Genomic DNA, 72,089 nt, shown 5'->3' with positions numbered 1-72,089 from the left:
GGTTTCCTTTGCCCTAGGAGATGTATCTATAAACATATTGCTATGAGATATATCTGAAATTTTACTGCCTATGGCTTCTTCTAAGATTTTTATGGTTTCACGACTTACATTTAAGTTACATTTAAGTCTTTTACCCATTTTGAATTTATTCTTGTGTATGATGTAAGTTGGTGGTCTAGTTTCTTTCTTTCTTTTTTTTTATTTTTTGCATGTATTTATCCAATTTTCCCAACACTATTTATTAAAGAGACTGTCTTAACTCCATTGTATGCTCTTGCCTCCTTTGTCAAATATTAATTGAGCATCATGGTTTGGGTCAATTTCTGGGGTCTCTGTTCTGTTCCATTGATCTATATGCCTGTTCTTGTGGAGAGCACTTTTAAAAGGTATCTTTACTTTTCAACAAAAAATAAGGTATGTTTTAAATATATTTTATCTTAATTTTTATTTATTTCTCTAAAGACAACCATTATTGTTAAATGAAAGTATTTAAGCATACATTTATTTTAAATAATTTGCATTTTAAAGTAACCTTCTATATTCTACATACTCAATAGTAAACAAGATTCCCCCAAGTATATATGTGGATACATGCTCTTTGGAGAAGTAAATGCATGTAAATTATGTAAATACATTGAAAGGAAATGGAAACAACAGCCACCAAAATGTGGACAAATTATTTTTTTCAGTGAAAAGAAAGTAATAAAAAAGGGAAAATAGAGTCAGACCATAATATTTCCTTCTCAAACCTATAAAGTGTTGGAATCTTACTAACACTGAATTTACATAATACTTTGTAAAAGTATTACAAATAATAGCTAGGTTTCTATTATTGTTTTGTTATTTAGAAGAATGTTGGTAATGCTGCTTTTTACTCAATGTTAAACCTAGAACATTGCTCAAATAAACACAGAAATTTTTGAAACTTCAAAATATTTTCTACTCTTCATGAAAACCCTACAAAACCAGCAATTCAAAGCACCATTGGCATATACCAGTGACTGGCTCATCTCTCTCTGCTGGTCATCTCCTGCCTACTCATCCACATCAGCTGAATTCTGCTGGGACTAGAAATGACAACTCAGTTCTGAAAGAATGTTCCTCTTGAAAAAAAATAACTGAAGAAATATTTTAAAACTGTGTTTAAATTTCATCATTAGAACTTATATGATTGTACTCACCAAGTCTGTCTTTGACCATAGACACACTTTCAGGTAATACTCTTAATTCAGAGAAACTCAGAAATTAAGAGGTCCCAAAAGAGCATAGCATGACTAGCTTGAAAGTTTCCTACCCCAGAGACTACTCTCTATAGTGAATATATGCCTCACACTGTCCCACGATCACTGGTCACAACAGAAAATGGATTGTTTTGCTGAAATATGACTTTGTTTCAGATTCTAGTAAGAATATGAACAATGCTTTATCCATGCGAAAAAATATGGTCAAATATGGTGTCTCTTGGGTAAGAAAATATAATTTATACTAAGTAAATTTCTTAATTTCTCCCTTAATTACCTTCCCCTGTCACATTGAAAACAACTTCACAATGTTTTAATTCCATATATCCATACATATTAATTGGGATAGAAGTTGTGCATACATTGCTTCATAGATACCAGAAATATCAAAGGTTTTTTTGTTTCTCTTAGCTACATCTTAGTACTTTTGGACTTCCATAAAGTCACATAGCGCCTTCAATGCCCTGGCTGAGGAAGTTTTCATGTTCTCACAGCACCACAATCATCAGGTTCCACAATTTTCATGGGTTAAGTAACTCTTCCAGGCACAGATATGTGCTATAATTAACAGAAATTTCCAACATGGGGAAAATTGGTTATTAATGATTTAGCTCAGAAAGAAGCCTAATAGAAACATGGAGGAAAATATCTCAAAAGCTCTAACAGTCAATAGTTACCTTAGAAGTGGAATGGATGCTCTTGGAACAGTAGGAGATATAGAATGATATCACAGAAGGAGAAGGACTAAAGTCAGAGAACATTGGGTGTGCATCCTTGTCATGCTGTCTCTTAGCCCTGAGACTTCTAACAGGTTGCCCTGAGGGTCAACCTCAGAATAGTAAGACATATTTCATGGGTTTATTGTGAAGATTAATTTAGACAAAGTAAGTGAAAGTTCCTAGCACATAGGATGCATTCAGAGAGAGACAGAGAAACACAGAGAGACAAAGAGACTTAGTCTTGACATGATCCTGAAATTAGCAGCTCCAAAAGGAAAAATGGAAATTTTTTCACATTTTTTGTTTTTTCTTTTTTTAAGTTTTGATTCTCTTTGGTGAGTTCTGCTTTTAAGTCTTTTGATTCTATACATACTCTTGGAAGCTGGAGATTTATCTCTCCCACCTAGAATATGCTTGAAAATTTATTATAAAAGTATTATTAGTATGGATATTAACATAATTATTTTAGCAGTAATATTTTACTTTAGTAACTCAACTAAAACAATATTAACATTTTTTAAAGCCAGTATTAGGTAAAAAAGAAGACATAGACTTTTACTTCTTTGGTATAACTTAGAGTCTTTTTCTTTTCTTTTTTTTTTTTTTTTTTTCATCTAAAGAGCACAGAAGTGATGAGTGTGCACTAAGAAAATATTTTATAAATTCTTGTTGGCCATATTAGAAAAAATTAAAAGCCTCTTATGCACTTTTTATTTTCATCCTTGATATCTGATAACTCTAAAGAATTTAAAAAAACAACATCAACAACAACTTCAATTATAGACAACAGTGAGGGTAAGCCCAGACTAAATTAGAGGAAATCCTGAAGCAATTGGTGCCAAGAGCAATAACAGAATTATTGTAGATACAGAGAATATATTTCATACAACTATTGGCTATTTATATTTCTTCTTATGTCAATGCTTTTTCATAGATCATTAATTCTTAAGGAGCATCTTATTTTTTTCTTGATTTATAGGAAATCATATTTCTTCTCAACAAACTAAACTCTTCTCTAAACTAACATTCTTTCCTAATTCTAATAGGTCCTCTGTTAACTGTGTTTGGCCATTTGCCTTTTATTGACATTGTTTTTCCAGCAGTACAATGAGGATGATTGTTATTGTGAGTGGTTAAAAATGTTTTGTATAGCTCTGAGTTATATAGAAAAAAAATTAAAACTATATAGCTGTTGCCAACTTTGATAGAAGGCTAGGAACACCAGTCATCAAGAACTTAGTAATGGCTGTTAGAGATAATTGATCTATTATGACAAAGACTGAGATCCAAAAATTTGTAAAAGAAGAAGGAATAGGAGGAGGTGAAAAGAGAAGAAAAACTGGGAGGAGAGAGAAAAAGTTTAAAAGAGAAATATACAGATCTATTTTACAGCATAATAGGATTGTTAGATTTTTTAAGTAATTTAAATAGCAAAAATAACTCCTTTAGAGACAAACTTAAATTCTAACTTGTGATAAGAACTCTAATTAATTTGTAATTTACTCTGCAAAGATTGGTTGGGAGAACATATATTTCAAAAATCATGATAAGGCATATGATACTGAATGAAAGTAGCTTCCTATGGACATGTTGGAAATGGAAGAATTTACCTAACTCTAAAATTGTAGCCAGAGCCTCAGAACCCAAGGACCCTCTCATGTGTAACACACACAAAAAAATCTTTCTCTCAAGTACAGTGACGCAGTCTCTCTCCCAGTGTTCACCACAGCTTTTGGATCATTTTAGACATTGCAGAGACTTCCAGAGTTTAGTTTCTCAGAAGCTATGTTGTTTCAAATAAAAAAAAACTTAACACCAGATTCTGTATTCTGTAGTCCTTGATAATGTCTAGCAAAATAAGCTTTCAAACATAATTTAGAGTTTGATATTCAAGACTCAACTTCAGGATTCAGCTGTGGTGGAGGTATACTTTAAGCGTTGAGTAATTTCTTGCAGGTTACAAAAGCTTTGAGTTTTATGAACAAAGAATATTTCTCCCAGTTGCTCATGATTTATCCTTTCTTTATACCTAGAATGAATGATTCTTTCACCTTCTCCTTGATTTATCTGCTCTTCTACTTAGTGAACTCTGTGAAAAAGTTTCATCTCTTTGGCAAGACTAGTATTAATATCTCTTTTTTAACTGATTGATTCATGTATTTAAACATTAATAAAAAATCATTAACCTTCAGTCATGTGCTAAATATTATTTCAATTTTTCAAATTTACATATAAAAACTATTTTTCTACCATATACCCACTACACAAAACACCATTTTTTAAAAAGTTATTTTATCTCAGGTCCACTGTATTGAATTGATTACAATCCTTTATTCAAAACATATTCTCACCATTTTTCCATGACCATTTTGTATTTGTCTATTTACTACAAAATTTATACCTATGAAAACATGACCTAATACAAGATCTAAACAACTGATAATAACATACAACTGCTATGTGTTCATCCTCATGCTGACCCTCAGCTTTCCTACAGTTGAGGCTTCTTACATTTTAGCATCTTCTCTTTTTGTACATAGTTTTATCATTTATACAGTTCCTGCAAAGTATACTGTTATTTTTCTATTGCTTTTTACCTTATTAAAATTATGCTGAATGGATCTGCTTTTTCCCCTTTATTATTATATCTTACTAAGATATAACTATATCAGTATATATAGTTGTATTTTATTTGTCACAATAATATTGCATTGTCCTGCCTATGGGTATTATTATAAATTTCTCCTCATATACATATGCAAGAGTTTATCTTGAGTATTTAAATGGAATTAAATGGCTAGGTCATAGAATGTGTGAATGTTGAAGTATACAAGATAAGGCCCAAAGTGATTATATCAGTATACCCTCCCTATTAATAATATATAAAAGATCCTCTTCTCCTGATACACATACTGTTTACTCAACAAAATTGAATTTCATGTCTTTTCTTCAGATGAATTTAAAACAAACTGGACTAAATGGAAGAAGTTAACCAGTCTGTGGTGTCAGAGTTTATTATTCTTGGACTATGTAATTCATGGGAGCTCCAGGCCTTCCTCCTAGTGATATTTTCTTCACTTTATTTGATCACCATTTTAGGCAACATCTTCATTGTGCTCCTAATTATCATTGACCGTCATCTCCACTCCCCCATGTACTTCCTGTTAGCCAATCTTTCATTCATTGATTTCTGCCTTTCCTCAGTCACCACCCCTAAAATGATCACAGACTTTCTCAAGGAAAACAAGACCATCTCCTTTGGAGGCTGCATGTGTCAGATTTTCTTTGGACATTTCTTTGGAGGGAGTGAGATGGTGCTGCTTGTGTCAATGGCCTACGACCGTTACGTGGCCATCTGTAAGCCACTTCATTACTCCAGCATCATGAACAGGCGCATGTGCATTCTGTTAGTGATGATGTCATGGATCGTTGGCTTTGTGCATTCAGTAAGCCAACTAGCTATGATTATAAAGCTCCCCTTCTGTGGACCCAGGGAATTGGATAGCTTTTTTTGTGATATTCCATTGGTAATAAAGCTAGCCTGCATGGATACCTATGTTCTAGAAATGTTGATAAATGCTGACAGTGGGGTACTGGCAACCATCTGCTTCATACAGTTGCTGATATCTTACTCTTATATTCTGTTTACTGTCTGCCTTCACTCTAAGGATGGAGCATCCAAGGCTCTCTCCACCTGTACTGCCCATATCACAGTGGTGGTGCTGTTCTTTGGGCCTTGCATCTTCATCTATCTGTGGCCACTCAGCATCACCTGGGTGGACAAGTTTCTTGCTGTATTTTATGCGGTCATTACACCTCTCCTAAATCCAGCTATTTACACTCTAAGAAACAAAGAAATTAAAAATGCCATTAAGAGATTACGATGTTAGCATGTGGATTTCTGCGATATTTTGGGGTCTTACATTATCAGAATGTCCACTGTAAGTTCCCTAAATTAGCCACTCTTGTCCTGTTATGTGGAACTGGGAACATTCCCCAATTCATACATGGAAATCAGATGTATCTCCAGATGTAAGCTGTACATCAATTCTCTTATAGTCCGCAATCATTTATTGATCATTAAATGCAAAATGATTTGGGAAATTTGGCCAGTATAACTATGATTTTGGTTGTGCCCAATTGAAGTTGATAACAATGTTAATGTTACTTATTACTGTTGGTGTTGCTACTTCAACACCCACCACATATCTTGAAATTCTTTATTATGCTAAGCATTTTCTTGAGCAAGGAATTTCACATAGATCTTCTCTAAATTTTTTTCAATATGTCAGTGCATTGAATATTGCTATCTTATTTTTTAATGGATAAATTTGTTTCTCAATTAGTTAACATTCTAACTACCTATCTATCTGAAAAGATGGTATAAAGGTAAATCATTATTCATTTTGCATCACACTTAGAAAAAAAATTGAATTATAACTATAATCTGGAGGGAATGCTGTTCCCTTAACTTCATGTTTTAGTAATTTGTGAAAAGTATGTAATTGTCTGCATAAGATATACATTAAATAGAATGATGGGTATACTAACAACCTATGAGTATTTTGCTAATTCTCTTTCTATTTATAAATGGATGAAAGGGTTTAATATCTATACCAATAAAATCAGGGAGGGAGAAAATGTTATAAAGTGAGAATAAACTATTTTTTTAAGTTATTGTAGTGTTCAGGTGGCCTGTAAGCAACTAGATTATGTGCAATATTCGTGAATTGTTCATTACTACATATAACAAAACTTAAGAATTCTTCCTACACCTTGCCTCCAAAAGATATACATGTTCACATCCCCTCATTTGAAATTCATGGAGCCAGATGTATTTCAAATTTCATATTGCTTTTTAGAGATATCATAGTCCTGCTAACTTAGAGTCTGAGGCATAGACCCTTAAAAAAACAATCACTATTTCTGCAGTATACACACACACACACACACACACACACACACACACACACACGATATCCCCCAAAATTTATACACACTTTAACAGCTAACAGCTCAATTTTGAGAAAAATAAATTATTTTAATAAATACTTCCTTTCTAATTATTCAATGTGTGTATACCTTTCTTGCAGACACCCTATATTTATCTGCTCTGATTTTTAAATTTTTCTAATTTCTGTACATCCGTTTAGATAATCCCTATTGACTTGTCTGAATCTATTGATCCTTTCTTCTGCTGTGTCCAATCTGTTTTTTAAGCTTACTTAAATTCATAATTTCATATGTTTCCTTTTCAGTTATAAAATATCACTCGGTCCTTTCTTAAAACCTCTCACACATTTTTTATGTTTCAGAAAAATATATAAATTTGATTATTCATATCCTGGGTTTGATTCAGAGGACAGTTGCACATTTCATAGTTTCCTCAAAAGTTTGAGTATATTAGCTCTAAGTTAATTCACTTGAATCCAGGAAGGCTGATGTCTGAAGTCATACTTTCAGCAGATTCTAAGTCTGTAATTTATGCTTTTTCATTAACTTCCCATGAACATTTTCTGGGACTTTAGTTGCCAAACAAGTTGTTTAAAAAACAGATGTTGTGATAATTGAATGTAACCCCATCATAAATTATCTATTCTAAATATTATAGAGTTGGTGCCTTTGGAAAAAAATAGCCCCAAATTTTATATAGTTATTTAAGCATTTGTATTTCTTGAAGTTGCTTGAAAATTTACAAAGTAATTTATGCTCATATGAGTTATTTAGGAGATCTTCCTCAAACTCAGGAGTTGACTAATTAGTCTCCTCATTGCCATCTTCATATCTTTATTCCTCAATGTGTAGATAATGGGATTCAGAATGGGTGTAATCAGAAAGTCCAAAATGGGAAGAAACTTATTCACTGCCACTGTGGGCAATGGCCATATGTAAACAAAGATGCATGGTCCAAAGAACAAAACCACCACAGTGAAGTGAGCTGAGAGAGTAGAAAGGGCCTTAGACAAACCACCTAAAGAGTGTTTCCATACAGTGACCAGGATGAAGATATAGGAGATAATCAACAAGAATAAGGTGGCCAAGGAAATAAACCCAGTGTTGGCAGTAACGATGGATTCCATTCTGTAGGTGTCTGTGCAAGCAAGTTTGATAAACCAAGGAAGGTCACAGTAAAAGCTATCTATCTCATTAGGACCACAAAAAGGCAAATGAACAACAAAAGCTATCTGGACCCCTGAGTGAATGAGGCCTATAACCCAAGCACCAGAAAGAATCAAAATGCACATTTGTGGGCTCATGACAGTCAGGTAATGGAGGGGCTTACATATGGCCACATATCTATCAAAGGCCATGGCAATGAGCAGCACCATCTCAGATCCCCCCAGGATGTGAAGGACAAACATCTGGATGACACATCCCTGGAAGGATATGGCTTTGTGCCCAGAGTACAAATCAGATATCATCTTAGGAACTGCTGAAGTTGAAAGACAGAAATCAATCACTGAGAGGTTGGCTAAAAGGAAGTACATGGGGGAATGTAAATGATAGTCAAAAGTCACTGTAAGCACAACAAGGAGGTTTCCTAGAATGATTGTTACATAAGACACTGTAGAGAAGGCCAGGAGGAAATGCTGCATTGGTCTATAGGTAGAAAGTCCCAGGAACACAAATTGAGACACTTCAGAATAATTTGCTTTATTCATTGACTTTGTGTTACCTGAAAAACAAAAACAAATAAAAATAATTATAAAAGAATGCACCAGAGATATTGAAAGAAGCAGTTGTTACTGGGTTTTAAACTCTGATATGAAAGAGAAATCTTCACTACCCATCACAAAAATCTTTTGAAAAGTCATACAATAGTTTATTAATTTAACATGTATTCACTGAGCAACTACCAGGAAGGCCTCCTAGGTACTTGCATTGTGCCACATTCTGGAATAAAATAAACACCCTATCTTTCTGTAGTTTGTAGTCTAGTTGTGAAGCTAGCCATTAAATAACTAATTGTATAACTAGATAATAATAATAACTTCAAGTAATGCAAATGCTTAAATAATTACATAAAATTTAGGTTTTTTCTAAAGGCACCACTTTATAATAATTAGAATAGATAATTTATTGTGAGGTTACATTCAATTACCACATTATCTCTTTTGTAATGTCTAGCAACTGAATTAAAATCTCAGAACTTATTTGGTACTAACTTAAAGGTAGTAACTTATTTGAAAAAAAAACAAACACATACACACACAAAGGGCTATGCAATCTATAAGAAGTTAAATAAGTGAAGAATGATAGGAAGAGTGATCTATCCAGGGGAAAGGCCATGGGAAATATTCTGAAACATAAAGAAACAGATCAATTTGGAATAAATAAAAGACCTGTAAGGGTCTGATCAAAGTAGAATCAAATAGGGTGTGTAAAGAATTTGGTCTATATCTTAGAAGTGATAGAAAGCAATTAAGGCAGAACAATGAAATAATCATATTAGAGCTTTAAAAAGTTTAGAGTAACTGTAAAATGAAGAATGTATTAGAGGGATCAGAGGAAAGGGTGAGAGACCAATTAGAAGACTGTCAAAGGATCACATTAAATCAGTACAGAAGGGATAAACTTGTCAATAAATGGTGTTGGCACAACTTGTCAAACTTGGAAAAAATAGGTTGAATTCCTTCCTTTACAATAGTAACTAAAGTAAATTTTAATGGATCCTACATAATAAAAGGCTAATATACAAATTGACCAAACAGTGGACCGACTGGTCGCTATGACATGCACTGACCACCAGGGGGCAGACACTCAATGCAGAAGCTGCCCCCTGGTGATCAGTGAGCTCCTAGGGGGAGCACTGCTCAGCCAGAGACCAGGCTCACGGTTGGTGAGCACAGTGCTAAGGATGTCAGTCAGACATCCCCCGAGGGTTCCCGGACCTCCAGAGGGCGCAGGCCAGGCTGAGGCCCCCCACCCCCCGCCCCTAAGTGCATGAATTTCGTGTCCCGGGCCTCTAGTATTTAAATAAAAATAAAAGAAATAGGAAATATGAACTTATTTTTAGATACTCCTTTGTATGAGAAGACTCTTTCTAAGCATATCCTAACATGTGCAAATCATGCATGAAAACACTGACATTTTCAGATTCAAAATTTAAATCTTCTATATAAATTTTTAAAAGAAAAAATTAAAGGTGGAAAAATAGTTGTTAAATATAATGATAAGCCAAATTTAAAATGAATAAACACAAAGACTTGGACCAAATAAGAAATCTAAATAGTCAACGTCTGAAGAACAGAGTCACTATTAAAGAAATGTAAATTAAAAAATATAGAATTACTATATTGAGTTAGAAGTTAATAATATGAGTGAGGCTGTGAGGAAAGAGACTCTCTCATAATATATGATTCAGAGTACACATATCATACAACTTCTCTAGAACACAATTTGAAAATATATATCAAATATTTAAAACTTCCCTTATGACTAAAGACTCCCATTAAATAAGTTTTTCTTAAGGTATACCAACAAATGAGCTAAAATATTTAGGTACTAGGGCAAATGTTATACAATCCTATCTAATAAAAGAGTAATATGCAGATTGACCATCACTCCAACACACAAGATGGCTGCCCCCATGTGGTCAAAGATTCTGCCCCTATGTGGACACAAGGTGGCCAGCACAAGATGTCCAGCAGGGGAGGGCAGTTAGGAGGGAGCAGGCCTGCAAGGGAGGGCAGTTGTGGGTAATCAAGCCTGCAGGGGAGGGCAGTTAGGGGTGACCAAGACGGCAGAGGAGGGAAGTTGGGGTGACCAGGACTGCAGGGAAGGGCAGTTGGGAGGGACCCAGGTCTGCAGGGGAGAGGAGTTGGGGGGGACGAGGCCTGCAGGGGAGGGCAGTTAGGGGCAAGCAGGCTCGCAGGGGAGCAGTTAGGCATCAATAAGGCTGGCAGAGGTGTGGTTAGGGGGTGATCAGGCTGGCAGGCAGAAGCGGTTAGGGGCAATCAGGAAGGCAGGCAGGCGAGCAGTTGGGAGCCAGCAGTCCTGGATTGTGAAAGGGATGTCCGACTGCCCGTTTAGGCCCAATCCCAGTGGACATCCCTCGAGGGGTCCCAGATTGGAGAGGTTGTTGGCTGGCCTGAGGGACACCCACACCCCTGTGCGCGAATTTCGTGCACTGGGCCTCTAGTTATTTATAAAAAGGAAAAATTTGAATATAACCTAAATTAAATTAATGAGGAACTGTTACAATAATACATTCAACTGGGAAATATATATAACCTTATAAGTAGAAATTCTTATGTATGATTGGTGAGAGTGAGAATTGGTAATGTTTATTAGAATTTAAAATGTTTAAATCTATGCAATAGCAAGCATAGAGGGGCTCCTAAAACTAAACAAAGGGTTAAATTCATTGAGGAAATATTATAAGCAAAAGGAAATTCCACATTTTAATTACACGGTGTTGATATGTATTTTCATATGTTCAGCATTCTATTATTCTATAACAATAGTAAATAGTTAAAAATAACCAAATTATAAATGAATATGGAATTTTAAATCAAATTATAATGCAGCTATATCATCAGCTATTATGTAGCTATTAAAAATAATAATAGTTCTACATAACAGAGACCTAACTGTAAAAAGTATTACTTTAGGATGATTCTATGCATATACTCATAAAAACATCTTAAAAGCCTAACTTTTGCCGGGCCGGTGTGGCTCAGTGGTTGAGTGCCAACCTATGAACCAGGAGGTCACAGTTAGATTCCCAGTCAGGGCATATGCCCAGGTTGCAGGCTCGATCCCCATAGCCGATCAATGATTCTTTCTCATCATTTTTGTTTCTATCTCTCTCTCCCTCTGCCTTCCTCTCTGAAATCAATTTTAAAAATTAAAATGCCCAACTTTTAAGAATTATTAACATAGCAAAATGTGATTGATTATACATGGTTTGAACTCCTTCCTAAAATCCTTATTTCTGCATTTTAGATGTCTTTTACAAATAATCAACACTTGTTAATAAAGATTATGGATCTTTTAAAATACAAATGTGAAAATTTGAAATGTTACAGCATGTTAAATGAAGGAAGGCAGCACAAATAGTAAAATGAAATGAAATTTTACTAGTAGATGATTAACTCTTCTCATCAAAAATCAAAACTATTAGTATAGCAGAGTTCTCAGTAAGAGGTCCCTCTTGAATTATAACCTCTATGTCTTTAACACCATCTTTTTCTAGAGGTGTGTGTGTGTGTGTGTGTGTGTGTGTGTGTGTGTGTGTGTGTGTGTGTAGAGATGAGGGGAAAAAGAGGAAAGGGGAGAGAAGTGACAATAAAAACAGGGGGGGAAAAATAAGCAATTCAGAGAGTAAAAGAAAAAGAAGGCAGTCTCTGTGAGAGTTGCAGTCCTACTTAAACTCCTTCAATGAGTTTACTCCTTCACAAAGTTTAGACACAAAATATCCTTCAATTTTCTTGAACTGCTTGGATAACCCTGTTTTTGTTAAATGTTTGCTTGCTTGCATGCTTGCAAACTGAACTGAATGCTTTTAGTTCTGCTGTTTCTCACCTCTAAATACAATTCATGCATCACTTCCTCAAGTACAGCTTCCTCTTTCTTCCAACTGCAATTTACTTTATTCCTTTATTTTCTCATGTTATGGTGTACAAGCATAATAGTTATGATGCTACTTTATAATTGATATTTGACCATCCTGTATGTCATTCCTAACATATCTTTGAGTTCTCTAAGGATAGACAGTATCTCATTAACAAATTCTGGCCCATAGTAAGTGTTTAATGAATATTTATGAGTACATGGGTAGATGAATAAATGATGGATAATCTGATGATAATAGTTTCTTGGTATGTAATACTTTATCATGTATTTTTTTATCCTGTCCATAGAATAACTAACTATATCATCAATAAAAAATTTGTTTTAGCCATTCTGACCAGTCTGAGCTGATATCCAATTGTGGTTTTAATTTGCATTTCTCTGATGATTAGTGATGTTAAGCATCTTTTCATATGACTTTTGGCCATCTGCATGTTCTCTTTGGAGAAGTGTCTATGCAGGTCCTTTGCCTATTTTTTAATTGGATCATTTATTTTCTTAGTGTTGAGTTGTATAAGTTCTTTTTTTTTCATTGTTGACACTATTACAGATGTCTCCCGCTATCCTCCCTTTGCTCACCTCCACCCAGCCCCTGCCTCCCCTTTCCCTGGATTCACTACACTGTTGTCTGTCTCCATTGACTATGCATATATATGTTCTTAGGCTAATCTCTTCAATTTATTTTATCAAGTCTTTTATAAATTTTGGAAATTAAACCTTTATTAGATGTATCATTGGTGAATGTGTCCTCCCATTCAGTGGGTTGTCTTTTCATTTTGTTGATGGTTTCCTTTGCTGTGCAAAAACTTTTTACTTTGATGCAATCTCATTTGTTTATTCTTTCCTTTGCAACATCATGGGTGGACCTGGATAGTATTGTGCTAAATGAAATAAGCCAGTCAGAGAAAGACAAATACCATATTTCACTTACACTGAGTGGCCAGATTATTATGCGTTCAGAGATCATAATAATCTGGCCACTCAGTGTATGTGTGTAATCTAATGAACAAAATAATGAATATTATAGGAAATAAAATAAAATAGGAACAGGCCCATAGATACAGAGAACAGATGCACAGCTGTCAAGGAGAGGGAGTTGGGGGACTGGGTGGAAAAGGTGAAGGGATTAAGCAAACACACATGCACACACACAGATAAAGGTATGGTGATTGCCAGAGGGAAAGGGAGGTGGGGGAGGTGAAAGAGGACAAAAGGGGGATAAATGGTAGTGAAAAGAGTCTTAACTTTGGGCGGTGAGTTCACAATGCAGTATGCAGATAATGTGTTGGAGTTGCACCCTTGAAACCTGTATAGTTTTATTGACAAGTTTCACCCCCAATAAATTCAATTAAAAATTTGTTTTAAGCATCTGGCAGTGTGAATTAATCCCTCACAACTTCCCTGTCACTTTATCCTAAGCCAATAGAGTTACTCCAACAAGTTTAAGAGAGGTTCAATTAATTAAAACAAATTGATAGAAGAGGCTTCATCTAGCGCCATTTTCCACAGAATAACATGCATAAGCAAGTTAGAAAAGATAGCCCTAACAAGTGTAGAGTCCTATTGGAACCCACGTACTAAGGAGGCTGGTGCCCTCGGGTTATTGTCTAAATTTATGTCATTGAGAGGATGGGATATACAGGAAGTGGGGCTGGTTCCTGACAATCTCTCCAGACACCCCACTGTCTAGGCAAGTTCTGCTTTATTGGCTAAATATATTTCTAAATATTTATGTCTTAATTATTTCTTAGGAAACACACTACATTATGTTTTAAATTCCTCCATAATTTTAATTCCTTTTGTCCATTCATCTCTGAAACCTATCAGTTCAGGGAACTTCCCAGACCTCACTACAACTCCTCACTGTAGCTCAGAGCTACTTTACTTGATTCTAATGAATCTTTCAATTTTCATTATATGAATCAGGAGATAGAAATGGCAATAGCAGCAGAAGCTCTTTGAATGTTGTTGGCAATGCACAAGCAATACCATGGTGATTTTCCTCAGTCACCATCAACATACTAAGTACTTTCCTTCATCTTTTAAACTATATTTGGAACTGTGGATTTATCTTCCATGTTCTTCTGTTAATAAATATAATTATCTCAGTGCATACTTCTCTTGTAAGTCATTTATACTGATGGTTATTTCTACATGTGAGAATTGTCTCTCTCCAATAAAAAAAAAGGCAGTCAAAAAGTAAATAGGAATGATCAATATTTTACAATATTCATTACTTCTTTTCTACTAATCTTAATCAGTTCAAAGTGATCAAATGTTTATACACAACCTTTTGTCTTTCATTCCTTAGATGAGCCTTCCCTTTGTTATTAGTCCTTTATCTTTTTAATACAGGTTAGAAATAATATGAAACAAAATATGATACTTTTCAACTTTGCACTCCCCCCAAATTTCTGAAATTAACTTTGGCATGCTTTTATTAATTGATATTTATGGCATCCAACCAAATAAAACAGTCTCCTGGAAAATTATTTTTAATGTCAGTTTACATATTTATTTTAAATTCCCTCTTCCAAATACTTTGAAGTATTGTCAAATATATTATTAGGGATTTTTATCTGATGACTTTATTTTAACATCACTAAACTCTATGACCTACCCAATAATACCCAAATATTTTTTCATGCTCTTGAAGCAATATTATAAGTATTAAATAAATGTTTATCAACATGTCTAATGTCTGTTCAATGGAAAAAAAATCAAAGTATGAAAATTCTATAGTAAATATGCATATTGAATTTAGGGTTTGGGCCAGAGGAACCAAAGTTTCTGTTCATTCCTCTCGTTAGTTCTATGAGAATAGGGGGGAATAAAGCACACTATTACGATGATCACAGTGTGATCTTGGCAGAGGAAGAAGAATCACAGAAAGCTGCTCTCATTTCTGTCTTCTCCACATTCCCCTACTGATTCTATTCTCACTGGTCCTGACTGTGTCCAACAAGATTCTGTGACCGGCCTTCTACAAACCAATCCCTCTGTGAAAGTATAGATACTTCTCTAATAATTTCGACTCCACTAATTTGTGAACTTCAAATTACTTTCTCTACACCTGAATGTCAAAACTTCTAAGGCACTGAAGTATGATTAACTCATCTAAAAAGTATATTTCTATCAAGAGAAATTCATGCCATAACACATTTAATTTCCATAGGAGTATTCACTAAACCTGAAATGATAGAATATTACCTCACTTCACTCCTTCCCTACTCCTATACTGCTCCTCAAAAAGCATGAGTGCCAGAATACCTGTACAGTCACACTTAGATTTTCCTATAGTTTCAAGAACAATATAATAGCAATTCTGGAGTAAAAAAAAAATTCAGTGTTCTATAAAATACACTTCAATAGATATAAACAACCAATAAAATTAACCCAAAAGTATGGAACATAGAAGGGGAAAAAACAGCTCTTGCTTTAACCAGTTTTCAAAAACCATCTAGGCATAGTCCAAAACAGTGCACCTAATAATCAGCTGTCCAAATCATTCTCATTCTTCCTGGAATATGCTATAATCAAGACACAAAAATCTTCCCATAAATCAGGACATAAACTGGACATATAGGACCACCCATGTAGCCTAAAACAAGTTTTGATTCTCTCCTGCTAAACGTTAGCACCTAGGAGGTATTCAATGTTTGTTGAATCGAAAAAGTGAGATAAAGTCCTTATAATTCTGGAATTTCAGCAGACTGCCAACTTTAGTTTATCTTATTCACTTACCTGACCACAAAAAGAAGAAGAAAGATATCAGAAAGCAATATATTTTGATATGCCTGTATGATTTTTTAAATCTTTCCATTTTGCTGCCCTGTGCTTACTTTGGGGACATAAATAGAGTAAGAGCTACTTCATTAACTCTCAATGATCACCTGATTCTTTGGTGACCTAACAGTTCTCAATCCATTCATCTTGGGAATTTAGCATTGGAATCTCCATGGCCTGAAGAAAGATGGAATATTAAAAGTTTGATACAGAACTAAATTAAAGGAAAACAAAATAATATTTGTGCAACCTAGCAGACCTGAGGAATCCTTTAAAGAAGAAACAATATTTCCTGGTATTAGAATGTCTATAAGTTACATTTAAAACTGATATCAGTGAACAGAGAATAGTTATTAACACATTGAATAAGTATAGTTTAAAATTCTATTGTGAAGCATATTCACAATGAAAAGGCTTAAGTGAGAAAGTTCACGCACATGAACAGGGGTTCACAGGTTTATGTAGTTATTAAATTTCATAATCAATATGACAACTATTTCATATCACATAATAAGGCAATGAGGCAAAAGAGCAGTCTTTTTAAATTAATAAGTTAAAAATGATAACTTACAGCTCAGCCTATGTGGTTCAGTGGTTGAGTGTCAACCTATGAACCAAGAGGTCATGGTTCAAATCCATGTCAGGGCACATGCCTGGGTTGCGGGCTCAATCCCCAATTGATCAATTATTCTCTGTCATCTTTAATGTTTCTATCTCTCCCTCTCTCTCTGAAATCAATAAAAACATATATATTTTTTTTTAAATTATAACCGCCCTAGCTGATTTGGCTAAATGGATAGAGCATTGGCCTACAGACTGAAGGGTCCCAGGTTCAATTCCAGTCAAGGGCACATGCCAGGGTTGCAGGCTAGATCCCCATTAGGGGGTGTGCAAGAGGCAGTCGATCAATGTTTCTCTCTCATCATTGATGTTTCTATCTCTCTCTCCCTCTCCCTTCCTCTCTGAATTCAATAAAAATATTTTTTTTAAATGATAACTTACGAAGGAACCAAGATGGCGGCAAAGTTAAACAACTAAACTGCCACCGCACACAACAATTTCAAAAATACAACTAAAAGATAAAGCGTCTACCACCCAGAACCACAGGAAAGCTGGCTGAATGGTAGATTTACAACTAAGAAGGAAAAAGAAAGAACAAACGCGGAAGGGCTGAGGTATGGAGGTGCGTGAATCAGGCTGGTGGCAGGCGACGGGACGCGCGGCTTTTTTTCCAACCCGAAGGGAGGTAAGCTCCCGATCACTCTGAAATCCAGTTTCTGGGGACGCGCGGGGGACCCAGACACCTACGGGGAGAAGCTGGACTCTCGGCCATCGTGTCGGAAAGTGAGAGTGACTTTATTGCAGAGGTGCGCCCAGCAATCAGTGTTTACTGCGCTGGAGCACGGGACGCAGGGACTTGGAAATGGGAAAGGCAGAAAAGGCAGACTAGCAGCCATTGCTGTTTGCCACGCCCTAGCCTAGTGACGCCCTGAGACCCAGCCCCGCCCTGAGACCCACCCCATACATTCTACAAACCCGCCCAGGCTCCAAACAGCAGCTTTTGCATATAAATGGCCTGCCCTGTGGCAGCTTAACCAAATAAACTGCAGCTCCAGTCAGACTGCTCCAAAACCACTCAAGCAAAGAGGAGAAAACTGCAGTTTTTGCTGTAACTCCTACTGAGTGGCCTCAGACAGTAGCTGACCTGCACCCCATTAGAGATCCAGAAATGAGGGCATCTAGTGGTCAGTGTGAGATGACAGCAGATTTCAACCACTCGCATAAGGGACACATTCAAGAGGCAGACTCAGTGAGCGCCAAAGCCCTACTGCAACAAGTCCCAGCCCATAAACGTGTCTCCAGCACAGCAATTCTTCCTTTATAGACATAGCGGGTCCTCACAGCCAATTGGCCTGGAGGTCAATTCCTCCCAGTGACACCAACAACAATCAAGACTTAACTACAACAAGGCTGTTCACACAGTCTAAAAAGGGGTGCACCAAGAGCGTCCACCTCAGGTAACTGGGAGGCTGACCTGTTGAACCAATAGGACACAATAGGACACAAAGCTACCCTACCAACTCAGGGAAGCAGCAAAAATGAAAATGAGGAGGCAAGGAAACAAATCCCAAACAAAAGAAATGGAGGAGAACAAACGACTGGACATAGAGTTCAAAACCATGGTTATAAGTTTTTTCAAGAATTTCATGGAAAAAGCTGATAAATTTAATGAGACCCTCAAGGATATAAAAAAGGTCCAACTAGAGATGAAGCCTACACTGACTGAAATAAAAAATATTATACAGAGACGCAGCAGCAGACTAGAGGAACGCAAGAATCAAGTCAAAGATTTGGAATACAAAGAGGCAAAAGACATGCCTCCAGAAAAGCAAGAAGAGAAGAGAATTCAGAAAGTAGAAGATAGTGTAAGAAGCCTCTGGGACAACTTCAAGCGTACCAGCATCCGAATTTTTGGGGTGCCAGAAGAAGAGAGAGAGCAAGACGCTGAAAACCTATTTGAAGAAATAATGACAGAAAACTTCCCCCACCTGGTAAAAGAAATAGACTTACAAGTCCAGGAAGCACACAGAACCCCAAACAAAAGGAATCCAAAGAGGACCACACCAAGACACATCATAATTAAAATGCCAAGAGCAAAAGACAAAGAGAGAATCTTACAAGCAGCAAGAGAAAAACAGTTAGTTACTTACAAGGGAACACCCATACGATTATCAGCTGATTTCTCAACAGAAACTATGCAGGCCAGACGGGAATGGCAAGAAATATTCAAAGTGATGAATAGCAAGAACCTACAACCAAGACTACTCTACCCAGCAAAGTTATCATTCAGAATTGAAAGGCAGATAAAGAGCTTCACAGATAAGAAAAAGCTAAAGGAATTCATCACCACCAAACCAGTATTACATGAAATGCTGAAAGGTATTATTTAAAAGGAGGAAAAAGAAGAAAAAAAGTAAAGATAAAAATTATGAACAACAAATACATACCTATCAACAAGTGAATCTAAAAGTCAAGTGAATTAAAAATCTGAAGAACAGAATAGACTGATGAACATAATAGAATCAGGGGCATAGAATGGGAGTGGATTGATAATTCTCAGGGGAAGGGGGTGTCTGTGTTTGGGGTATGGGAAGAGACTGGACAATATCATACACCTATGGATAAGGATAGCGATGGGGGGAGGTAAGGGCAGAGGGAAGGGTGGGAACTGGGAGGAGGGGAGATATGGGGGGGAAGGAGAAACAATTGTAATAATCTGAACAATAAAGGTTTATTTTAAAAAAATGATAACTTACAGCACATGATTTACTTAATATTGTTAATAGGACAGAGACTAGAACTCACATTACCCTAAGATCCTGCCCTAATCCCAGACATACTAAATGCCTGGAATGCTGCTCAAAAAAGAAATCTAAACAACCACTAAATTCAGACTCACACAACTTAATTATGGGCATTCAAATCTATAATAAGAATTCCTTTTAAACACATAGTTTCAACTGAAATAAATATGCAAATGTAAGTGTTGTTATTGAGGTTGCTATTAATCATTAGCTGTTTACTAAATGTTATACCAAGTTCTCCATGAAGACTTATCTGAGAAATGTTGTAAGTTAATTGTTTAAAAATTGCACAGGCCCAGAGTTAAGTGTCACTTTATTATTTTTATTTATTTTTATTGTTGCAAGTATTACAGATGTCTCTTTTTCTCCCTTATGGACTCCCATCCTCCCCGCTCATACTGCCTCCTCAGGCCTTCACCACACTATTTTCTATGTTCATGTGTTATGCATATAAGTTCTTTAGTTAATCTCTTCCTACTCACAGTTCCCTCTGAGATTCATCAGTCTTTGCATGCTTCTATGTACACTTACACACTGGAATACTATGCAGCTATGAAAAAGAAGGAACTATTACCCTTTGCGACAACATAGAGGGACCTGGAGATTATTATGCTAAGTGAAAGAAGCCAGTCAGAGAAAGACAAATATCACATGATCTCATTTATGTGTGGAATCTAATGAACAAAGTGTGACTTTTTAAATAATACTTATCCAAATCAAATGACCAAATAAGTAATTAATAATAGAAAACAGTCCCTCAAAAATTATGGAAATCTATATTAAAATGTAATTAATAAAATTGTGATGGATAAAGGAACAGAATGTACATATATCAGCTTTCAAGAAATTATTGTTTTGGTTGGGAAATGAGCTATCTGTCACTGGAAGAATTAAAACAAAAATGTGTAATCAATATGATAGAATTGCTATAGGATTAAATTAGATAATTTCTAGTCTTTTCATACAGAAGAGTTTATGAGTCTTTAATATAACTTCCCCCTTTGAAGTCTAATTTGTAATGCACGTTAAGTGGTAAAACCAGTAGTTGAAAAGTAAAATAGTTTACCCATTATCTATTACTGTTAGCTACAAAATACATTTTAACAATCACTGATTTAAATATTACTTTAATAAAATTATACACTTGAAATCTATATAATTTTATAACCAATGTTGAATTAAATGAATTGGCACAGTCTTATAATCCAACCACTTAATAAACAAAGGAGAAGTGAAAAACCTAGTCAATAAACCAATCATTTAATTTCTTAATATGCCTCTTCTCCCAGTTTGCTGTATGACCTCAGCTATCTTATGGATACAAAAAAGTCATTGATTTTTCAGTGCCCAGTATTTTTCTTATTGTAAAAATGTATGTTACAATTTACAAGCTCTTTACCTATCAGAAGTCTCTTTTAGTGTGTTTTGTTGTAATTACAATGTAATTCATTCCTTTTATAAGATCATTACATTCTTTATAAGTTTATAGTTCCTACATAGTTTCAAACTGGCTAATTCTGATTGTTGTTCAACCTTGAATGAGTCTATTATACCTGAGCCAGACAGTGATAGAAATACTGGGCAAGGAAGACCTGGAAAAGCAGGAAGGTAAGAAAATCATGAATGTGTAGCTGTATGGGTTTTCAAAAATTAAAATGGGCAACCAATACCCAAGAAAATAAACAGAACATTACTAGCTATCCAGAAATACTTTATTGCATTATAAAAGTTTTTATTGTTTTTCAAGTTTCAGAAAATTCATATACTTTCTCAAACTCTCCTATAAACCAGCATCCTTTCCCAGAACATATCTCTCATTGGTCTTTCACTTAATAGCTATAGGCTTAAGAAAGTCACTTACCCTCTTTTTGCCTATTTTCTTTACTGTAAATGGATCTAAGTGACATGATGATTATATGTTACTAGAGGCCCATTGCACGAAGAGATTAGTGCAATAGGCCTTCATTCCCTTGGCTTCCAGCACTGGTTTTCCTCCAGCACCCAGGACCCAGGCCTTTGCTCTGGCCAGAGTCTGCCTTCTTCATCTTTGCTGCAGACTCCAGAGTCTATAGTCTTGTCTTTGCTGCTACACTCCGCTCCTGTAGATCCTTTAACCCCCCGCCCTCCTTCTCATAGCAGGCATCCTACCCCGTCTGGCCACTCCGAGCCTGGAGCAGCTGGGCAGCCACCATCTTTGGCCTTCTAATTTGCATACTCACTCTGATTGGCTGTGGGCATAGTGGAGGTATGGTTAATTTACATGTTTGTCTATTATTAGGTAAGATGGTGCCTGAAAAGTGCACTGTAGCACCCAAACAAGTGAATAAGCATTGAATCTTTATGTTCTCAGACTGAGATGGTTATGAACTTGAGATTCAGAGCACAAAATTGCTAATAGGACAAATACATTTATTTAAATGTTTTCAAATCTAAAAATTAACAAGATAAGCAAAAGTTCTGGAAGGAGAAAATGAGATAATTAAAGATGGAGGAGACTAGCAGGGAAAGTAAGGGGCAAGAGAAAAGAAGAGAAATTATTTAATAATAGTCTTTCACATTTAATTCATTTAAAATTTAAACTGAAAACAAACAAAAAAAAGGAAGATAAAGAAAAAACTCTAATAAAAAAAAAAAAACACTCATCACTATTGATAGGAACAGCAATGGAAAGGTGCACTCACTATAAGAAGGATAGTTGTTACCTCCAAGAATAAGAGAGCTTGCAAGAGGACAGATGAAGGGGGCCTTTAATATTTGTTCCAAATACATATAATTAATTGTTTGAAATCTTATTAATTAGACTGTATTCATATGTTATTTTTAATAAAGCAGTGAATTTAAAAATATCTCATTCAGCAATGAGGACAGGAGACAAGCAAAGAGAGGATGCCAATAGAGGCTGTGTTAATTGGTATCCTACTACTGTGGACAGTTGGAGTGCCCTCTAAGAAAATGTATATAGTCTATGAATTATAGTTGTACCACTTGAGAGACAAGAAAGCCATATATTTTTGTATTGGTGTAGCTCTGGGGCATTAAGTTCATGCAAGTTTCAGGCTGCCGAACATAATGGGTTGAGCACTTTTGATATCCAAAGAAGTCCTCAGGTGAAAGTCTCTGGAGCTCAGTATTGTCAAGAGGTCAGTTCTTCCAAATTGAGCTATTGATTCAACTCAATCCCAAAAAGGTATTTTAAGGATGTTGACAAAATGTTTCTTGTGTTTATACTGAGAGGCAAAAGAATCAGAATAGCCAACACAATATTGAAGGAAAAGAGCAAAGTTGGAGGACTGGCTTCAAGACTGACTATAAAGCTATAATAATCAGGACAGTGTATTATTGGCAAAATATTAAAAATAGGCAAATAGATCAATGGAGCAGAACAGAGGGCCTAGAAAGAGGCCCCCATAAATATAGTCAACTGTTTTTACAAAGGAGTAAGGCAATACAATTGGAGCAAAAATAATCTCTTCAACAAATAGTATTGGAACAACTGGACATCCATATGCAAGTGAATCTAGATATAGATCTTAGATCCTTCATAAAAGTTAACTCAAAATGAATCATAGACCTAAATATAAAGTGAAAAACTGCAAAACTCCTAGAAGATAACATATGAAAAAACTTAGATGATCTTGGTATGGTGATGTCTTTTTAGATATAATAACAAAAATGTGATCTATGAAATAAATAATTGATAAGCTGGACTTTATTAAAATTAAAAATGTCTGCTCTTCAAAACAACATCAAGAGAATAAGAAGACAAGCCACAAACTAGGAGAAAATATTTGCAAAAGACCAATCAGAAAAAGGACTGTTATTCAAAATATACAAAGAAATCTTAAAACTCAACAATATGAAAATAAATAGTTGATTTTAAAAGGGCTGAACAGACAATAGTATGTTGGTTACCAGAGGGAAAAAGCCATGTGGTGATACTGAAGCCCTTGTTAATGCAATAAGGCAAGTCAAATAAGGGGGTCAAATATATGGTGATGGAAGAACATTTAACTTTGGGTGGTAGGCACACAATGCAATATACAGATGAGGTTTCATAGAATTGTACACTTGAAACCTATATAATTTTATTAACCAAAGTCAAACCAATACATATAACGAAGAAGAAAATAAGACCCAGATCCAGTTTAAATCTTAGATACAATCCTCACAAATAACTTTTGTGAATCCTTAAAATGCTACACCTTAAAACCACATCCTGAATCCTGGATCAGAGAGAAGATTTTAGCCTTGCCTCTTGTCTTCTTGCCAATTGATTCGTAAATAAAGCTCTTTTCTTTTCTCAAAGAAAAAAAAACACACCACAAAAACAAACAAACAAAACAAAGGCAAAAGACCTTAACAGACTTCTCACCATAAAATATGTACAGATAGAAAATAAGTATGTGAAAAGATGGTCCACATCATATGTGTGCCGGAGCCTGCCGGCACTGCAGTTGAACGGTACCTGAAGAGGGGGGTGAGGATTAAAGAACACAGACACAGTAGTTACCGGGAGGGCAGACAGTTCAAGACTGCCGCGCCGAGTTTATTTTCTCAGCCCTTTTTATAGGCAAAAACAGCTTGTGCAAGCATAAAGGTCATTGCCCGGGCAGGATGTTTTTTCCGCCTCAACAGGATCCTAAGTACACTTTAAACTTCTCTCCCCGCCAATCTCCCTATCCTTGTTCCTGTTATTGAGAACATATTGCAACTCTTGTTCCTGTTATTGGAAACATATTGCAACTCTTGTCCCTACCACAGTGCTACTTCCTCTTCAAGCCTACTTAGTATCAAACCTAAATATGTGAAGCAAAGGGCCCCAGCAAAGCGGGGAAAACAAGGTTACTGGATTGTTTACCTGATTGCCTCTCACGGTCTCCCACATTTCCCCCTTTCCTTTATAATAAAAGAACCGGGGTGGGCCTTAACTGGCTAGGGAAGTAGAGGTCTGATTCCTCCCGTGGCTCATCAGCCACTCCTCAGGCTCTTGGTATCTTTTGGGGAGGAGAGGCAGAGCCCTTTTTCTTACTATATCTACTTTAGATGATACCAACCTCTATGCAAATCAGACATACCTTCAGAGGAAGTCAGAGACGGCCAGCTACTATAAGGCCTTCCCTTGCAGATGCTTTGCTCTGCACCTAGCCAGTACCCAGTCTCGCCTTGCGGCGAGATGCAGCACTCTGACTACCTGTCTGCTTCCCATGGAGGCAATCAAGCTTAAAAATATGATTCTATACAACATGTAGAGGCCCTTGTGGGCCGGCCTTGAGCTTGACCTCGTGTAGGCCTGCTTGGAGAAGCGTCAAAGCGCTGATTCCTCTGCGCACCAGAAAAGGCAAAAAGCACGCTAGCCCTACCACCACGGCCCCTAGTAGGGCTACGGTAAGGGCCACATGTTGAAGGTCAGAGGTGGAGGGGACCATGCGCATAAGCTGATTTAAAAAGTCCTTGGCGGTTTCTGCCGCATCTACCTCAAGGGGGTCTGTACTTTGCAGACCTAGGATCTCCTCATGTAATTTCAGTAGGTCTATGGATTCGTTAGCATTGTGCCAGATTCCTGACAAATGAGCCTTTACCTTATTCCAGCCATGTACGGACTGGTTGTATGGCTGAGGCGTAACACATATCCATTGATAGTTAGCATGGCATTGTAATTTGTTCCTTACCTTTAACCCATCTATTTCTTCCCCTAGGTACATAACCATGTCATATAAAGCATTGAGCTTCTCCTCAATCTTTCTATCAATCGCCTCTTGTGTCCCTAAGGCTGTGCTAACATTTTTGGATAAATCATTGACAAAATGAGCTGTTTGTACCTCTTGGGTAAGGGCTGCAGCAGCAGCTGCAGCCGTGGCAATTAAGGTTATCAAGGCCGTGACACCAGCTATCAGCAACCCAATGAACCTCCGGGGTCTGCTGAGGGCCGAGGTCACCTCCCTCCACACCTGGAGGGAATGATCATTATACCAGGGCTCAGAGAGATTTACCGGGACCATTACAAAGGCAGGCTGGTGGAGAACAACCACCTGTTCTCCCCAAGGTACATTAGCAATACAATTGGTTAACAGACAACTTACACAAATAACATTAAAGGTCTGACCTTGATGGGAAATATTCACCTTCCCCACTAGCAAGGCATAAGGCTCTGGCACACAGGCAGTCACATTAATTGTCCAACTGCTTGCAGTCCAGTTCTTATTCTTATCACTAGACGGATAGGTCACCACGGCTGTGACCGTGTTCAGAGCAGCAGCCAATTTCCAGAGTAGTAGCTGGATTGGACCGCCAGCCACGCTCCAGAGTCCCTCATAGAGTCCTTGAGTCCAACTGGTCTTGTTGAAGACGGACCAGTTGATGATGGATGAGTTGGTGCCCTGGATCGGGAAGGCAACAGCTTGATTGGCGCAGCACCGCTCCCAAGGTACTGAATGCTCTCGTATATCGGATGGTTTCTCACATGGCAGGACGTCTCGGGGAAGAGAGGCATTCAGTCCGGTTCCCAGCCCCCCGAGGCTCATCACATTGATATTCCATCCAACGGTGGAGCTGTTGACATTAAAGGTAACCCCCTGGAGGGTAACACAGCCCGTTGCACTCACGTTCTTGGAAAAACAGATAGGAGTGCCTTCTCCTATAGCGGAAAAGTTGTATGGCACTGGGTTGTGCGCCTGGAGGTGACCATTCAAAGGCCTCCCAAGAAGCTTGGTATTGTTAACATAAACCGGGACATTGCGACCCTCCCGTTGGGTCCTGGTCCTCCCTCTCGGATGTCTGGACTGTTGCGTGGCGAACCAGCCTCTCTGGTAACCAGCGCGGCCCCTCGGCGTCCTGTGGGAAAACACAGACATGGCCTCGCCCCCAGATTAATACAGGATCGGGCCCATACCACTGTCCTATTAGGGGATCTTTCCAGCGCACCTGAGCATAAGTGCGGGAACTATTGGCTCCCCACAATCTCTGAGCAGCAGATTGTCCATGAGCATCAAAAGTTAAAAAATTAAGGATAAAGAGAGCATGATGTAAATAGTTATGTGCTGACCTAGGGTATAGCTCCCCCTCTTTTATTTTTTGCAATTGAGTTTTAAGAGTCCCATTGGCTCTCTCTACTATCCCCTTGAGGGTTATAGGGAATTCCTGTTTTTAGACTGATTCCTAGTTGACTGCAAAATACCTGGAAATTCTTACCAGTGTACCCTGGTCCATTGTCTGTTTTGATACATTTGGGCTGCCCCATGGTGGCAAAGCATTTTAAGCAATGGGCAATACAGTGCTTACTGGCTTCTCCAGTTTGGGCAGTTGCCATAATAAATCCAGAAAATGTATCTATAGTGACATGTACATATTTTAATTTCCCAAAAGGGGCAACATGAGTAACATCCATCTGCCATAGCTGATTGGGCATTAACCCTCTGGGGTTTACGCCATAGGAGGGTACAGTAGTGGTAGTGGGGCAAGTACCGCATTGTTTAACTATCTGCCGCGCTGCTTCTCTAGTGATTTTAAACTGTAAGCGCAGGCTGTTACTATTTTGATGATGAATGGCATGTGACTGTCGAGCTAATTGTTCTGGGGTAGGCTGTGTTTGGACTAGCATTGCCACTCGGGTGGCCATGTCAGCTAGGTCATTTCCTTTAGCAAGGGGACCAGGGAGGCCCGTGTGAGCTCGGAGGTGGCCAAAGTAGCAAGAAACTTGCCGTCTCCGTATCTGGCCCTGGATGCTTGCAAACAACTGCTGGACTACAAGGTTAGAGGTTTCTATGGTTGGTACAGTCTCTATCAATTCCAAAGCTTTTACAACATAATGACTATCAGAATACAGATTAAATGCTTGAGTAGGCAGCTGTTCCAGAACTACCAGAACGGCCTGTAACTCTACTACTTGAGCGGAGTTATGACCCGTCTGGAAAGAGGTTACCTTGCCTGATATGTTAGTGGCATAAAAAACAGTAACTGTTAGATTTCTCTTATTAGACCCTCACAAAGTACTTTGGCATAACTATTTACCCTCTGTTTAGGGAGGCAGAATGCAAATTATTTACTCTTCCTGGCTTACTGGCCTGTATTATTTGCTTTCTTTACAACATATCTCTTCTCCTTCTTACACCTACACAACCTTCTATTGAGACGCTTCTAAATTAGCCTTTAAACCTTCTTTCTATGTCCTTTAAAAATGCATAACCATGCCTCAGACCTTCTACTTAGTATTCCTTATTCTTTGAAACTTCAATCCTTTAATGAATCCTAAAAACTAAACAGCCAGAATTTCTTAGATTAATATTTATGACCATACTTTAAATGTACTTTTTCAAGAAAATATAACTAGACCTTCAGTGATAAAACCAAGAGTAGGTAAAAATATTTCCTTTTGAGAGACAGATTTTTTTTTTTTTTTTTTTTTTTTTACCGGGACTGCCTATCCTCATCCTCCTCAAGCCACTGTTTGGGCTCTTTCTCTTCTGCCTTCCCTATGGGGCCAAGGCCTCTCGCCAACCTATCCCCCTTATCTCCCTCTCCTAGAGACAATATAGACCAATCATCTCCCCAACTGCATCCTTCCTCCCACCCAGCCTTGTCTTCCCATGGCTCTGCAGCTTCCCCTAAATCCCACCCGGGCTCTGGCGGAGGGTAAGGCGGCGGAGGTAAGTCAGGTTGCTCCTTTCCCTCTTCTTTGAGGGTCGCCGTCTGACCCACTTCTCTCCATTTTTGTCCCTCATGCTTCTCTGCTAGACTGTCCCTCACCAGGCTCCATAAAGAGAAGGCATCTACCGGCGTTCGGCGGGGACCGTGAGCCTGGAAATGCCCTTGAATTCTCTTCCCTACCTGTTCCCAAGTTTCTAAACACACAGTTCCCTCTTCAGGAAACCATAGGCATACTTCCTTAATAAATATAATGAAGCGCTCTATTTTCTTTTGACTCGTATCTATACCCCGAGCCTTAAGCATTCCCTTAAGCATGTGCACATATAGTAGGCTACTGCTAGTCTGTCCCATTTTCACTAGCTTCTCCCGCCGTCTGCTCTGTCACCGCGTCCCACTACCTCTGCGAACGTTCTCTTACCTTATTACCGCGGTGCTCCTTCACCGAATCCCCTGTTTTCAGGTCCCTGTTCGGGCGCCACCTGCCGGAGCCTGCAGGCACTGCAGTTGAACGGTACCTGAAGAGGGGGGTGAGGATTAAAGAACACAGACACAGTAGTTACCGGGAGGGCAGACAGTTCAAGACTGCCGCGCCGAGTTTATTTTCTCAGCCCTTTTTATAGGCAAAAACAGCTTGTGCAAGCATAAAGGTCATTGCCCGGGCAGGATGTTTTTTCCGCCTCAACAGGATCCTAAGTACACTTTAAACTTCTCTCCCCGCCAATCTCCCTATCCTTGTTCCTGTTATTGAGAACATATTGCAACTCTTGTTCCTGTTATTGGAAACATATTGCAACTCTTGTCCCTACCACAGTGCTACTTCCTCTTCAAGCCTACTTAGTATCAAACCTAAATATGTGAAGCAAAGGGCCCCAGCAAAGCGGGGAAAACAAGGTTACTGGATTGTTTACCTGATTGCCTCTCACGGTCTCCCACATATGTGAGCAGGGAATTGCAAATTAAAACATTAATGAGATACTACTACACACCAATTAGAATGGCCAAACTCTGGAACACTGACAACACCAAATGCTGACAGGGATGTTGAGCAACAGGAACTTTCTTAAAATAATTCTTTATTGTTGAAAGTATTGAACATGTCCCCTTTTTTCCACCATTGACTCCCTCCAGCCCGCTCCCATCCCCTACCCCATACCTTCCCCACCCAATTGTCTGTGTCCATGAGTTAGATGTACAAGGTCTGTGGTTGATTACCTCCCACCCACCCACCCTCCCCCACCTTCCTTCTGAGATTCCATACTAGGTTCCATGCTTCCATGCCTCTGGATCCACTCCATTCATCAGTTTATATTGTTCATTGGATTCCATGAGATCATATGATATTTGCCTTTCTCTGACTGACTTATTTCACTTAGCATGATACTCTTCAGGTCCCTCCATACTCTCTCAGAGGGTAAGAAATCCTTCTTTTTATCCATTGCATAGTATTCCATGGCATAAATGTACCACAGTTTTTCTATTCACTCATCTACTGATGGGCACTGGGCTGTTTCCAGATATTAACTAATGTAAATTGTGCTGCTATGAACATAGGAGTACATACATTCTTTCTGATTGGTGTTTTGGGTTTCTTAGGATATATTCCTAGAAGTGGAATCAGTGGGTCAAATGGCAGTTCCATATTTAATTTTTTTAAGAAACTCCATACTCTTTTCCATTATGGCTGCACCAGTCTGCATTCCCACCAGCAGTGCACTAGGATTCCCTTTCTCCACATCCTTGCCAGCACTTGCCATTTGTTGATTTGTTGACAGTAGCCATTCTGATGGGTGTGAGGTGATACCTCAGTGTCATTTTAATTTGCATCTCTCTGATGATCAGTGACTTTGAGCATTTTTTCATATGTCTCTTGGCCATCTGTATGTCCATTTCAGAGAAGTGTCTATTTAGGTCTTTTGCCCATTTTTTAATTAGATTGTTTGTCTTCCTTTTGTTAAGTTGTATGAGTTTTTATATATTTTAGATATTAACCCTTTATCAGATGTATCATTGCCAAACATGTTCTCCCATACAGTAGGCTCCCTTTACACTTTGTTGATGGTTTCTCTTGCTGTGCAAAATCTTTTTATTTTGGTGTAATCCCATTTGTTTATTTTCTCCTTAGTTTCTTTTGCTCTAGGAGATATATCTGTAAATATATTACTATGATTCTGCTAAGATTTTGCTGCCTATGGTTTCTTCTAGAATTTTTATGGTTTCCTTATTTATATTTAAGTCTTTTACCCATTTTGAATTTTTTAAAATTTCTTTATTGATTATGGTATTACATATGTGTCATTATTCCCCATTACCCCCAAACCCCCCATACATGCCCTTACGCCCCTGTTGTCTGTGTCCATTGATTAGGCTTATATGCATGCATATAGGTCCTTTGGTTGATCTCCCCCTCTTACCCCCACCCTGTCCTACCTTCCCTGAGGTTTGACGTTCTGATCGATGTTTCTCTGTCTCTGGATCTGTTTTTGTTCATCAGTTTCTGTTGTTCATTATATTCCATAAATGAGTGAGATCATGTGATACTTATCTTTCTCTGTCTGGCTTATTTCACTTAGCATAATGCTCTCCAGCACCATCCATGTTGTTGCAAATGGTAAGAACTCCTTCCTTTTTACCTCAGCATAGTATTCCATTGTGTAGATGTACCACAGTTTTTTAATCCACTCATCTACTGATGGGCACTTAGGCCATTTCCAAATCTTAGCTATGGTGAATTGTGCTGCTATAAACATAGGGGTACATATATCCTTTCTGATTCGTGTTTCTAGTTTCTTGGGATATATTCCTAGAAGTGGGATCACTGGGTCAAATGGGAGGTCCATTTTTAGTTTTTTTGAGGAAACTCCATACTGTTCTCCACAGTGGCTGCACCAGTCTGCATTCCCACCAGCAGTGCATGAGGGTTCCTTTTTCTCTGCATCCTCGCCAGCACTTGTCATTTGTTGATTTGTTGATGATAGCCATTATGACAGGTGTGAGATGGTACTGAATTATTGTTTTGATTTGCATCTCTCGGATGATTAGTGACTTTGAGCATGTTTTCATATGTCTCTTGGCCATCCTTCTGTCTTCTTTCAAAAAGTATCTATTTAGGTCAGTTGCCCATTTTTTTTATTAGGTTGTTTAACTTCCTTTTATTAAGTTGTATGAGTTCTCTGTAAATGTTGGAGATTAAACACTTATCGTTGATATCATTGGCAAATATGTTCTCCCATATAGTGGGCTTTCTTGTTGTTTTGTTGATGGTTTCCTTTGCTGTGCAAAAAGCTTTTTATTTTGATGTAGTCCCATTTGTTTATTTTCTCTTTAGTTTCAATTGCCCTAGGAGCAGTATCAGTGACAAAATTGCTTCGGCATATGTCTGAGATTTCTCTGCCTGTGGAGTCCTCTAGTATTTCTATGGTTTCCCATCATAGGTTTAAGTCCTTGATCCATTTTGAGTTTATTTTTGTGTATGGTGTAAGTTGGTGGTCTGGTTTCATTTTTTTTTTTTTTTGCATGTATCTGTCCAATTTTCCCAACACCATTTATTGAAGAGACTGTCTTGACTCCATTGTGTGTTCATGCCTCCTTTGTCAAATATTAATTGAGCATAGTGGTTTGGGTCAATTTCTGGGTTCTCTATTCTATTCCATTGATCTATATGTCTGTTCTTGTGATAGTACCAGGCAGTTTTGAGAACAGTGGCTTTGTAATACAGCTTGATATCTGGTATTGAGATCCCACCTACTTTGTTCTTCTTTCTCAGGATTGCTGCAGCTATTCGGGGTCTTTTTTTATTCCAGATGAATTTTTGGAAAGTTCGTTCTAGATCTATGAAATATGCCGTTGGTATTTTAACGGGAAGTGCATTGAATTTATAGATTGCTTTGGGTAGTGTGGACATTTTGATGATGTTGATTCTACCAATCCATGAACATGGTATGTTCTTCCATCTGTTTATGTCTTCCTCTATCTCTTTTTTCAGTGTCCTGTAGTTTCCCTCTTTTACCTCTTTAGTTAAGTTTATTCTTATGTATCTTAATTTTTTCGGTGCGATGGTAAACGGGATTGCTTTTTTAGTCTCTCTTTCTTTAAGTTCATTATTGGTGTAAAGGAATGCCATAGATTTCTTGGTGTTAATTTTGTATCCTGCTACATTGCCGAATTCATTTATTAAGTCTAATAATTTTTTGATGGAGGCTTTAGGGTTTTCCATATACAGTATCATATCATCTGCAAATAAAGACAGTTTTACTTCTTCTTTTCCAATTTGGATGCCTTTTATTTCTTCTTCTCTGATCGCAATGGCTAGTACTTCCAATACTATGTTGAACAGGAGTGGTGAGAGTAGGCATCCCTGTCTTGTTCCTGTTCTTAGGGGAAATGGTTTTAATTTTTGCCCATTGAGTATGATGTTGGCTGTGGGTTTGTCATATATGGCTTTTATTATGTTGAGGTATGATCCTTCTATTCCCACTTTTCTGAGAGTTTTTATCATGAAAGGGTGTTGGATTTTGTCAAATGCTTTTTCTGCATCAATTGATATGACTATGTGATTTTTATCTCTCAATTTGTTTATGTGATGTATCACGTTTATTGATTTGCAAATATTGTACCAGCCTGAACAACAGGAACTTTCATATATTGCTGATGGAAATGTTAAATGGTACAGCCACTTTGAAAGACAGTTTGGCAATTTCATACAAAACTAATCATACTCTTACCATTCAATCCAGCAATCACTACCAGTAATGTGAAGGAATCAAAAATGTTTGTGGGACTATTCCCTTTGCATAAAGCTTCTTTCTTGTTCCTGAATAAAATATTGATACATATGGCTACTTTCTCCCATTCCACAAATCAGGGCACATGCAATAATTATGGATGACGTCTCTCTTTCACAGCTCAATAAGTCTACAATTGCTATAGTTGGCCCTAAATGGAATACATTTCCCATGCCCCCAGCACATGATTTGAGCCAATATGCAGGAGATATGCTTACATCTTCCTTCTTTCCTTACCTAATATCACCAACTATCTCTCCTGATATTTTTGTCTCATGGGAAAATTAATGTGACTCCTAGACCTGGTTCCCAAGAGAAATCAATAAGATGTTGGCTCTTAGGGATCTCAGAAGCATCAATGGGTCACTAACACCTACTGCTACTAATGAACTATATTCCCAGTGGGAAGAAACATATTTTTTTTTCTTGGAGGTGTTTACACTACAAAACACAAAATAAAATTTTATTTCATCTAAATGCTGATGCACATCATAGAACAGAACAGGTAGGTCAGAAAATTGCTCCTAAAGTTAAATGATACCAAAGCAATCTCTCTTCTATTTCCCCTCCATTTTCTGTCTTTCTTTTCCACGGTTCTACTTCCCTTCAGTTTCTAGTTGTTCCAAACCTTTGGGCACTATTCTTACTATTCTGATTACTAGATTTTATTATGCCTGAAGAAAGAGATGTTTCTAAAATGACTGAAATTTTTTTATGTCCCACTTTGGTGAGTTGGTATATCAAGGATCTGTATCTCACACCACTTTTTTCAACATCTTATATACTTTACATTTCCCACTGTGAGGACCAAGTATTTTTATGTCTTGCTATTTCATTCCCTCCCATACTCCTAACAGATTGTACCAGGGAAGTTAATTTCTGCCCTTACATTGGGAATGCTGGAGTCAGTCATTCCCTCTGCTTGTCACTTGGATAAAGCATTTGATAACATTAGCCAATGACTGGACCAGAAATTTAAAAGAGAATGACAAGAATGAATATGGCATAATGTAACTGCTGTCCATAAGTCTGAAAGTAGATTTCTAAAAATTAGTGAACATGCTACATCAGTGAACAAAACAATGGTAAAATGAGTTTGAACAGCTTTGCTTCTTTGTGTTTTTAATCTTGTGATGGTTATTGCTCTTGGCTATTGCTATTTAAAAAGGAATAAAATGACTACCAACAACTTTTAAATAAATAATATCTGTGATTATTACTACAAATAAGTAGAAAGGTTGAAGAAGGAGAAGGAATTTTCAGTCACTAAAGTAAGAAGATCTAAATTTTGTGTTTTCTGCATTACTTACTTGAAAAGAGTCAAGTAAAGCCAAAAATCTAGCAGGGATAGCAACTAGCTTTTAAGGAACACTTTCTCTGAAGAATTTCTGATTCTTTAAGGTTTTCTTAAAAAGCAAAAACACTAATTTTTTAACTGATATGAATTCACTCTTCCCTCGTGCTCTAAACATGAACTCATTATTTTAGAATTAACTAACTAAATGTTAGAACCAACTCTTTTTTTAAATTTCTTTATTGATTAAGTTATTACATATGTATCCTTATCCCTTCATTACTCCCCTATCCCTCCTACTCATCCAACTCTTGATAAGTTTTGAACAAAAGATGTGATTTTCTTTAAAGATGATAATCATCACAAGTGGTATGAAGAGTTATGAGTAAATTTGATTTCAGCTTTTCTTTGTAGACAGATTTCTTCAATCAGTCTTATCTATTTTAGCAAAATGTAATGGAAATTTAAGAAGTATAAAATTTGGTTGACAAGCTAAATGGGTAACATATTTTCCCATTATTTTCAGTGTATGACTTCCCTATTCCAAATAACTGGGGTGGATGCACCAGGATTCTATAAAATGCCATCCAGTTACCAATCATTTATATTTCTTAACTCAAAACTCACTCACATATATTCATGCTAAATAAGAAAACATGTATAGTGCTCATTTAAATTTGACTTAAAACACCCATAATTAGTATACCCATAATTATCATTCATTAACTGAGAAATGGAGGTTTAACCCTTTGCACTCGCTTGCTTTTTTCTTGATTCCTTTATTCTAATGCTAACCGTGTTGAGTCACACTCAACATCTGAGTGCAAAAGGTTAACCAGGGCTAGTGAAAGTATAAAACTATACACCATGACCAAGTGGGATTTATCCTGGGGATGCAAGGATGGCACAACATCCGCAAATCCATAAATTTGATACACCACATAAACAAACTGAGAGATAAAAACCATATAATCATATCTATTGATGCAAAAAAAGCATTTGACAAAATCCAACACCCTTTCTCGATAAAAACTCTCAGCAAGGTGGGAATAGAAGGATCATACCTCAACATAATAAAAGCCATATATGACAAACCCACAGTCAACATCATACTCAATGGGCAAAAACTAAAACCATTTCTCCTAAGAACAGGAACAAGACAGGGATGCCCACTCTCACCACTCCTCTTCAACATAGTACTGGAAGTACTAGCCATTGCAATCAGATAAGAAGAAGAAATAAAAGACATCCAAATTTGAAAAGAAGAAGTAAAACTGTCCTTATTCACAGATGACATGATATTGTACATAGAAAACCCCAAAGACTCCATAAAAAAACTACTAGACTTAATAAATGAATTTGGCAATGTAGCAGGATACAAAATAAACAACCAGAAGTCTATGGCTTTTCTATACACCAATAATGAACTCACAGAAAGAGAAATTAAAAAAGCAATCCCATTTACCATTGCAACAAAAAAAATTAAGATACCTAGGAATAAACTTAACCAAGGAGACAAAGGACCTGTACTCAGAAAATTTCAGGATGCTAAAAAAAGAGATAGAGGTAGACATAAACAAATGGAAGAATATACCATGTTCATGGATTGGTATATTCATGATGTAGAATCAACATCATTAAAATGCCCATACTACCCAAAGCAATCTATAAATTCAACGCAATCCCCATTAAAATACCAATGTCATACTTCAAAGACCTAGAACAAATTCTCCAAAAATTCATCTGGAATAAAAAAAGACCCCAAATAGTTGCAGCAATCTTGAGAAAGAAGATCAATGTTGGAGAAATCACAATACCAGATATCAAGCTATACTACAAAGCCACTGTTCTCAAAACTGCCTGGTACTGGAACAAGAACAGACATATAGACCAGTGGAACAGAACAGAGAACCCAGAGATTGATACAAGCCAGTACGCTCAATTAATATTTGACAAAGGAGGCAAGAGCATACAATGGAGACGAGACAATCTCTTCAATAAATGGAGTTGGGAAAACTGGACAGATACTTGCAAAAAAATGAAACTAGACCACCAACTTACACCATACACAAAACGAAACTCAAAATGGATAAAGGACTTAAACGTAAGATGGAAAACCATAAAAATCTTTGAAGAAGCCATAGGCAACAAAATAGCAGACATTTGTTGTAGCAATATCTTTACCAATACAGCTCCTAAGGCAATAGAAACTAAAGAGAAAATAAACAAGTGGGACTACATCAAAATAAAAAGCTTCTGCACAGCAAAAGAAACTATCAACAAAACAACAAGAAAGCACACACAATTTCAAAACTACAACTAAAATACAGAAGGGACATCATCCAGAACCACAGGAAAGCTGGCTGAGTGGAAATTCTACAAGTAGAAGGAAAGAGAAAAGCTCATGGAGAATCAGAGGAGCTGCAAAGGGCTGAGGTACGGAGACACACACGCAGAGAGGAAGGATGGCTGAGGGCCTGGCTGGCTTTCTCTGGCAGGAGGGAGAAGGAAACTCCCGACTGCACTGAACCTCAGTTCCAGGCGAAATCCTGTGGACCCAGGCTCATACGGGGGATTCTGGACTGTCAGGTAGAGAGAAAGGCACATGGAGACTCAGAGACTCAAGGGACCTGCAGCGGGCAGGGGTCTGGAGGCGCACACACACGTGCGAGTGTGCACAGAGAAGACGAACTGCTGAGGTTGCCGCTGGCTTTCCCTAGTAGGAGGGAGCCGGAAGCTCCCGACTGCAAAGAACCCCAGTTCTGACTGCACTGAACCTCAGTTCCCGGAAAACCCCTGGGGATCCACGATTTTATGGGGGAATCTGGACTGTTAGGCAGAAACTCAGGGGAGCCACGAAAGACAGAGGTCTGGAGGCGCACACAAGGGCAGGGCTGATGGGAAGCCAAGACTGTCTGCTCAACCCTGGGACTCCGCCCCATCCAAGATGAGCACAGAGGCTTTTGCAATTTTGCAAGTCTGGTCCCATAAGGCTGTCTCCAGAACAGAAGTTCTCCTGGTGTAGACACAGCTGATACTCACAGCCAATTGGCCTGGAGGTCAATTCCTCCCAGTGATACCAACAACAATCAAGACTTAACTACAACAAGGCTGTACACACAGTCCACAAAGGGGTGCACCAAGAGTGTCTACCTCAGATAACTGGGGAGGCTGACCAACTGGGCCCTATAGGACACCTAGCACACAAAGCTACCCTACCAACTCAGGGAAGCAGTGAAAATGCAGAGACAAAGAAACAGATCACAAACAAAAGAAAAGGAGGAAAACAAATGACTGGATATAGAATTCAAAACCTCAGTTATAAGGTTTTTCAAGAATTTCCTAGAAAAGGCAGATAAATTTAGTGAGACCCTCGAGGATATGAAAAAGGACCAACTAGAAATTAAACAGAGGAGCCAAGATGGCGGCGGAGTTGAACGGCTGATCTGCTGCCTCGCACGGCAGTTTCGGAAATACAACTAAAAGATGGACTGGTAAGCGCGGCGACTCCTGCTCGCATCTCCCCGGATCGGGCGGCTGCTCCTCTCAGCCAGGACCTCAGCCGGGGCCATGGGCTCGTCGGCTGCCGCAGCAGCGGCTACAGCGGCAGCCGCGGACTCAGTGCAGTGGCTCTCGGTAAAGGAAGAGACCATCTTTCCGCAGGACGGGCTCATCCGCGTCACCAACCTGGCCGAGCTGCCCAGTGAGATCCTCGGGGCCCCGGAGGCCGCTGACACCGACTTGGAGGATTTTTATGATTTCCCGTCTTACATTCAAGTCCGTTAGCCATTTTGAGAGAGGAGAACCAAGAAGGCAGCAAAGTTAAACAAATGAACTGCGCCGTGCACAGCAATTTCAAAAATACAACTGGAGGACAGAGCGTCTGCCACCCAGAACCACAGGAGAGCTGGCTGAGTGGTGGATTTACAACTAAGAGGGAAGAGGAAAGAGCAAACTCGGAGGGGCTGAGGTGCGGAGGCGCGTGGGTCGGGCTGGTGGTGGGGGAAGGGACACGCGGCTTTTTTTCCAACCCTACGGGAGATAAGCTCCCCATCACTCTGAGGTCCAGTTTCTGGTGATGCACGGGGGACCCAGATGCCTGCGGGGAGAGGCTGGACTCTCGGCCATCGTGTCGGAGAGTGGGAGTGACTTCCTTGCAGAGGTGCACCCAGCAATCAGTGTTTGCTGCGCTGGAACGCGGGACGAGGGGACTTGGAAACGCGGAAAGGCAGAAAAGGCAGAAAAAGCAGACTTGTAGCCATTGCGGTTTGCCACGCCCTGGCCTGGTGGCACCCTGAGACCCGCCCCGCCCTGGGGCCCATCCCGCACGTTCTGCAGGCCCGCCCGGGCTCCAAGCAGTGGCTTTTGCATGTGGGTGGCCTGCCCTGTGGCAGCTTGACCAGGTGGACTGGGGTTCCAGTCGGACTGCTCCAGGGCCCCTCAGGCAGGAGGAGGAATCTGCAGTTTTTGCTGTAACTCCTGCTGAGTGGCCTCAGTCAGTAGCTGACCTGCAACCCATTGGAGACCCAGAAACGAGGGCATCTAGTCGTCGGTGTGAGACGATACCAGATTTCAACCACTCGCATAAGGGATACATTCAAGAGGCAGACTCAGTGAACGCCAAAGCCTTGCTTCAACAAGTCCCAGCCCATAAACATGTCTCCTGCACAGTAACTCTTCCTTTATAGAGACAGTGGGTCCTCACAGCCAATTGGCCTGAAGGAAAATTCCTCCCAGTGACACCAACAACAATCAAGACTTAACTACACAAAGGAGGACCAAGATGGAGGCATAGGGCAGACGCCTGATTGTTGCCTACCACAACAATTTTGAAACTACAACGGGAAACTACAACGGGTCCGGGTGAGACCACGCCCTTGGGTCCAGGAGAGGCCACGCGCCCCTGGGTCCGGATGAGGCTGGGTCCTGGGCCTGGTGAGGCCGCGCGCCCCTGAGTCTGGGAGAGGCCACGCGCCCCTGGGTCCGGGTGAGGCCACGCGCCCCTGAGTCCGGGTGAAGCCGTGTAACCTGGGTCCGGCCAAGACCAAACCAGAGGAAGTCGGACCTCCGTTACCACCATTTGTCCACCATCCAGAGCTGAGGGGTCAGTGCTGACATGTACACATAAGGAACTGGTGGACATTGAAATTCGGTCCAAAAAGAAACTCACTACAGACTGATTCATTTGCCTGTCAGCATAATTATTATTGCTCGTCTCACATTCGGTTCTTATAAGTATATTTCTAGTGACACATGTTCTCGCTCATCTAGGGGAAATGATGAACAACATAGACTGATGAACAAGAACAGACCCAGAAACAAGGAGGCATCGATCGAACTATCGGGCCTCAGAGGGTGGGTGGGGGAAGGTAGGGGTAGGGGGGAGAGATCAACCAAAGGACTTGTGTGCATGCATACGAGCCTAACCAATGGTTAAGGACAACAGTGGGGTGGGGGCATCCGTGGGGAGGGCTGTGGGATGGGAATGGGGAGATGAGGACAAATATGTGACACCTTAATCAATAAAGAAATTTAAAAAAATAATAAATAAATAAAAAAGAAAAAAAGAAATTAAACATACACTGACTGAAATAAAAAATATTATACAGAGACCCAACAGCAGACTAGAGGAATGCAAGAATCAAGTCAAAGATTTGAAATACAAAGAAGCAAAAACACTCTACCAGAAAAGCAAAAAGAAAAAAGAATCCAAAAAGTTGAAGATAGTGTAAGAAGCCTCTGGGACAACCTCAAGCGTACGAACATCAGAATTATGGGGGTGCCAGAAGAAGAGAGAGAGCAAGATATTGAAAACCTATTTGAAGAAATAATTATTGAAAACTTCCCCCACCTGATGAAAGAAATAAACTTACAAGTCCAGGAAGTGCACAGAACCCCAAAAGAAAGGAATACAAAGAGGACCACACCAAGACACATCATAATTAAAATGCCAAGAGCAAAAGACAAAGAGAGAATCTCAAAGCAGCAAGAGAAAAGCAGTTAGTTACCTACAAGGGAACATCCATATGATTGTCAGCTGATTTCTCAACAGAAACTACACAAGCCAGATGGGAGTGGCAAGAAATATTCAAAGTGATGAATAGCAAGAACCTACAACCAAGATTACTCTACCCAGCAAAGTTATCATTCAGAATTGAAGGTCATATAAAGAGCTTCACAGATAAGAAAAATCTAAAGGAGTTCATCACCACCAAACAAGTATTATATGAAATGCTGAAAGGTATTCTTTAAGAAGAAGAAGAAGAAGAAGAAAGTAAAGATAAAAATTACTAACAACAAATACATATCTATCAACAAGTGAACCGAAAAATCAAGTGAATTAAAAATCTGAGGAACAGAATAAACTGGTGAATATAATAGAATCAGTGGCATAGAAAAGGAGTGGGCTGATAATTCTCAAGGGGAAAAGGGTATGGGGGGTGCAGGAAGAGACTGGACAAAAATCGTACACCTATGGATGAGGACAGTGGGGGGCAGGTAACAGTAGAGGGTGGGGTGGGAACCGGGTGGAGGGGAGCTATGGGGGAGGGAGGTGAAAGGAGAAAGAATTGTAGTAATCTGAACAATAAAGACATATTAAATTAACAAAAAAAGAAAGCCCGCTGCATAGGAGAACATATTTGCCAATGTTATTTCCGATAAAGGTTTAATCTCCAATATTTATAGGGAACTCATACAAAAGGAAGATAAACAATCCAATCAAAAATTGGGCAAAGGACCTAAATAGACACTTTTCGAAAGAGGACATTCAGAAAGCCAAGAGACATATGAAAACATGCTCAAAGTCACTAATCATCCAAGAGATGCAAATCAAAAAAACAATGAGGTGTCATCTCACACCTGTCAGAATGGCTATCATCAACAAATCAACAAATGACAAGTGTTGGGGAGGATGTGGAGAAAAAGGAACCCTTGTGCACTTCTGGTGGGAATGCAGACTGGTGCAGCCACTGTGGAAAACAGTATGGCATTTCCTCAAAAAATTAAAAATGGTACTTCCATTTGACCCAGTAATACCACTTCTAGGAATATATCCCAAGGAAACAGAAATACCAATCAGAAAGGATATATGCACCCCTATGTTCATAGCAGCACAATTTACAATAACTAAGATTTGGAAACAGCCTAAATGCCCATCAGCAGATGAGTGGATTAGAAAACTATGGTACATCTACACAATGGAATACTACACTGCTGTAAAAAAGAAGGAATTCTTACCATTTACAACAGCATGGATGGACCTGGAGAGCATTGTGCTAAGTGAAATAAGCTAGCAGTGAAAGAAAAATACCACATTATCTCACTCATTTATGGATACTAAAGAATATTACAAACTGTTGAACAAAAATAGACAGAAGCAGAGAAGCATCGAACAGACTGTCAAACTACAGCAGGAAGGTAGGGGAGAGTTAGGGGGGAAGAGAACAACCAAAGGACTTGTATGTATGCAGATAAGCACAACCAACAGACGTAAGACACTGGGGTCAGGGGGATAAGGGCAAGTGCTGGGGAGTAGGGGAGGCCCGGGGAGAGCTCAGTTGGGGAAAAGAAAAAGAGATATGTACTACTATTTGTAATACCTTAAACAATAAAATTTTTAAAAAGAAAGTATAAAACTAGTGCAAAAATTAATAACTTACCTCTATCACATCTATGCATGCTTCACTTCTTCCATGAATCTCACAGTATTATTCTTCTTCCTTTTCTTGCTTCTTTTTCTCATGTTGCATTTCTTTTTTTTTAATAATATTTATTACTAACTAGCTTTTCCTGGCCACTCGTTGCTGTGGCTCAGTCTGGTTAAATGGAAAAGAAAGAAAAGAGAAAGAGCACATTTCTAATATGTTTAATTTCACAATGCTTGTGGGTATACAATATTTTTTGTTGTTCCATTGTCTGTGCAGATATAGAGATTGTCTGGTTTGCTGACTCTAGAACAAGCAACATATAATTGTCCATGTGAGAAGCAATCCGTGTCTAGATCTAAACCGCACAATTCTAAAGATTGGCCCTGAGCTTTGTTGATGGTGATTGGAAATGCCAACCGAATTGGGAATTGCAATCTCTTAAATTGAAATGGCATATCCGTTGGAATCATAGGAATGCAAGGAATGAGGACATCTTCACCTTTGAAAGGTCCTGTCAAGATTGTTGCTTCTACGACGTTGCTCATTAATTATTTACTGCAAGCTGAGTGTCGTTGCAATGCTTTGGCTGGTTGATATTTCGCAACATGATAATTGGGACGCCAATTTTCAATTGCAGTACGTACGGTGGCATCCCTGTAAGATCCAGTGTATTAAAAAATTCTGTTGGATAATTAACCGCTTCATCTGCTTCCACAACAGTGTCGACAGATTTGTATGTGACTGCCTCGCTTTGAATGTTAGACTGAATAATATTGTTAAGTTCATAGACGTCTTTGTTCTTGGCCGCAACAATAGCTTGCTCACTCAGCCAATCGTGATTCTTATAATTGGTTTGAATATTGGGAAATACTTTTTCAACCAATTCTTCTTTTGACGTCACTAAATTGCAGAAGTTATGAGGCAATGAAATTCGTCCTGAGGTCAGATCAACTGGCACCTTTCCGTTCCCAGTTTCCAGCAATTAATGTGAGAATATCTCATCTGATCGATCGTTTTGCAGCTGGACATGCATATTTGTAGTTAATTTTAACGTCTTTACGTGTTGCCACAAAGTAGAGTATTTCAGGCAAGCATTTATTTTGTCTGCTGATGTCGATCGAGGAATTACAGGTAATGTTTGCCTGAAATCTCCTGCAAGCAATATTAATGCGTTCCCAAATGGTCTGATGTTTCCACACAAATCTTGCAATGATCGATCAAGAGCCTCGAGCTATTTTTTGTGTGCCATTGTGCATTCATCCCAAACAATGTTTGCATTTCTGCAATACTTTTGCCATGCCCGATGCTTTGGAAATGTTGCATGTGGGAGTTTCAATGAATTGCATGTTCAATGGCAATTTCAAAGCAGAATGAGTAGTTCTTCCACCTGGTAGCAATGTCACAGCTATTCCGGATGACGCAAGAGCTAAGGCTATGTCATTTTGGGATCGAATTACTGCCAGAATCAATCTAATTAGGAATGTTTTACCAGTTCCTCCTGGCGCATCTAAGAAGAAGATTTCTCCAACCCCGTTATTGACAGTGTGCATTCTTTGATCATAAATGCCTTTTTGCTCAAGTGTTAGTTTAGGAATATTTGATTGCACATACAACAAAAAAATCACCCGTGTTGTAATTTTGTTCACAACGCAATTCTACATCGAACAAAGCAGCAGCAGATCGATTCAGTGATGGCATTCCCAATTGATTGAGAACTTTGTTCACTATTTCTAAGCACAAATCTTCAATCATTATCAACATTGAAATGGAATCGTAAAATTGGAAATTTGGAAATCGTAAATGGATCGTAAATTGGAAACATTGAAATGGAATCCTAAAATATTTAGTATAGCATGTGTTGCTTTCACATCCAACAGATGGCGCTGTTTTTCAAAAAAGGCATATTTTTACCTGTCACAGGTATGACATCTATATAATAGTAGGTATAAGGTATATAAAAACGCACGTATTCGAATGCAAAGTTGTGTCAAATTTTCAAAGCAATCAGTGAAGAACTTTCGGAGATTTAAGATTTTGAACAAACAAACATTTACATTTTTATTTATATAGATGTATGGCCAACATAGAAATATACAAAATATAAACAGTCAAGCTTTCTAATATTATAATTAACTAATATGTCATTACTCAAATTGTTTATAATGATGTGTTGATGTATATACTTACATATCTTTGTAGCATCTATAATAATAAAAGCATAATATGCTAATTAGACTGGATGTCCTTCTGGATGAGGCTGGGGCTGCGAGGGAAGCTCAGGTCCCAGGTGCCAGAGGGAAGCTGGTGCCGGCAGCCAGGGGAAGGAAGGCCTAGTCTTGCACAAATTTCGTGCATTGGCCTCTAGTATTCATATAAAAACACATCACATAAGACATATTCTTTTTTTTTTATTGATTTTTTACAGAGAGGAAGGGAGAGGGATAGAAAGCTAGAAACATCAATGAGAGAGAAACATCGACCAGCTGCCTCCTGCACACCCCCTACTGGGGATGTGCCCGCAACCAAGGTACATGCCCTTGACCGGAATCGAACCTGGGACCTTTCAGTCCACAGGCCGACACTCTATCCACTGAGCCAAACCGGTCTTGGCAAGACATATTCTTTTGTAACCAACTATTGTAACTTAATAATTTAGTGGATATGTCAACAAATCTAAATTTGCATCATTTCTAACTGCCACATTCATTTTGGGATGAACTTTATCAATTTCCCCTTTCTGCATATCTTCTCATATTTTATTACCTTTTGTAAATGTACTTTAAATTTTTCACTTTAGATTAGATAATAAATGGACTTGAATATATTTTATAGATAGACATCTTCAACCTTTCTACTTATTTGTAGTAATAATCACAGATATTCTCTATTTAAAAGTTGTTGGTAGCAATTTTACTCCTTTTTAAATAGCAATTTAGCAGAACTAAGCTTCAAATATTTGAAGACGAGCTCTAATGACCTTTATCTTTTACTCTCAGAAGCCCTGTAGTTTTTACATGCTCTTAATATATCCTGATTAAATATTTTATTTCAGTGAAGATATCATTATTTCTTAATTTCACCTTTGAATTGCCAATTCTTAATCCTCGAACAGGGCTCAAAAGCATCAAATTGCTCTCAGTCCTAGGAAGGTACTAAAAAGTCTTTTTTTTTCTGATTCTTCTGATACTGTTTCTTTGGAATTTCACTTGATTTAAAATGATCTTAATTCTCCAGGGGACTGGTTGCAATCACAAGTATTGGAAACTTTCAGAAGAGTAAGCCTTTTCATGTTAATGCTACCTTCCCTCTTAAATTTAATATTCTTTCCACATTGGCTGATTATTATGCTATGTGTGATTAATGCCTGTTACTTCTCAGGTCTGAAATAAAAGAATAATCAGAGAATATGTTCACCTAGAGTATGTGTAGACAAATGTGACTAAGAGTTTGAACATTTAAAAGATGGCTGACTATTCATGACATGGAAGATTCTTTGTTAAATATATATGGACAAGACTGAAGACATCAGAATTATTGTACAATAAACCTCATAAGGAAGCACTCTCCTAAGAGAATGTTACTCTTTGCTCCTGATTCCTCCACCTTACCTGCCATATTCCCATAATTTTTCTTTCTCTCTTATCTATCTTAATTACATTTATTGGGGTGATATCCTAAAATATAAAGAGCCAGGGTCCGTAACAACAAAAACAACCAGATGGATGACCAAACAGCAGGCTAGGGAGCTGAGGGAGTGGGACAAACAGTCACCATGAGGGGACCCCCACCTGGATCGGGGGCATGGCCAGCCTTCAAATCACAGGCAGCCCTAGTCCAGGCCGGCCAGCACCCCAGAGGGGACCCCCGCCAGGATCGGGGGTGTGTGGCCGGCCTTCAAACCACTGGCAGCCCTAGTCAAGGCTGGCCTGTGCCCCAGAGGGGACCCCCACCACAATCGGGGCCGTGGCCAGCCTTCAAACCACTGACAGCCCCTAGCCCGAGGCAGCCTCCTAGCCGAGGATGTCCAAGTCTGTTCTGGACCTAGGGCCATGCTCTCCCCGCGAGCGACTCAGAAGCCACCAGTGTCTAACTGCCAGTCTCCAGGAGGTGGGAATGAGTCCACCATCCACCAAAAAGTAGGACCATCCAACTATTCACAGTCTAAGTGCAAGCACGGGTTCATGGCTGACAGGGTAGAGGCCAGAACAAAACAAAACAGCAGAAACACCCTGCTCACCTCAGCAGGTGCAGCTGCAGTCCACGCAGGCCTGAGCAGTGTAGAAAGCGCTACCTTCTCCGGGGTCCTGTCCTGGCACCACTGCCTTGCTCACCCTCAAGTCCCCATGAGTCCTCACAGCGAAGTGTGTAGGGCATCCTGCAGGAGTTGTGCCTTTCTGGGTGCTTTTGCCCAAAGACACCATTTGGGATGAATTCAGAGCCACATCTCACTTCCCATGAGACTAGAAGAACCATGTAAAAGGAATTCGACAAAAACTTTCCACATCTCTATTCTTTTGAATCCATAAAACGACCTTTAAAAAAGCATTCGGGCCACCTAAGAGAGAATGCACTTTCTGGCCAGAGCACGCAGGATTCTTTTGCACAACAGGTTAAATGAAGCAGGGAGCTGGCACAGTGGAAATGGCCCTGATGCCCTATGAGGAGACCGCGGGAATGGGGTTGCAGAAATTCCACAAGCCTCTTGCCACCTTCTTCTTTGCAAACCACACCATCCAGATCCGCCAGAACTGGAGGCAACTAGGAGTCACAGCCGTGGTTTGGGACATGGTAAGCAAATCCTAATGGCCTCTGAAAACATCTGTAATTGATTATAAGACTGGTCTTTATTTTAAAAGAAATAAAAGAACAGCTTCGTTGAGATATAGTTCATATACTATACATGTCACCTAAAGTGTACAATGAACTGGTTTTTTAAAGTAAATTCAAAGTGGTATAACCATCACCATGCTCAACTTTTAAATATTTTCACGACCCCATCGCCTCCAAAGAAAACTTCTACCCACTAGAATCACTTTCCTGATCATCTTCCCCAAAATAGAATACATTTTAAGGGTGGGTAAAGGAAAGTTGAGGGAAGTTAAAATAATGCACAAAGGATATTGTAAAATGACAAAGCCCAAAATGAAAATCATGTGTTTTCTTTTTAAAAAAATATTTTTTATTGATTTCAGAGAGAAAGGGAGAGGGAGAGGGAGATAGAAACATCAATGCTAAGAATCACTGATCAGCTGCCTCCCACAGGCCCCATACTGGGGATCGAGCCCACAACCCAGGCATGTGCCCCTGACCAGAATCAAACCTGGGACCCGTCAGTCCACAGTCCGATGCTCTCTCCATTAAGCCAAACTGGCCAAGGCCCTGTGTTTTCTTTAAGTTCTGCGTGGTTGTAATGGTCCCCAAATCTATACTAATAAAAGGGTAATATGCTAATTAGAGTGGACGTCTTCCAGACGTCCTTCCAGACAAAGCCGCAGCAGCTGCAGGGCTGAGGCTCAGGCAGCTGTGGGTGGCTGCAAAGGGCTGAGGCTCAGACCGGCAGTGACAGCAGCAACAGCGGATATTGGGGGCGATGCCTTCCCCTGATCTGCCAGGTCGCCTCCCGCAGAGGGAGGCTAGACTGGGGGCTGAGACAGAGGCAGTTAGGGGCAATCAGGCTGGCAGGGGGGCAAGTTAGGGTTGATCAGACTGGCAGAGGGACAAGGTAGGGGCAATCAGGCTGGTAGGGGAGCAAGGTAGGGGTGACCAGGCTGGCAGAGGAGCAAGGTAGGGGAGATCAGGCCTTTAGGGGGGCAAGGTAGGGTCAATCAGGCTGGCAGGGGAGCAAGGTAGGGGAGATCAGGCCTTTAGGGAGGCAAGCTAGAGGCAATCAGGCTGGCAGGGGAGCAAGGTGAGGGCGACCAGGCCAGCAGGGGAGCAAGGTAGGGGACATCAGGCCTTTAGGGGGGCAAGGTAGGGGCTATCAGGCTGGCAGGCAGAAGGATTAGGGGCAATCAGGCAGGCAGGCAGGTGAGCGGTTAGGAGCCAGTGGTCCTGGATTGTGAGAGGGATGTCCGACTGCTGGTTTAAACTGGCAGTCGGACATCCCCAAGGGGTCCCAGATTGGAGAGGGTGCAGGCCAGGCTGAGGAAACCCCCTTCTGTGCACGAATTTTGTGCACTGGGCCTCTAGTTGGTTAATAAAATTATATAGGTTTCAAGTATACAATTCTATGATACATCCTCTGTATATTGTATTGTGTTTAATTTCCAATGTCAAATCTCCTTCTGTCACCATATATTTGACCCCTCTTTACTCTTTACTACCCTCCAACCCATCTTTCCCTTTGGTAGCCACATACTGTTTTCTGCATCTATGAGTTTTTCTTTGTTCTTTTTTTGCTTTCAGTTTTATATCTCACATATGAATGAGATGATATGGTTCTTGACTTTTTCTGTCTGATTTATTTTGCTTAGCATGATGTTATCAAGATCCATCCATGTTGTCACAAATGGTAATATTTAATCTTTTCTTATGGCTGAGTAGTATTCGGTAAATATATACCACATCTTCTTTATCCAATCATCTATTGAGGGACACCAGTTGTATCTATATCTTGGTCATCATAAATAATGCTGCAGTGAACATTCTTGTAAATAAGGGTGCATATATCCTTTTGAATAAATGTGTTCAAAATTTTCAGGAGGATACCAAGAAGAGGAGTTGCTGGGTTATATGGTAACTCTATAACCCAGAATCATTGATCAGCTGCTTCCTTCATGTCCCATACCAGGGATCGAGCCCGCAACCTGTGCATTTTTTCCTGACCAGGAATCAAACGGTGATGCTCAACCACTGAGCCATGCAAGCCAAGCTATTCTTAATTTTTTGAGGAATCTCCATAATGTTTTCTATAGTGGCTGTAGTAGTTTATATTTCCATCAACACTGAATGAGAGTTCCTTTTTCTCCACAACCTTGCCTACACTTGTTACTACTTGTTATAATAGCCATTCTAACATGTGTGAAGTGATATCTGATTGTAGTTTTGATTTGCATTTCCCTAATAGTGATTTTAGCATCTTTTCATATATCTATTGGTAAATTATAGCCTAATTTCTGATTATCTCATTTCCCTATTTATTTACGTCCCTTTCACCTGTCCTCTCTGTATGTTTTCTAACTTCATATTTTGGCACTTGCAACATAGTTCCTACAAAATCACTGATGGGCAAACAATGTATCAATGTTTAGTACCTATATCTCTTAATTCTTCCTTATTTTCTATTGTCAGAATATTTCAGATTCCTCTCTACTGATTGAGTCAATGAATGGAGCAAATGACTGTGGTATCACAATTTGCATTGATTGTATTTTCAAATTCATGGGTGATGGATCTTTTTCTCTTTTTCTATCCAAAAAAAATAATAATAAAATAAAATACTGAGGAATAAATTTAACCAAGGATGTAAAAGATCTGTCCTCAGAAAAGTATAAAACACAGAAGAAATTGAAGAAGATACAAATAAGTAGAAGCATATACCATGTTGACAGGTAGAATTAACATCATTAAAATGTCCATACTACCCAAAGTAACTTATAGATTCAACACAATTCCTATCAAGATACCAATGGCATATTTCTCAGAACTAGAACAAATATTCCAAAAATGTATACAGAAGCAGAAAGACTCTGAATAGCCATAGCAATCTTGAGAAAGAAGAACAAACGAGGAGGAATCACAATATCTAATATCAAACTATATCACAAGGTTATAAAAGTCAACACAGCATGGTACTGGCAATAAAAAAAACAGACATATAAATGGAACACAATAGAGAGCCCAGAAATAAACCCATGCCTTTATAGTCAATTAATATTTGACAAAGGAAGCAAAAACATACAATGGGCTAAAGATAGCCTATTCAATAAATAGTGTTGGAAAAATTAGACAGATACATGCCAAAAAAATGAAACTAGACCACATTCTTACACCATACACAAGAATAATTCAAAATGTATTAAAGAGTTAAATGTTAGACTCCAAATCATCAAAGTTCTAGAAGAAAACATAGGCAATAAAATCTTGGGCATTTCTCATAGCAATATTTCTTCTGTTATGCCTCCTCAGGCAAGTGAAACAAAAGAAAAAAATAAACAAATAAAACTAATTCAAACTAAAAAGTTTTTGTACAGCAAAAGAAACCATGAAAAAATACATCCCACTGAATAGGATAATATATTTGCCAATACATTTGATAAGGGCTTAATATCCAAAATTTATAAGGAAGATATACAACTCAATAACAAAAACACACAAATAATCTGGTTAGGAAATGGCCAAAGGACCTGAATAGACACTTCTCCAAAGAGCACAGATGGCCTATAGACATATGAAATAATGCTCAATGTCACTATTCATCAGAGAAATGCAAATTATAACCACAATGAGATACCACCTCACACCTTTCAGAATGGCTAGCATCAATAAATAAACAAACACCAAGTGTTGGCAAGGATCTAGAGAAAAGGGGACCCTCGTGCACTGTTGGTGGGAATGCAGACTGGTGCAGCCACTGTGGAAAGAAGTATAGAATTACCTCAAAAAATTAAATATGGAACTGTTTTATGACCCAGCAATTACACTTCTGGGTATTTATCCAAAGAACCCTGAAACACTAATCAGAAAGAACATGTGCACACCAACGTTCATTGCAGTGTTATTTACAATTGGCAAGATTTGGAAGCAGTAGATGAGCGGATAAAGAAGCTGTGGTAAATTTACACAATAGAATACTATTCGGCCATAAAAAGCATGAAAATCTTACCTTTTGCAACAGCATGATGGACCTAAAGAGTATTGTTCTTAGTGAAATAAGCCAGTTGGAGAAAGACAAGTATTATATGATTTTACTTGTATGTGAAATTTAGTGAATGAAATAAGCTAAAAACAAAATAGAAACAGACTCATGGATACAGAGAACAGATTGAGAGCTGTCAGAGGAGAATATGAGCTGGATGCTTGGTGGAAAAGGTGAAGGAATTAAACAAAAATAAATAAATTCATAGACATAGACAGCAGTATGCTAATTTGGTAATTAGGGAAAGAGGGTAAGGAGAGCTAAAGAGGATAAAGTGTGATGGAAGGAGATTTGACATGGCCTGGAAAACACACAATACAATATAAAGATGATGTATTATAGAATTATATACCTGAAACCTATATATTTTTATTAACCAATGTCATCCAAATAAATTCAATAAAATAAAATAAATAAAATTTTTAAAATACATCATATGAATATTTTTTTATTCATGTCATGGGTAGAGTTGAAATGGTGCTGCTCTTAGCAATGGCATATGATGACCCTAATGAGCCTCAATATGTGTGTTTTCTTTCTAGTGGCTTCCTGGACAGTGGGGATAATTTGTTCTGCATCTCATGTTTCTTTTTGCCTTTTTGTTGCCATAATAAAGTAGATAACTTTACTGTGATTTTCCTCAAGTCATAAAACTTGCTGTGTAGACACTTAGAAGATAGATTTTTGTAATCCTTGCTAACAGTGGGTTTATATCCATGGCTACCTCTTCTCCTTAACTATATCCTTCATCTTTATTTTGTTCACTGTCTGGAAATGTTATCAAAAACATTTGTCCAAAGCATTCCGGGGACTTATCCAAAGCATTTCTCACATTGTCAGCTCACATCACTGTAATAATTTTATTTTTATGCAATGCATGTTTTTCTATGTGTAGCCTTTCCTTACAGCATCACTGGATAAGTGTTTATTATTGACTTTGCTATCATCCCTGTCTTGAATACTGCTATCTACACCAGTACATTAAGAAACAAAGACATGAGTGTGGCTGTGAGAAGATGAGGAAATTGGATTGTGGGTTCTAGTAGGATCTCATAATGAATGGAGCAGATCTAGATTACAGGATGCTTCAGGTTCACCAAGAACACTGAGTCACGTGACTGTCATTATTCCTATGGTAAGAAATACTATTTGAGAAGATAGTCCGACAAAGGTAGAAATTGTCAAATTAAAGATAACTTTATTTTGCCAACCTCAGAGAATAAGTTCACTTCATTTATTTCCATTTAAAAAAAAGATATGATAATAGAAAGCTAAGCTGATTTTTAGGCATAAGCTTAACATTTAAATGCCACTTTCTGGATGACATTTTCTGGTACTTGCTAATTTTAATTGCTCTTAATTATTAATAAATACCTCAAAAAGTTGATACATATATCTCATAGTAAGCTTATGAATTTAATAGATAAAATGTGAGTTTGGGTAAATCATTAATCATTAAAGTATATTTTTTAAATTTCTATTTTAATTTAATTTAACTTAGAATAAGAAGAAAATCAACCATGAATTACCTATGTTAATCCCTTAACTTAGACTTGACTTTATTTTGAGCTTTATCATTCTAGGATGCTGTTTTAGTTTTGTGTTTAGGTCTGAGTGATTGCAGGTAGAAAAGGAATTTCTTTAGTACCATCAATACTTTGGGTAAATACAGACCAGAGATTTGTACACTTTTCTCTGCCTTTCTGTTATTCTAAAAAGGAAGAACTTTCAATATTCAGTTATTTAGTATATTATCAAAAAGGGGGGGGGGGCATAGAAATGACAAGTGTGTCACAGGAGAATAATCACCCAGGAGGTGTGTTTAAAGGTCTGTTTTCCTTGAATATGGTTTCCTGGTCAATCAAAAGATTTTCCCCAAGTTTTATCCATCTGTGTTTGATGGTCTTGAATAAATATAAAGCCAACAGTGGTGAGGCATACTCAATTTACTTGAGAATTTCTACATTTGGAATAAAAACTTTATTGAAGTTGCACAAAACTTTTTCATGTATTTGTTTCTACTGCTCTGTAAGTAAAATCTGCTCAATTAAAAGTAATTAATGCCTGTGTTATTTCATCCTGTGCTTCTCCAAGAAATTTTCCAATAATATCTCTAGTTTTCCTAATGTAAATAAATCAATAATACTTTTTTTCTAATGCTTTGGTATTCACCTGGATAGGATTTTCTTCTTTACTTAATTATTGCTAACCATGCTCTCCATCAAATACTCTATTGGGCTTCTGCAACACCAAAGCCTCCTGATTTTCCTCCTGCTTTTGGGGGAATTCTTTCCCTCTGTCAGTTTCCTCCGTTTTCTTCATCCGCTCAACTACACTTAGTATTCTTCACAATTCCATCTGTGGCCTATTCTCACTTTATGTTCTGTCCCTAGGTGACATCCATTCCCATGGCTTTAGTTACTGTCTAAGAGCTAGGTGCTCTCAAAGTTAAAGTACTATTCCTTGAGTTCCTAATCCACAAATCTAACTGCCCATTTACATGGATCCCACTCAACAAGTCTAAAACTAAGCTAATCATCTCATCCTCAAACCTGATCTTTTTTTAGAGTCCTCAGTCACAATAAATGGCACCAATATTTATTTAGTTGCTCTGGAAGTAATAATGTAGTCCTTCCCCCTTAATTCCCAATATCCAATCAATCAGTAAGTCCTATTAATTTCACATTCTAAACACCTCTTAAATATGTCCCCTTATTTTCATCTACAATAGCATCATTATTTTCTAAGGCTTCACATGTCACTTATCAAATATTAAGTCATTTATGCAGTCTTCCAACTTCAAATCTTGTTTGTCTTAATTCTCATTATCTACATTTTAGTAATAGATATTTAAAAATATAACCCTAAGTGTGTGATTAATTTACTTAAACCCTTCACATACTTGCCACTATCCTTAAATTAAAATACTAACTCCTTTTCAAGGTTTATCATGCCATCCAAGAGGTGGCTCCCATCCCCCTCTCCAAACTCAGAGAATATGCTCTCTCCTTGCCATTCCAGAGCCAATTTTGTTTTCTTTTACCTGAAAAATTCATACTCTCTCATCTCTGAGTCTTCGCACTGGCTAATCATTCTGCCTAAAACGTTGGTTCTGCATGCTTCATCTATTCTCCAAATCTGTTTCAGTATCATTTTACCAGGAAAGACTTCCCAGAATCCAGGTCCAGGAGAGTTCCTTTCATTGTATATTATTACAGCACTCCCTCTGATCACTTTGTAACATTAATCACAGCCATAATTTCTTACTCAGTGTATCTCCCACATTACGTTCTAAGTTCTATGTGAGGAGGGGTGTGTCCCTCATGTTTATGTCTATAACATCAATAACAGTATAGAAAATGTTCAATAAATATTTATCTCTCTCTCTCTCTCTCTCTCTCTCTCTCTATATATATATATATATATATATATATATATATATATATATATATATATATAAAAGCCAAGGGACTGGAACACCAGAACGACCGAAATGACTGAAATGACCAGAACAACCGGTCACTATGACGTGCACTACGGCTGGCCAACCAGCCCAATAGTGGGGGGAGGGGAAAGGAGGGAGGCTCCTCCCCCTTATCAGCCCCCCCAACCCCAATCAGGTGCTGGGGCCTGCTGGCCAACCTCCCACAGTCCCTCCCCTCCCCCCCACCAGCCTTGCCCAATCGGCTCCCAACAGGGTAGGCCATCCAGACCCCACCCATGCATGAATTCCTGCACTGGGCCTTCTAGTCATTAAATAAATGAATAAACTCAACAAAGAGTAAAAACATTAGCAACAGGCATAATTTATTGAATAGTATCTGAGCATTCTCCTTATATTCAATCAAAGGTCATATCATTAAAGGACTCCCTTCCCTTTTTTTTTTCTTCTTTTCTCTTCTCAATTAATTTTCTCTGCCTGCATCTCCTTAATTCTCTGCAATAAAATCTACTGATGAGTTACTTTTGAAGGCTTAGGGTCGTTCGAATCTTGAGCCAATCTCAGTTGAGGCAGCCTGTAAATCTCTGGTCTCAGCCTTTTCTGATATTCCTAGGTCTCCTGAACTCTAAATTACAACTACTGCTCCTCTGTTGGCCCAGGAGTCTTCTCCACTGCTGAGAAAACCCATGATCCATGCCCCAGGAGATCGCCCTGAAATCACAGCATGTTCTGTGCCTGGTTTGCCAACTCCCTAGGATTTTATTTCTGCCTAGATTCTCCCTCATTCATCTTAATAAGCTGTTCTGCCTGGAACTCCAGTATCCCACAAAGGCATATCAGGACAGCAGTACACTGGTGTGGTAGAATAATTTATGAGGATCTGTACTGTTCACTGTGTTGCAGAGGAGCCCTCTGGGAGTGCAACAAGAAAAAATTCCCAATAATCTCAGAGAATTTATACTTCTAAGCAACTAAATTGTTTTACCTTGTCATATGTACAATATGTTTCATGTAACTTACCATGCATCCCATTTGTTTTTTAAACATTTTTGTTCACATTGTCTCCAGTTTTTATGCTTGCTTATAAATTTTTGAAGTATCACTATTTTTAAAAAATTAATTTGCTATCAAACATTATTCTACTGCTATTCTAGAGAAGATAATTTTCCCTTGTTTCTGAACAAGATAATGAAATACAGTTTTAAACAAATAGAACTCTAAATAAAGTAGAGCCTTGAAAGTCTGAGGCCTCCATGATAACCTGAAGACCACATTCTTTGTATCTACACATCAAAGATAAAGCCAGGTTTCTCCAGAGAGATCCATTAGGCTTGCCTCAGTAACTTGTCATGGGCTTTTAAATGATTATCTCCCTTTCAGATAAACATGCTCTTGTTACAGGTAATTAAAAATAACTCCCTACACTTTTCATTTTATATTTGTATCCATTTCCCAATGGTCTCTTAAGAAATTGATCCAATAAAGTACAAATGTTTCTTGTATCCGGCAATTCAGGAAAAATGAAGGGCAAATACATTCAAGACCTTCACCCCCGACAGTCGAAAGTTTGGAAGCACAAGTAGATGTTCACAGGTAATCGTTTGCTATAATTGATAATAGGAAAATGATTAGTTTGTTCTCCTGTTATAATTTATGAGAATTATCTTAACATATAAGGGTGTTTAGATTTATTTTTTCAATTTTCATTCATGTACTATGAGTGAAGGTATATCAGGATATATTTTCTTTCACACCCTTATCTCAGTCATTCCAAGAAATTCATACCCCAATACTACCCACCCTAAAAAGAGATTATTTTATACTAATCAACATATTACCTCAAATCTTTCCCTCTCCCCCTCTGTTTCATCAGCAGGCAATTATTTTTTCTCATTGTTATCAATTTCATTTTACCTTTTAAGTCTCTATATAAATTCAACCTTCACATTTCAGGTAGTAATAAACAATACTCAAGTGGCTTTCTTATTTTTTTCTAAACTTATGCTTTTCTGACGTACCTTTTAACTGCAAAAGTAAATCTGTTAAGCAGGAAATTGTATTTCTTCTCAATATAGTCAATCTTTTTTAAATTAAATTTATTAAGCTGAAATTGGTTGATGAAATTATATAGGTTTTAAGTGTACAATTCTATGATACATCATCTGTATATTGCATTGTGTGCCCACCACCCAAACTCAAACGTTCTTCCATCACCATATATTTGACCCCTTTACCCTTTATCATCCCTCACCCCTTCCTCTCATAACTATCATACTGTTGCCTGTGTCTATTATTTCTATTTTACTTTAGAATACTAGTTATTAATTTCTCCACCTTTCTCTTTTAGGATTGTTTTCTAGAATGGAGATATGAAAGTTGAGTATAAAACTATTGGCTTTACAACCATCTGAAAATTCACTGAATCAATAAGAGAGAAATTTAAGTAATAGATAAATACGGGAAATAAGTACTAAATAACAATAGGGAAGCCTACGCACTCATGGCTAAACAATTCATTTAAACTTTTGGCATTCAATTTTCTCATCCATAAACCATATGTGTGGAGGGCACCAAGCAATTCTTTCAATATTTTTCTCTTGGGGAAATCAATGTGATTCAAAGATTTAGTCCCCAAGAGAAACTAATAATGGGCTTGCTTGTCTCTATGGCAGCAGTGGGTCACTCTCCTTTCCACTAATTAGCTTTTTTTCTTTATAAAGAATCTCATATAGAGCTTTGTCTTGGGTGGGAAGATATTAGTTACAGAAATAAAGACTAAGCTCTCTGAATTTCTCTTCTAAAAATGTACATCTTATGACTGAACAGGCAGGTAGGAAAGATGCTTTTAAATTACAAAACTGCCTCTGTCATGTTTTCTTCTCTCTCTCCATCCCCCTCAACTCCCCTTTAATGTCTGCTCTTCTATAAAATATGTGTCAGAAATTTTCTCCTTTTTGAAATGTGTTTTCCTTTTATTCTATGCCATCCCTCCTCTTCCAAAAATTCAATTATTGAATCGCATTGTCTTGTAAAATTAATTCTGCACACACAGACATTTTTGATATTTTCCAATTATCTCCTTAATGTAAATATTTTCAAGATTCATGGTTCTGATGTTTGTGCTCTCCAACTAATTTTAAACTTTATTTTTCATTGGGTAAAACAGCCATTCCAACCCTATCTGAGGGCCAAATTCTGTTTTAAATCAGAGGGGGAAAGATCTCAATCCTTGACCTCCAGGATTTCGATGTGGTTCTCTCTCCTTCAGTATTACTATCCTCCACATTTGAAGGCTCCAGCCGATGCCCAAAAATATTCTGGCCCCAAGCCAGAGTATGGTACAGAGGAGCTGGTGACTATAAGTTCTAAAATGGAACTGTTCAGGGTTGGCCAGGTAGTTGTAAAAATAGGTAAGGGAACAAGGAAAAGCAATATTTAATGAAAAAGAAATGGTGTTTTATCAATAGAAGACCAATTTTATTTTAAATGAAATAGGAAATAATTCTAACTTTTGAGGAAGACCATTGGACTGGAAGTTAGGCTGACTTTCAGTTCTGGCTCTGTGAACATATTGTTATAAACACATGACTAGCCATTTAACCTCACTGGGTTCTCTATCTGTAGAACGAAGTAACTTTGAGTTCACCTCCAAGTTCTTTCCCACTTCTATGCAAACCTGTAATTTTGATCATCTTTTTTTTTAAAATACTTATCTACATTTTCTGTTTAAAGATGTGTCTTCCCAGGCCCTGAATGACTACAAATTTTATATCTCCAACAGGAGAGATGGCAAGCTCTATCAGGAACTAGCTTCTGAAGTACTCTTGAGAGCCTCACAAAGTCACCAGTGTTTCCCAAGAAGGCAGAGAAACCCAGCTCTCTCAGGTCATCAGAATTTCTTCAATAATTATACATATTAATTCCAGATGTTTATAACAGAAAGAGTGGGTGGGACTTTCTTCACTTATCTAAGTACTCATATATATGCATATAACTGGGTTATTACCAGGAAGTACAAGCTTATAGAGAAAATATTATTAAATTCAAATTATCTATATATTTGTGAGGGCTACTATTTTGTTTCTTATAAAGATGATTTTATATCTATTTCTAGAAAATTCATTCAACAAATATTTCTATGTCTTAGACACTGATTAAGGTTATATACTGTTGGACAAAGCATAAAAGGTCTCTAAATCATAAACTTTAATGTAGGTAAAATACTGTCTGGAGGCTAACGGGATGTTTTTAATCAATTACTTCCTAATATTTTAGAGGTGACTCATCTATCAGTTAGGTGAACCATATGTTCATCTACCCAATTTCATGATGAGAGTCCTGAGCTTAGTTGAATAGGATAAAACAATTGATCTTAAGCAGTCAACATGATTCTTTTTATTTTTCAACATGATTCTTCATCTTCAACTTTATTTTTCAGAAGACACTGAATTGTATGGTGAGCTTAGGAAGTCACCAAACATCTCCTGCTTTGCCGTGAAATCTTTACTAGAATTCATTCCCAATGGCCAACCCTGACCAAAGTGAAGCAAGGGAATGCTTTGTCAGTTACCTGGATGGAATGCCCCAAGAAATTTCAACTTCATGATAGTTTTATACAAAGTCCAAGTTTAATCAGGACCCTTTACTTATTACTTAGCTATATCCCCCCCTTAGTAATCTCATCTATGAATCAATTTTTGGCAGTTTATGAAAATGGCTAATTGGATGAGAAAGGTGTGAGGCTTTATTTCCTCAGTTGGTATGTCTTTTAACAACTAGTCAATCTTGTTTTCAAACATCCTTACTAAACCATTCCTTCAACTCTGTACTCTTGGATAGTTTTATAAAAACAAACTAATATAAATATATGTGAACTGACATATATTTCAATATCTAAAATTATATTTTTAATATTTTTTAATTTTTCAATTAGAGTTGATGTACAGTATAGTTTCAGGTGCACAACCCAATGATTAGACATTTATATAACTTACAAAATGATAGTCCTGATAGATCTAGTACCATCTGACACCATACACAATTATTATAATCCTAGAGGCCCAGCACACGAAATCATGCGCAGGTAAGATCCCTAGGCCTAGCCTATGATCAGGGCCATCTTTCGCCCACTCGTCAATCCCCAGTACCACCCCGCTGCCACCCACCCAGTTCCCCATAGTTCCCCGTTCACCATGCTGTGATCAGAGCCTGCGGGCCAAGGGGAGGGACCATGAGGTGGTCAATGCACCTTAAGCGACTGGTCAAGCAGTCATTCTGGTCATTATGTCGTTATGGTTGATAGGCTTTCATTATATAGGATTACTAGAGGAGTGGGCCTAAGCAGCAGTCAGATATCCTTATCGCTGTGCTGCCGAGGAGGCAGGCGGGAGAGACCATGGGCCTGGCTTGTGGTTGAGCAGAGCTCCCAGTGGGAACGCACAGAGAACCAGGGGAAGCTTCTGTGTTGAGCGTCTGCCCCCTGGTGGTCAGTGCACATTATAGTGACTGGTTGTTCCTGGTTGTTCCCCCTTTTGGATCAATTTGAATATAACCCTTCTATTATATAGGATGCTGTACTTTTCATCCCCATGACTATTCTGTACCTGCTAATTTGTACTTAATACCTTCACCTTTTTCACCCATCTCCCCAACCCTCCTCCCATCTTGCAACCATCAAAATGTTCTCCGTATCTATAAGACTGTTTCTGTTTCACTTATTCCTATTTATTTTGTTTTTTTAGATTCCACATATAAGTGAAATCATATGGCATTTGTCTTTCTCTGATTTGTTTCACTCAGCACAATCCATGTCATTGCAGCTGGCAAGATTTCATTCTTTTTTTTTTTTTTTTGGCTGTCATATTTCATTCTATATATAAGTACCACTTCTTTATTTTTTCATCTATTGATGGACATCTATGTTGCTTCCACATCTAGGCTATTGTAAACAATGCTGTAATGAAGATTTATCTTTTAAATTTATAGGTTTCAATTTAGTGTTTGAGTTTCTTCCAATAAATACTCAGAAATGGAGTTGCTGGGTTCTTCTTTGCCTCTTGTTATAGCCTTTATTTTAAAGTCTTTCTGGTGTAAGTATTGCTACCCCAGTTTTTCTGTTTCCATTTTTATAAAATATCTTTATCTATCCATTTACTTTTAATTAGGGTGTCTCTTTTAATCTGAAATTAGATTTTTTTATTTTTTAATATATTTTTATTGATTTCTAAGAGGAAAGGAGAGGGAGAGAGAGCTAGAAACTTCAGTGATGACAGAGAATCATTGATTAGTTGCCTTCTGCACGTCCCTTACTGGGGATCGAGCCTGCAACCCGGCATGTGCCCTTAACCGGAATCAAACTTGGGACCCTTCAGTCCAAAGCCCAATGTTTTATCCATTGAGCCAAATCAGCTAGGGCAGTAGATTTTTTTAAGCTCTAAAATGTCAAATTCAACTACCATTATTTAAAAATTTGGATGATGCAATTGGTTTACTTTCACTGTACTTAATATTATAAAGAAAAAAATATAATGCTATTTATTATAAACTTTTATTAACACTTATTTTAATAACTCTATTACTTCCATCATGTACATATGTTATAATAGCTTTAAGCCAAATGTTTGGCATTTAAATTGTTCAAAGTTTTATCACTGTAAAGTATGATAAAAATTTTTGTGCCAAAAACTCTTTTCTGTGCAAATAGAATTTCATATGAGGTATTATTGAACCAAATGGTATGGATTCAAGATTCTTGATACATGACTTCAAATTTTTTTTAATGTTTGAATCATTCTATACTACCTCTAGCAATGTATAATGGTAACTATTTCACTAAGATATTGACAGTTTTGATAATAATAATTGTAAAACTATTTTTTAATTTAATAAGAAAATAAAAGGAAGAAATCAGTATATATACACATACATACATACATGAATAGTTTACATTTCTGAATTCCCTCTTATCATGTGTCATTCACCTATTAGATTTTATTGAGTGGTTTGAACTCTTTATTATGTTATAAAAATATTAACCTTTAGTCTCTATACAGCATTTTACATTCAAGTATGATTTATGTGTTGCTTTGGGGTAGATTGTGTTTTGGTGTTTGATTTTTGTTTTTTGGGGGGAGGGCAGGTGAATTTTTTTCTTTTTTTTAATTAATCTTTACTGTTATATTACAGATGTGCCCTTCTATTTCCCCATTGACCTCTGCCCCACCCCCCAGGCCTTCACCACCCTATAGTCTGTGTCCATAGGTTATGCATATATGCATAAATATTCTTTGGTTAATCTCTCCCCACCACCCCACCACCCCTGCCTTCCCTCTGGAGGTAGTTTGTTTTAAGTTTATATGAGAAACAGCCTTCCTGGATGTTTTAACTGTAGTTACACATTTTTACACTCAGTTCTAATTGTAATTTTATTTTATTATTCTTGGTATATTTTAAAAGGTTGTCTTTTTTTAAAGCATATTTATATGCTCATTTACACTCTCCCAATTTTCTGGGATTTGATATTTATTTTGTTTTTAGTATTTATTATTTACATTCACCTGAATTCGGAGTTTATTTTTTGCATTCTTTTCCAACTTTTTTAAATGCCTGATTAGTTCATGTATTTAAATAAATTAGAATATTTAAAGCAATAGATTGCCTCTGAATGCAGCTTTGATCATACGACATTAATTTTTTATACCTGGGTTCCATTATTTTGTAAATAGTTTACAATCAATTAAACAAAGTATTTGTTACTAACTAAATTTCTTTTCCTTTTTTGCCTTTTTTAAAACTCTTTCTTAATTAAATTTGTAGGGTAGGAATTGGTTAAAAATTATATAGGTTTTAGGTGTACAATTGTATAATCTACAATACATCACCAGTATATTATATTGTGTGTTTCTCTCCCCCTTCCCCTAAGTCATCTCCTTCCATCGCCATTTATTCTACCTTTATCCTTTTCTTCCTCCCGCTACTCAACTTTTCCTCTGGTAATCACCATACTGTTGTGTGTGTCTATAAGTGTTTGTGGGTTTTTTTGGTTAATCCCTTTATCTTTTCACCCAGCCTCTAACCCCCATCCCCTCGACAACTGTCAGTCTGTTCTCTGCTTCTCTAAGTCTGTTTCTATTTTGTTCGTTAGCTTATTTTGTTGATTAGATTCCACATACAAGTGAAATCCTATGGTACTGGTCTTTCTCTGACAGCTATTTCACTAAGCATAGAACTCTCCAGGTCCATCCATGCTGTTCCAAAAGGTAAGATTTCTTTTTTCTTTTTTTTTTAATATCCTAGTAGTATTCCCTTGTGTAAATATACCACAGCTTTTTGTTGTTGTTGCTGTTGTTGGCACTCATAGATGTCCCCAATTCTCCCCTCCATTGCCCACCTCCAACCAGTTGTCACCCCGTGACCTTCACCACACTGTAGTCTGTGTTAATGGGCCAGACATATATGTTCTTTGATTAATCTCTTCACCTTCTTTCATGAGTCCCCACCACCACCTTCCCCTCTGCCATCTGTCTGTCTATTGCATGTATCTATGCCTCTGGTTCTATTTTGCTCATCAGTTTATTTTGTTTATTAGATTCCACATATAAGTATTTGTCTTTCTCTGACTGGCTTATTTCACTTAACATAACAATCTCTGGGTTCATCAATGCTGTCACAAAAGGTAAGAGTTCCTTCATTTTTACAGCCGCTATTCAGTTGTGTAAATGTACCACAGCCTTTTTATCCACTCATCTACTAATGGGCAATTGGGCTGTTTCCAGTTCTTGGCTATTGTAAATAATGCTGCTATGAACATAGGTGTGTATATATTCTTTCTGATTAGTGTTTCAGGATTTTTAAGATATATTCTCAGAAGTGGGATTGCTGGGTCAAATGGCAGTTCCAGTTTTAATTTTTAGAGGAAACTTCATACTGTTTCCACAGTGGCTGTACCAATCTGCACTCGCACCAACAGTACCCAAGGGTTCTCTTTTTCCACATCCTTGCCAACACTTGTTTGTTGGTTTATTGATGATAGCCATTCTGACAGGTGTGAGGTAATAGCTCATTGTGGTTTTAATTTGCATTTATCTGATGAATAGTGATGTTGAGCATCTTTTTATATGTCTATAAGTCATCTGTATATCCTCTTTGAAGAAGTAGCTATTCAGGTCTTTTGTCCAATTCTTAATTGGATTGTATGTCTGTTTGGTGTTTTTATAATTTCTTTATAAATTTTGATTATTAACCCCTTATCAAATGTATCACTAGCAAATATGTTCTCCCATTCAATGGGTTGTCTTTTTGTTTTGTTCAATGGTTTCCTTTGCTCTGAAAAACCTTTTTAGTTTGATGTAGTCACATTTGTTTATTTTTGTTGTTATTGATTTATTTGCTTGAGGAGATATATCAGAAAAAAATATTACTACAAGGAATGTCACAGATTTTACTGCCTATGTTTTCTTCCAAGATTTTTATGGTATAGAGTCTTACATTTAAGTCTTCAATCCATTTTGAGTTTATTCTTGTGTATGGTGTAAAAAGGTAGTCTAGTTTCTTTTTTTTTTTCTTCACATATCTGTCCTATTTTCCTGTCATTTATTTTTTACCCCATTGTATGTTCTTGGCTCCTTTGTCAAGTACTAATTGACCATAAAGGTGTGGGTTTATTTCTGGGCTCTCTTTTTTATTCCAATGATCTAAATGTCTGTTTTTATGCCAGTACCATGCTGTTTTGATTATGATGGCCTGAAGTTATAGTTTGATATCAGGTAGTGTGATACCTCCAACTTTGTTCTTCTTTCTCAAGATTGCTGTGGCTATTCTGGTTCTTTTATGGTTCCATAAAAAATTTTAAAATATTTGTTCTAGTTCTGTGAAAAACACCATAGGTGTCTTGATAGGAATTTCATTTAATCCATAGATTGCTTTGATTAGTATGGACATTTTAATGATGTTAATTCTTCCTATCCATGAACATGGTATATACTTCCACTTATTTGTATCTTCTTCAATTTCTTTCTTCGTGTCTTATAATTTTTCGAGTATAGGTGCTTTACCTTCTTGGTTAAATTTACTCCTAGGTATGTTATTATTTTGGATGTAATTTTAAATGAGATTGTTTTCTTAGTTTTCCCTTCTGATAGTTCAGTATTGGTGTATAAAATGCAACTGATTTCTGGGTATTTATTTTGTATCAAGCTACTTTACTAAATTCATTTATCAGTTCCAGTAGTTTTTTTGGTGGGGCTAGTGAATCTCTTTTGAGTAGGGGGGCACCAATCAGATTCACAGAGAAAGTGGAGGAAATGGCCCCTGACTTAAAGCCACACAACTCAGTCACTGACCCCCCTTAGTCTGACCAGACCTCAACATCTTAACCCAGGCAGCTGACTCCTCAGCAGGGCACAAGTTCCATTGGTTGGGTGACTGGGACTCCAGAGGATGGGCTATTACATTCCCCCAGGCTGATGCCATATGGAAGGGAGTGCTCCACCTAAGAAAGATGGAGTCTACAGTATAAGACAGGGACTTGGCACAGAGCCTTTCCCCAGAACCACAAACCAAGTCTCCTCTCACACAACTCTAGTCCACTCACCCTCTCTCCCCCAGAGCCCAGGGGTGAATGAACAAGATTTTATGAGCTGCTCCTTTAAGAGAGTGCCTGTGTCTCTAGATAACTCTCATCTCTCCCTGGAAGACAGAATCCCCACTGATTTTCACAGTCAGGTATATGGGCACCCCTTTCAGGCTCTGGTGCTCTGGGCTGAGACCCATACATGTCAGGAGGAACCTTTGCAGCTGAGATATTTCTCCAGAATCTCAGTGGCTGCCCGTGGGAGCTGTGGGAGCATGGCTAGCCATTTTCATGTCTCTGCCCTTCCTACCAATCTTGATGTGGCTTCTTCTATAAATCCTTGGTTATAAAACTTCTCTTTAGCTAGTATTTAGCTGGTTATTCAGGTTGATTGCTCTACATTTATAATTCCAGTTTAGTCCTGGTTGGAGGTGAGTGTAACATCTACCTACTCCACTGCCATCTTGGATCCCCTTACTAATCGTTTTAAATTATCCACATTTAACAATATTTTTTCAGTACCTACAAGTTGATTCCTTTTTCCTTTTCTTTCAGGTCACTTCAGATGTTTCCCTTCTTTCTGATTCAATGGACCAAGTAAATGGCTCTGTGGTAAAAGAATTTGTATTATTGGGACTTGCACAATCTTTGGGAATGCAGTCTTTTCTTTTTCTTTTCTTTGCTTTATTCTATGTGGGAATTATCCTGGGAAATCTCTTCATTGTGTTCACAGTGATTTTTGATTCTCACTTACACTCCCCCATGTATATTCTGCTAGCTAACCTATCACTCATTGACCTGGGCCTTTCATCTACCACAGTTCCTAGGATGATATCTGATCTTTTCAGTGATTGCAAAATCATTTCCTTCCACAGTTGCATGGCACAAATGTTCTTTATTCATGTCATGGGAGGAGTGGAGATGGTGCTGCTCATATCTATGGCATATGACAGGTACACTGCAATCTGCAAACCTCTCCACTATCTAACTATTATGAGTCCCCAAATGTGTATACTTTTAATAGTGGCTGCTTGGACCATTGGAATGATTCATGCAGTGTTTCAGTTTGTTTTTGTCATAAATTTACCTTTCTGTGGCCCTAATAATGTGGGGAGCTTTTATTGTGATTTTCCTAGGGTAATTAAACTTGCATGCATGGACACTTACAGACTAGAATTTGTGGTCATTGCCAACAGTGGCTTCATATCTATGGGAACCTTCTTTTTCTTAATTATATCATACATCTTTATTCTAGTCACTGTCAGAAAACATTCTTCAAAGGATTTGTCTAAAGCATTCTTCACTTTGTCAGCTCACATCACTGTAGTGGTTTTGTTTTTCATTCCATGCATGTTTCTCTATGTGTGGCCTTTCCCAACCAAGTCATTGGATACATTTTTTTCCATTGTGGATTTTGTTGTCACCCCTGTCTTAAATCCTGCCATCTATACTTTAAGGAACAGAGATATGCAAGTGGCAATGAGAAGGCTGAGTGGACAAGTTATAAGTTCTAGGTAGATGATGTGACAGTTCATTGATGAGAGTACAAGATGAATATCATGGACCAAAAGGACCCTCATGATTACCATAAACACTATGGAATGTGTACAATTTCATCACTGCCTTTGAAAAACTGAGAATTCTATCAAAAAAAGAAGTATTAAATCAAAGAATTTCATTCTTAGATAGAGATGCAATATTTTTTAGTTATAAAAAATAGTGTTATGGCCTGTCCAATGTGGCTCAGAGGCTGAGCAATGGCCTATGAACCGGAAGGTTCAATTTCTGGTCAGAGCATATGCCTGTGAAGGGCATGCAGGAGGTAACCAATCAATGATTCTCATCATGGATGTTTCTTCTCTCTCTCTCTCTCTCTCTCTCTCTCTCTCTCTCTCTCTCTCTCTCTCTCTCCTTCTTCCTTCCTCTCTGAAATCAATAAAAATATATTTTAAAAAATAGTGTTATGCCGGAAACCGAACATTGACACTTTGAACTTAAATATGAAAAGGGAATCGGAATGCTTTGGTCAACCTTAATCGCTCTGAATGGTCAGAGCTAGTCACTCATTGTTTAGTTGAGACATTGGTAGTTAAAGAATCTCTCACCTGTTAATCATATGTAAATTTTTGCTGATTGTCTTTTGTTGTAATTTCCTGCCTAAAGAATGTGGATGTATTTCAGAACCCCAATAAAAGGGATGGCAAGGCCGGAGCTGTAGCAGTCCTCCCCCTAGAGGTGGACTCCCGCCTGGCCCCCATTTTCCCAAATTGATTCTTTTCTAGCTTCTCTTCATTTTGATTGCGGCCTTCTCCAGAAACCGGACCTGAACGGGATCTCTGAAACACGCGGGACGTGACAAGGGATTCCCACAGTGTTATGTATTTCAATCTAACCTACAAAACTAAATTGTAGTTACCATCAATGACTACATTCAATTTTCAATGTGTGTATAAATATATACATGTACATACGTATGATTTCCCTTTTTCACTATGTTCATAGTGATTAAAAGTATCACTGGAAATCAGTTAATATTTCTTAAAGAAATTATGTGAATCCAATGGATAAAATATGAGTTTATATAAACTAGCAGACATTAAAGTTGTGAACGAAAGGAGCCACATGCTAACCTGACAAGCTCAGGGGAGGTCTGTGTGGCAGTCTTGCAAACTCAGAGACCTAAAATAACCACAAAGGATGGTTTGAAAATTAAATATTTAACTACAAATAGGTTATAGTGGGTAGTCATGTCCTAGTCCGATATCTTCCCTGACAAAGATCAACTTAGATCTTTCCTGAGCCCATTTGCCTTTTTGCCTCTAAGATAACATATCTGTGAGATGTCTGGGTAACTTGTAACTTCCTTCTTTTGCTGGAGCCCCTGGGGCACAACCAAATGTGGTGGGCGCCAGGATAGATACTTCAAATTCCTTCATTATCATGTTAATTGTTCCTGTACCCACCTAAGTATGTGTCCATCATTTTGCTTTTTATCCAATCCCAGGGGTTTCCCACCGGTTGACTTTATCCCACCTCCTTAATCCATCACCAATGAGTTTCATGTAGCCGACCTATGTCCCTCCTTTGATGGCAATGTATAAATACAGATGTAACCCACCATTTCTTCGGAGCATTATCTCAATTCATTGAGGTTCTGCTTCCCGGCATATGTCGACATTTTGGCTCAAATAAACTCACTAAAATTCTTTACAGGTTTCAATGGTTTTTTTCGTTAACAAAGTCAAGGTAGAAATAATTCTCATCCTAATTGTACTTTAAGTTAGATAAATAGGAAGGAAAAAGTATGTTATAACTCTTAAGAATTTTTTTCTGTCTTTGATTGTCAATGTGTTTTGGACAATGTGATTTTACAAATAGACTCTATACTTTGCATTATGCAAAATTTGCCTGTGTTCCATTTTTCCCAACAGCAAATTACCTTTGCAGTCCTCCTTATAGCGTCTCCTGGTTCATTCTTTCAAGTATCTGCAATTCTAAACATATTTGAAGGAACTTATTATCCAGAGGAAGGTACCCCACTGAGATCTCAGCTTATTTACTAGTAATGTGCCTGTTCTTAAGCTAGGTGCTTAGGACAAAGAAGGCGACTCACATTTTTCAGGTAAAACTTGGAAAGTCTAGTGCTCAATGAGCACAATTGAGAGATCGCTTGGATGTATTTCTATGACTGGTTAAAGGAACATTAATTGTGACAATTTGGTTCAGTTTTAACTTGTGCATGGTAATTAAAGATGTCCAATAAAATGATTGATGATACAAACTGAGTCTTTATTATTGATCAAGGTATTTCTCCTATATTTTCTCCAAAATTGATCATCAATATAGCTTATAGGTGATAAACTATCCCCTCTTTATAACATCTAAAGCATTATTATTCTTTGTCTTGTTAAGCCATCTATATGTTAATTTTATGTTTATCTTAGTTAATTGATTTACTATGGTTCTTTAAAAAATTCACCTTTAGACTCAGTGAAGCAGCAAAAATATCTAAATGAACCAAGAAATTGTGACAATAGCCCTTAACTCAAGATTATTTTGAGAATCCTCTTTTTAAATTATAAGAATTAGTCTCAGTACTCAAATTTCAGGCTAGCTATTTCCAGATCTCTTCACTTACCTTTGGTGACTTTTATAAATCACCAAATGACAAGATGATAAGAAATGACACCTAATTGGGACATTTCTTTCACATAAAGATGAAAATCATACTCAAGAGTTGTGGGAATTTTTTTTGGAGAGCTTTTTATACAGTGAACTCATTTTTAAAATAGGCCCAGAGATTTTGAATGGCATATTTAAGTTTACACAGTGAATTTGAAGAAGAGTAAAAGGTGCTTAAGGCAAAAATATAGCAGTCTAATGGTTTTTTTTAACCTATTCAGTCACTCTGTGTCTTTTTTAACATTTGAAATTCCTTCATATTTGCTTCATGTTATTAAAATGAAAAATTTTCATTGTTATAGATAAAGTAAATTTCAATTTAGTGACATACCCTTAGGACAAAGAAGGCGACTCACATTTTTCAGGTAAAACTTGGAAAGTCTAGTGCTCAATGAGCACAGTTGAGAGATCACTTGGATGTATTTCTATGACTGGTTAAAGGAACATTAATTGTGACAATTTGGTTCAGTTTTTTGTACTGCCTCACTCCTTTCTCATACATCAGATCTCAGCCCTGGTCAGAAGCATCCTCTATCTGGAATCCAATCCATTTTTATGGTTACAAACACACACACAGCACACAATTATTTCCAAGAATGATACATAGCATTGCTTTAACAAACTTGCATTTTGATTGTGGATGTTAGTTTTACATTTATATAAATATGATCACTATGGACATGTTGTGTTGCATTCAGAATATGTATTAACAACTAGCCCTATATAATCATTAAGATAATTTTCCTATTACCTCATATATATATGCTACTATATTATACTTAACATTATATTTAATTATATTTGATTCAGATCTTAGTCCTTATTTTTTCTATCTTTATTCTTGCAATAAACATTCCAGTGCACCAGTGCTAGAGATTGTGCATGTGTGTGCATTTTTTAGTATATATTCTTTTTGTTGAATCATTTTCTATTTCAATAAATATTAACATTTGTTCTTCAAATGTTTTACTATTTTCTACTCCCACCCAAAATTCTAAACATTATTACATACAGACTATTAAATATATTTTAATTTACCATATTTCCTTTAATTTTGCATATAGTTTTTTGTTGTGGTTTTTTTATTATAAAATTTATTAGGGCGACAGTGTTTTTTTTTATTGGATAAATTTAATTCTTTAATATTGGGTAGGTGAGGACTAATTATTGCCATTTTAGTCAATGTTTTCTGACTGGTATATGGTTTTGTTCCACTTCTTCCTCTTTTGCTGTCTTCCTTTGCGACTTGATGATTTTTTCTCGTGTTTTGCTTCAGTTTCTTTCCCTTCATCTTTTGTATATCTATTAAACAATATATTCCTTCTTCCCAAGTGCACATAGAACATTTACAGAATTTTATCATTCATTGATTCTCAAAGAAAACATCAGTGTCACAAAGTAGAAATATTATAAAAAGTATTTTCTGATAAGAGTATAATAAAACTATAAGTTGAAAATAAATTTGACAAACAAAGGACCCATAAATCTTGAAATTTAGAGGCCTGATTTCAATACTAGGATTAAAGTGAATATACAGAAAAATACATATAAATTTCCTAAGTAGTGATAACAGAGCAGTGCATATCAAGATATCTGATACAGTTAAAGTAGTAATAAGAGCCCTAGCCGGTTTGGCTCAATGGATAAAGCATCAGTCTGTGGACTGAAAGGTTCCAGGTTCAATTCCCGCCAAGGGCACCTGTCTGGGTTGGGGGCTTGATCCCCAGTAGGGGGCATGCAAGAGGCAGCCAATCAATGATTCTCTCTCATCATTGATGTTTCTAACCCTCTCTCCCTCTCCCTTCCTCTCTAAAAAAATCAATAAAATATATTTTTTTTAAAAAGTAGTAATAAGAGGAAAACCTGTAGCCTTAAACACATTTATTAATTTAAAAAGAAAGAATTAAAGAAATGAGTTAAATTGTCTCAAAATTTTAAAAGGAAACAAAGAAGTAAATAAAAAGAAACTACGAGGAAAAAAACAAGATAGAAGTAGACATTAATAAAAAAAAGAAAAAGTACATCAATACCAAAAGTTTTATTTGGTTTAAATCTACAAAATGGGCAATTATAGTTTCATCAAGGTTAAGAAAAAGATAAAAAACAAAAACAAACACTCTATAATAATAAAAGCATAGAGAAACCAAGATGGCAGCATAGGTAAACACCTGTACTGCTGGCTCGCACAACAACTTCAAAACTACAACTAAAAGAAAAATGGACATCATCAAGAACCACAGGAAGGCTGGCTCAGTGGAAATTCTACAACTAGAAGGCAAGAGAAAAGCACACTGAGACTCAGAAGAGCTGTGGAAGTAAAGGCAGAGGTACGGAGGAGTGCGCGCAAGGAGAGGGCTGGCAACTGAGTAAGCGGCTGGCTTTGTCAAGTGGGCGGGAGACAAAAGCTCCCAACTGCTCTGAACTCCAGTTCCGGGCAAGACTCTGGGGACCCAGACTCATACGGGGAGAAACTGGACTGTCTGGCAGTGGGCGGAACTCAAGGGCAGCTTTCTCTCAGAGGTGCTTGCAGCAATTACCACGGGACACTGAGACCCAGGCCTCTTAGGGCAGGGCTGATGGGAAGCCATTGCTGTTTGTTCCGCCCTGAGACTCTGCCACACCCCAGCTGTGCACAGAGGCTTTGACATAAGAATGGCCTGGTCCTTTGAAAACTAAACTTACCTAACAAACTGCAGCTGAGTCAGTGACACCCAGAACATCCAAAAGAAGGCCCAAGACCCTGTAGCAGCTTGCATTGCTTCACAGCTGGGCCTCGTCTGGGCACCTCCAAACCCCAAACAAAGAAGAGGAATCTGCAGATCTCTCCATAGCTCCTGCTAGGTGGCCTCAGCCAGAGGCTAAATTAGCACCTCCTAGGAGATCCAAGAGCCAGTGTATTCAGTGGTCAGAGTAGGACCATCCAGATTACAACTCCTCACATCCATAAGGGACACACTCAGGGGGCAGACTCAGTGAGCACCAAAT

The 72,089-nt window shown here is 37.9% G+C and overlaps 3 protein-coding genes and 1 pseudogene across 3 annotated transcripts; 3 read left to right on the top strand and 1 right to left on the bottom strand.

The window, feature by feature from the left end:
* The first annotated feature begins 4,938 nt into the window (after nucleotides 1-4,938).
* On the top strand, nucleotides 4,939-5,850 carry LOC103287263 (olfactory receptor 4K1-like). Its single transcript, XM_008142941.3, has one exon. It carries the CDS (start codon nucleotides 4,939-4,941, stop codon nucleotides 5,848-5,850), a length of 912 nt encoding a protein of 303 aa, XP_008141163.2.
* Nucleotides 5,851-7,683: 1,833 nt separating this feature from the next.
* On the bottom strand, nucleotides 7,684-8,625 carry LOC103287264 (olfactory receptor 4F15-like). Its single transcript, XM_008142942.2, has one exon. The coding sequence runs from the start codon at nucleotides 8,620-8,622 to the stop codon at nucleotides 7,684-7,686; it is 939 nt and encodes a 312-aa protein (XP_008141164.2). The 5' UTR covers nucleotides 8,623-8,625.
* Nucleotides 8,626-37,974: 29,349 nt separating this feature from the next.
* Nucleotides 37,975-51,930, top strand: LOC114231985 (olfactory receptor 4F6-like; annotated as a pseudogene).
* Nucleotides 51,931-65,501: 13,571 nt separating this feature from the next.
* Nucleotides 65,502-66,440, top strand: LOC103287483 (olfactory receptor 4F6-like). The gene has a single exon (XM_008143198.2). It carries the CDS (start codon nucleotides 65,511-65,513, stop codon nucleotides 66,438-66,440), a length of 930 nt encoding a protein of 309 aa, XP_008141420.2. The 5' UTR covers nucleotides 65,502-65,510.
* The last annotated feature ends 5,649 nt before the right edge of the window (nucleotides 66,441-72,089 follow it).

The sequence above is a fragment of the Eptesicus fuscus genome, chromosome 5 (genome assembly GCF_027574615.1).
Source record: "Eptesicus fuscus isolate TK198812 chromosome 5, DD_ASM_mEF_20220401, whole genome shotgun sequence".
Lineage (NCBI taxonomy): Eukaryota > Metazoa > Chordata > Mammalia > Chiroptera > Vespertilionidae > Eptesicus > Eptesicus fuscus.
Note: the sequence above shows the minus strand (reverse complement) of the source record. Positions and strands in the feature narration are given on the sequence as shown.

Excerpts from the sequence above, each read along its gene's own strand:
- LOC103287263 (XM_008142941.3), top strand. The coding sequence starts at position 4,939 with ATGGAAGAAGTTAACCAGTCTGTGGTGTCAGAGTTTATTATTCTTGGA.
- LOC103287264 (XM_008142942.2), bottom strand. The coding sequence starts at position 8,622 with ATGAATAAAGCAAATTATTCTGAAGTGTCTCAATTTGTGTTCCTGGGA.
- LOC103287483 (XM_008143198.2), top strand. The coding sequence starts at position 65,511 with ATGGACCAAGTAAATGGCTCTGTGGTAAAAGAATTTGTATTATTGGGA.